At 34.2% G+C, this 70568-nt stretch overlaps 9 protein-coding genes, 1 long non-coding RNA gene and 2 other non-coding genes across 18 annotated transcripts; 5 read left to right on the forward strand and 7 right to left on the reverse strand.

Moving 5' to 3' along the window:
* Nucleotides 1–8773: 8773 nt before the first annotated feature.
* LOC130960435 (serine/threonine-protein kinase-like protein CCR1) lies at nt 8774–11593 on the forward strand. The gene has a single exon (XM_057885831.1). The coding sequence runs from the start codon at nt 8988–8990 to the stop codon at nt 11292–11294; it is 2307 nt and encodes a 768-aa protein (XP_057741814.1). The 5' UTR covers nt 8774–8987; the 3' UTR covers nt 11295–11593.
* A 702-nt stretch (nt 11594–12295) lies between these two features.
* On the reverse strand, nt 12296–14336 carry LOC130960345 (putative serine/threonine-protein kinase). The gene is made up of 5 exons (XM_057885730.1): nt 14103–14336; nt 13865–14001; nt 13319–13773; nt 13083–13230; nt 12296–12929 (listed from the first exon to the last, which is right to left on the reverse strand). The coding sequence occupies exons 1-5, from the start codon at nt 14293–14295 to the stop codon at nt 12573–12575; spliced, it is 1290 nt and encodes a 429-aa protein (XP_057741713.1). The 5' UTR covers nt 14296–14336; the 3' UTR covers nt 12296–12572.
* A 3847-nt stretch (nt 14337–18183) lies between these two features.
* Nucleotides 18184–19079, reverse strand: LOC130957863 (uncharacterized). Its single transcript, XR_009077289.1, has 3 exons — nt 18908–19079; nt 18701–18833; nt 18184–18624 (listed from the first exon to the last, which is right to left on the reverse strand). It is a non-coding gene; the product is annotated as an uncharacterized LOC130957863 (long non-coding RNA).
* Nucleotides 19080–23913: 4834 nt separating this feature from the next.
* Nucleotides 23914–27464, forward strand: LOC130961090 (probable E3 ubiquitin-protein ligase LOG2). The gene is made up of 3 exons (XM_057886763.1): nt 23914–24938; nt 26052–26619; nt 27007–27464. Exons 1-3 carry the CDS (start codon nt 24502–24504, stop codon nt 27127–27129), a joined length of 1128 nt encoding a protein of 375 aa, XP_057742746.1. The 5' UTR covers nt 23914–24501; the 3' UTR covers nt 27130–27464.
* Nucleotides 27465–27680: 216 nt separating this feature from the next.
* On the reverse strand, nt 27681–29226 carry LOC130963657 (uncharacterized). The gene has a single exon (XM_057889760.1). The coding sequence runs from the start codon at nt 29224–29226 to the stop codon at nt 27895–27897; it is 1332 nt and encodes a 443-aa protein (XP_057745743.1). The 3' UTR covers nt 27681–27894.
* Nucleotides 29227–33125: 3899 nt separating this feature from the next.
* LOC130958730 (uncharacterized) lies at nt 33126–35822 on the forward strand. Of its 5 annotated transcripts, none has more exons than XM_057885239.1 (8): nt 33126–33480; nt 33612–34097; nt 34205–34343; nt 34521–34806; nt 34878–34950; nt 35038–35150; nt 35220–35299; nt 35465–35822. In XM_057885239.1, the coding sequence occupies exons 1-8, from the start codon at nt 33418–33420 to the stop codon at nt 35548–35550; spliced, it is 1326 nt and encodes a 441-aa protein (XP_057741222.1). In that variant the 5' UTR covers nt 33126–33417; the 3' UTR covers nt 35551–35822. The 5 variants fall into 5 exon arrangements, with proteins under 5 accessions (XP_057741222.1, XP_057741220.1, XP_057741223.1 ...); XM_057885237.1 differs by having other exon boundaries at nt 33127–33480; nt 35038–35128; XM_057885240.1 differs by having other exon boundaries at nt 33127–33480; nt 34521–34800.
* A 1686-nt stretch (nt 35823–37508) lies between these two features.
* On the reverse strand, nt 37509–37581 carry TRNAA-AGC (transfer RNA alanine (anticodon AGC)). The gene has a single exon. It is a non-coding gene; the product is annotated as a tRNA-Ala (tRNA).
* A 2457-nt stretch (nt 37582–40038) lies between these two features.
* LOC130962243 (zinc finger protein JACKDAW-like) lies at nt 40039–41667 on the reverse strand. The gene has a single exon (XM_057888400.1). The coding sequence runs from the start codon at nt 41604–41606 to the stop codon at nt 40245–40247; it is 1362 nt and encodes a 453-aa protein (XP_057744383.1). The 5' UTR covers nt 41607–41667; the 3' UTR covers nt 40039–40244.
* A 13744-nt stretch (nt 41668–55411) lies between these two features.
* On the forward strand, nt 55412–55485 carry TRNAV-AAC (transfer RNA valine (anticodon AAC)). Its single transcript has one exon. It is a non-coding gene; the product is annotated as a tRNA-Val (tRNA).
* A 4510-nt stretch (nt 55486–59995) lies between these two features.
* Nucleotides 59996–61446, forward strand: LOC130961644 (peroxidase 21). The gene is made up of 3 exons (XM_057887619.1): nt 59996–60118; nt 60300–60803; nt 60868–61446. Exons 1-3 carry the CDS (start codon nt 60043–60045, stop codon nt 61278–61280), a joined length of 993 nt encoding a protein of 330 aa, XP_057743602.1. The 5' UTR covers nt 59996–60042; the 3' UTR covers nt 61281–61446.
* A 2692-nt stretch (nt 61447–64138) lies between these two features.
* Nucleotides 64139–65496, reverse strand: LOC130961792 (uncharacterized). The gene is made up of 3 exons (XM_057887800.1): nt 65249–65496; nt 64992–65129; nt 64139–64557 (listed from the first exon to the last, which is right to left on the reverse strand). The coding sequence occupies exons 1-3, from the start codon at nt 65340–65342 to the stop codon at nt 64553–64555; spliced, it is 237 nt and encodes a 78-aa protein (XP_057743783.1). The 5' UTR covers nt 65343–65496; the 3' UTR covers nt 64139–64552.
* A 1931-nt stretch (nt 65497–67427) lies between these two features.
* LOC130962334 (lipid phosphate phosphatase gamma) lies at nt 67428–69759 on the reverse strand. Of its 3 annotated transcripts, none has more exons than XM_057888553.1 (2): nt 68686–69758; nt 67428–67671 (listed from the first exon to the last, which is right to left on the reverse strand). In XM_057888553.1, the coding sequence occupies exon 1, from the start codon at nt 69389–69391 to the stop codon at nt 68708–68710; it is 684 nt and encodes a 227-aa protein (XP_057744536.1). In that variant the 5' UTR covers nt 69392–69758; the 3' UTR covers nt 67428–67671; nt 68686–68707. The 3 variants fall into 3 exon arrangements, with proteins under 3 accessions (XP_057744536.1, XP_057744535.1, XP_057744537.1); XM_057888552.1 differs by having other exon boundaries at nt 67428–67690; XM_057888554.1 differs by lacking the exon at nt 67428–67671 and adding an exon at nt 67697–68006 and having other exon boundaries at nt 68686–69759.
* Nucleotides 69760–70568: the final 809 nt, after the last annotated feature.

Below are 70568 nucleotides of genomic sequence, written 5' to 3' on the forward strand. Positions count from 1 at the left end.
GGAGAAGGATTTTTAACGAGGCATCATAGTAGAGGCTAAGGGAAAATAGGCTATCAAGACCCTTAGTAGCAAGAAGGTACCTTCCCAATTAATAAAGATCTTTTTCATTTACAATATCTCTTATAATATTTCTCCTTTATTTTTCTAAGTCTTTCTACGAAACGCGCCGACTTAAGCTCGACAAAACGTGAAAATCCCATGAACCGACCTAAGATGGTCGTCAGGATAAAACGACGAGGCACAAGTCGGTGTAAAGAGGTTGTATGAGTTGATCGTAACAAACTCGGGAACAGTCCGACTCGTAAGTCGAGATAAGAACCCGAGTAGACAAACTCGGAAACACTCCGAGTAGATGAAAAACGCATCACAAAAATAACCTAAGTCATAAAAACTCACTAAAGCAAAGTTGAGTATAAAGGATAACAAAAGAGATTGGAAAACCTGGAAAAAGTTTAAAGGCTGCATAAAAGCCCTTGAACGAAAAAGGCTCGAGAAAACAATGCGAGCCAACAAAAAGGTTTTTCCGAAAAGATCAAAAATATCGAAAACAGAAAAGCATGCACGCACAAGGTAACTTAGAACCCTTATCCAAAAAAGGGCATTTATTTTTCTACACCCTTGTTTAAAAAGGGCACTCGCCAGGAATATTTTGTTTACGGCCTTAAAAGGCCAAAAGAAATCGTTCTCATAACCACCAACACAAATAAGTTTAAAAAAGGGGGGACCCACAGGCCGGGCCCTCATATAGCCATAAAAAAAACATATATAAAGTCATCTTTTCAGAGGAGTAGAGGAATCACCACCGCTAGACTCAGGAGGAGCGCCACCAGGACCAGGAAGAGAAGCTGAAGAGGAAGTCGGAGCAACGGTTGAAGAACTCGGAGCATCTTGGGAACGAGGAGGAGACTCAATAATCCTCTGCCCCCGAGTCTTCAGGTCTGACTCAGAAACAACCTCGGGGACAGGAGGATCAACGATGGCACCATCAATGACTACCTTGTCAGGATGTAGAGGAGAAAGATCCAAGTCGAGAGCAATAACTCTGACTTGCTCCAGGAAAATTCTCCAAGACTCCTCGGCCCCATCGGCAATAGAGTCCTCCAACTCGGCATAAGCGTTCCGAGAGTTCATCAAATCCTTCCTCACAGCCACCATATCTCTAAATAAACTTTGGTAACTTTCCTGGGCTGCCTTCCTCAAATTCGCCTCCATAGTACATTGGGCTTGCAGCTGGCTCTCCTTCTCCCGGAGGTTATCTCTCTCCTCCCTCAATTTATCTCTCTCCTCCTTCAACTCCCTCTCATGTTTTTGAAAAACAAGAAGCCTCCCCTCCAACTCGTCAACCTTCGAGGTTGCCCCCAAAGAGCTGAGGGGAGTTTTCTCGAAGATGTTCAAAAGTTTGCCACAAACACCCGCCGCCCTAAAACTCTCCTCGGCCAGAGTGGTGAGGTGGTTCCGAACAGAAACATCATCCATATTTATAAAAGGATAGATGTTCTTTCGGACGAATGCAAGAGCATCCGCCTTGACCCCACCATCCCAAGAAGAGCCAGACTCTGAAGTCTTGCGCTTCTTCTTCTCTGGCTCGGAAAGAAGTTGGGCGGAAGGGAGTGGCCGAGACAAAGTCGAAGAGGAGATTATAATAGGTTGAGAGGGAGTACCCACAGTCTTAGGAGGATGAGGAGGAGGAGGAGGAGAGGTGATTGCCCTGGCACCACCGGACCTAGCCCGGGACTTCGCCTTAGCCTCCTGGACCCTCTGGTAGGACTCCTGAGCATTCTTCTTTGCCATATCTACAAAAGAAACAACTAACAAAAGTTACAAGTCGGTAAAACACAAGTCGGCAGAAACAACTCGGAAATAAGGAATGCATGCACTACCTAGGTGAGATTGAACAAAAGTCGGCGTTCCCTGGAGGATTTTCCTAGTATCCAAGTATGGGGCCCTCCCCCATGCTTCTCGGAAAAACCCCACAATGGCCGCCTCCACCTCGTCTAGATCATCTAGACCATACTTCTCGCAAGGGGAGGCCTCCAGCCAATAAAGGGGGAAGCGAGGGGAAGAGTGCTCATCAAGGAAGAAGGGGTGGTGACCCTCTACGGCTTGAACTTTGAAAAAGTAGTTTTTGAAGTCATGAAAAGATTCGTCAAAAAGGGTGAAAATCCTCCGACCTTGTATGGCTCGGAAGGATACCCACTGCTGTTTGTTGTTTAGCCCACTAAAGGGCTTAGTCATATGAAAAAGAAAGAAGAAAATCCTCAAAGAGGTCGGAAAGTCCAGAGCGTGGCTAATAAACTGATAAATCTTCAAAAAACCCCAAGAATTGGAGTGAAGTTGAGTAGGGGCAACTCTACAGTGGTGCAAAACAGATATCTCGAAATCCGAGAAAGGAAGAAAAACACCTAAGCGGGTGATCATACATTCATACATAAAGAAAAAATGAGGGGCCGCCTCATTAACTCTCCCAAAACAAACCCGGTCTTCCGGACCCGGGATTATCAGTTCATATTTTGGCTCGTCCTCCTCCAAAGTACAGAGCCTGTGATGAGTACGAAGATGAGTGATAAACTCAGCATCGACCAACGGTTCCTCCCCAAGGACCGTAACATCAACCCACTGAGAAAGGACGTCTACAAAAGCCATTTTTTGTTTATAAAAGATGACAGAAACCTACAAAAAGGGAAAAAGAAAAAGAAAATCAATCCCTAAAAGAGAGGGATACGAAGCCAAAATCTACGGACCAACCTATCCACCCACAAAACAAAGCATGCAAACACGAGGCATGACATGAAAGAAACAAAACTAACCTTTATCCGAGAAATGAAGGTTGGAGAGAACAGAAATCTTCGAACACAAGAATACAGCACGAGCAAGGAAAGAAGAAGTTTGAAAGATTGCAGAAACGGAAAAATGAAAAGAGAGGGAAAGTATTTATAAACATGCTAAGGGGCATAATGGTAAAAGCGGAGCAGTCATTAATGAGATTGCACCGTTACCAAAGTCCTCGATGCTTCCCTAACGGACACGACGCTTGAATTGACGTAACTGTCAGAAACAAAGGGTCGCGAAAATCACGTCGGTTTATAAGACCCATGTTCTCTCCGAATAAGTCGGCTACGAACCCGAGTTAAATACTTGAACCCAAACTCTAATGAGACTTTGGGCTCAAGTAGGGGCACTGTTCATACCCTGGCCCAATGATAAAGGCCCGGTCCAAATAAAAGGCCTAATCTGAAGGATTAGAGCCTAGCTAAGTACCGACCTCCACGTAAGAAGTCGGTATCGACCACGACTTGGTCTGAAGAAGTCGGATGTGAGATTAGCTGGCAGATAAACACTCATTCAAATGAGTAACCGCCCCTAAAATCTCTCTAACCGCTTCATAAAGCCATATCTTAACCTCCCCAAGATAATGGGGACGGTTAACACCCTAAAGATACGGCACTACTCCAACGGTGGTTATTGGCTCACCACTATAAATACACTGACACCCCTCAGGTATCTCTAAGCCCAATACTCTCTAGACCTGCTCACACTCTTGCTAACTTAGGCATCGGAGTGTCTTTGCAGGTACCACCCCCCATTCATCCACGCGAACAAGTCGGACGGAGCCTCCCGAGTTGCAGATCCATCCGGAGTCCTCCTCCTTCATACGTTTGGGCCACCCAACGCCATCCATCTATTTAATCTCCGGTTACCCACCGTAACAGTATCATTTCACGAACCTTGACAAAAGCAATTATGGTTTACTTTCGTTTATCCAACTCTGAAAATCATCTCGCTCTCTTGTAATATACTACGGTGAAAAATGTTTTAATGAAAAGTGAAGGTTGTTTTAATAATAGAAAAAAATAAAAAATAAAAAACATCATCAACAAAGCATATTCTTAAAATCTTAGTTACAAATTTTTTAAATCTAATTTAATATAAAAAAATCCATAAAAATGTAGTACAAGGAAAGGAAGACATTATCACATGCAGATCGTAAGTAGCTATACCCAAGGAATTAATTATTAGCTTAATTTGTCACCTTTTGTATATATCACATGCGCACCATAGATCACTTTGTTGTTCCATTTTAGCGCTCAGTCCCTTCTTCGCTTGTTGATCACAAGGAACCATTCATGCTTTAAAATTTGATTACATACATGTATGTGTAATCGCATCCAATATTTGATAAACTTAAAACATTCATATAGGTATGGTCAATATCTTTGATACTAGAAAATATTTGGATTGTTTTTTTTAGCACTGTAGCATTTATTTATATGTTATGTTGTAATAGCCTATGTAGTTAGAAAAAAAATTGACTATTAGATTTTCGAAGACGATGACCTTAGATTAATTAATTTTTGAAAAAAAAATATCAATTAAGCCTTCTAAAATAATAAATGATGGTCATGTATATTCTTCTGTAAATAAACAATGCAAAATAAAATGAAATTGTTCATGTATTTCGTTATTTATACTATCACATGAGTATAAATAAAAACAATATAGTTTTAGACAGTAAAATATTTATTATCTTTTGAGTTTTTATATATATTTTATCAACTACTTTCTATTTATCATAAATTAAGGAAAAGTTTAGGGGACCAGCAGTTTTGTTGAATTTTGGCCAGCATGTAACCAGCAGAGGAAGGTGAGTCATTGGATGAAATCTCACACTAATCTCACACCATCAAATCATCATTGATGGCTAGTTGATGGCTAACAATCACAAAAATTGCTGGCCCTCCTAGCATTGCTCTTCTATTAAAATAAATGAAGTTTTGTTAAAAAAAATTGTTATCTACATGACTATCTTTCATAGATGGATACGTCAAAATAATTAATAATAATAATACATATAATCACCACCGTTAAGTTTAGTTGATGAATTAATAGAAGAATATCATATATCCACAGTTTGTTCTGAAAGACCAGATTAATACTTTTTTTCTTTAAAAATTGAACTAATTAGTACAAAATCAAAATTTTTATGACGTAATTGTTACTTTACTCATTATTATTTGACACATAATCAATGTGCAAAAGTTAGTAACATAGCTCAATTCGTTAGTAGTTTTATTCTATATTATTGTTGATATTTAATCTATCTTTGTTGCCTAATTATGTATGTGCTTGTATATAACCATAACTGGCATCCACATTTGGGTATCCAATGGGAATAATTCTCTTGTCCTCCATTGCTGAATGCTGATGAGACACTATATTTTGCCCTTCACTTCATTGAGACCCTACATGTTCCACATCCACAACAAATATTTTTACACCTTTAATTTGAAGCAAATAGCGGTTCCCTTGCTTGATGAAAGACCAATAGAATAACATGCGAAAAATACCAAGGCTAAGGTAATTAAGTCCATATATATTTAGTTTCATACACCTTAAGAGAAACGACAAGGCATGTGCAACAGTGCAAACAAGACGACGACTCCTTAGACTACCTATCAATTCCATCAATCAACTTAGCAAATTGCAAATATTTATGGGCCCTCCGATCCTTTCTTTTCACCAACTCAACGATAGGTTTATAAGGTGGTGGAACAATAAAATAACCTCTTTTTTCGTGTATATTTATTTGATATTTGTTATTATTATTATAAAACAAAGTGTGATTAATATTCCATTTTATGATATATATATAAAGAAAATCCTAAATAAATAATAAAAAATGTAAAATGAATCAAGAGAACACGAATCATTTTCTGATTGGAGTCAGATTATATCGTATGATATAACATATATATATTGATAAGAGTAGTTAAGGGGTGGCTTATATATTTATGTAGCATGATCTATGTATCATATATATAAATTATATGAAAAATCTATTTGTATACTAAAATTAGTCATCCGTCGCATATTTATATGTATAATACATGTGTTGTTTAACTCATTTTTAATATATATTTTATATTAATAGCTGATTAATATAAATGTAGCAAAGTTGAAATATTATATATATATATATTGATGGGTGACATACACAGAGGTCGGTGGCTTAGTGCATGCATGGTGATTTCATTTTTGTCCATTGGCAATGGCCATTCTCAATGGACAAGCAAATGAAAGAACGAGTGTGAAAATATGTTGGCAAAGAGAATCTGAGACACTCTCTTATAAATTAAGTAAATAAATAACATCCAGGACGATCATGAAGATGAATAGTATATATATATACAGTTGTGAAATAATAATAATAAGGTTACAAGTAGGCAGTAGCTATGTAGATTATTGTTGTTGTTATATGTATGGAGGTGTTGGAGATCTTTATACAATTTTGGAAGGAATTGAAGTTGTTGTATGTTTTATTGGTACATAGAGAAATTAAAAGAGACAAGCATACATAGAGCAGGGGGGGGGGGGGGGGGGGGACCCTTCATATTTGGGTTTGACTAAGATGGAACAATGGAGCATGCATGGTGCATGTATGGTACAATGCACATGCATTCAGGGAACGGTGTCTGTACCCCACACCCACACCCATCGAGGAAGGAACCAACCATCCAACTCTCAATACCATTTTCTTATTTAATTTCTTCTCTCAAATATAAATAGAGAAAAGGCCAGACAGATCTGACTAGGCATCCACGTGATCCAATCAGCTGTTTAGAATTTCTAGGTCATTCCAATCACCCACACACCACACCAATCACAATCAGATCCCTATGCTACGCTCTTGTTAAATTTCTTCTTCTCGATCTACTAATGCAACATACTTAAGCAAACTGTACATATATATATATGATCATGGATTTGGTTTTATATGAGTTTATATATCATCATAATTCTACGTTTCTATTAATTTAACAAAATTAATATATACACAGTTTACTTTATATTTGATAAGGACAAATTGCAAATATTTTATGTAACGCACCGGCCATGTGATGATATTGGATGTACTTTTAGTGGAAATAGTTATAATATTTTGTTTGTTATTGATTGACAAGGTACACAATAATATTTGAGGAGGAAAAATAAATGATAATGCTGTCAAGATCTTCATGGTTAAAATAGTTAGAACGTGTCTTATTTAATATTTATTAATTATTATATTAATTAATAAATATTAAATAAAATAAGTTCTAATTATTTTTTATTAATTTATTTTGGTTATCCAACATTTTTCAAAAATAAATAGCTAGTATGAACCCTCCAAGAATACTGAGATAATAATAATAAAAAAACCTAACTAAGGTGCTGTATTATTTCTCTTGTATGTGTATATGATGTTTCTGAATACACTAATGTGTTCATAGGACAAATAAAGTACCTTCCAAAATCACATAAATAACTGAAGTAAAAGAAGGTGCGAGGATTATGTATATATGTGGTGGCTTTTCATTGCCGAATGGAAGAATGAATGAACCTACACGATGCTCTTCATGTAAACTTTCAATTTCCACGCAGCTCCGAACTTCGAAGGTGAGAAGAGAAGTAAATTAAACAAGAAGCTAGAATCTCCTTTCATTTTTCCTATGCCTTCTTTGTTATAATTATTAATACGTAGCTCCTTTACTACATTAATATCATATGTTATTGGTGTATATAAAAACTTCTTACAGCTGTCAGATGTCGTTGATTTATTTATTTATTGAACATATACAATTCTTGTTATTGTTTAATAGTTTCTGCAAATACTTTATTATTGTTATACCTAATAATTATTAGTCAAACCTAACTCAAATAATATATAGACTAATAGACATAGATGAGTAATTATATTATAACTACAAAGTAAAGTACTATGACTATGAGTACTATAAAACAGTAAAATATATATAATTAAATACAATAATGAATGCAATATCTTAATTCAAGTTGTAATTCCTGATACGTGGTTCATTGCCGAAAGAGAGAAAGGCATTGAAGATTTGAAGTGCACAATGAAGCAAAAAGTGGCACATAATTCACTTACATCAGAAGTCACTAAAGAATCAAAAGATGAAGAAGGTGCAATCCCCTTTTATCCTTTTAAAAAGCTGCAAAGACCCATATACACTTTATAGTCTCTACCAATAATCCCACTTGAATGACATTATAAGTAATTTAATTTATCTCATTACCAACTCTTTTAGTATTATTAATTAGATTAAACTTGGAGATCATGTGAATCTTATATCATATTTAAAAAAAAAAATGAAATACAGAATTGGAAGTTGATGCATGGTGCAGTGGACAGCATAGAGAGGGCAGAGGAGAGGCTACTTTGTTTGCCGTTTACTGGTCAGGAAGGACCCCATCTTCTGCTTGTTGATAAAATCTCTTTTAGATACTTGCCCCACTTTCTACAACCTACCCATTCATTTCCTTTCTTCTTCTTCACAAAACAATATTTTAAGCCTTTCATTCATTATTCAGTATTCACTAAACTTGTGCCATCTACCAACAAGTAAATTTTTCAACTAGCTAGTTAACTGACTCAAGTCATTTGGTTATTGTAATGTTATAAAATATTAGCAATTAGATGGAAAAAAAAAACAGTGGCTAAGCTAAGTGAATGGTAAAAACTGAAATGTTGAGGAACAAAAGATATTGATTTCTTGTGCAGTAAGTTACTTTTTCCTTAATGAGCATCAAATCATGAAGATGGGGAATCATGTTACGTGCATGTACTTTACAATTTTTACTGTTTCGAAAGAGGATCTATGTGCGCTAACAATAATAGTTGGGAGACAGAATCTGAAGCGTGGACAAAAACAGGAACCAAAGCTAATAAGACACAATTATTAGCAAGAAAGGGAAGTTGACAGTAACTAAACCAGTTCGGTACATTCAGCTTGTAACGGTCCATATAGGGACACACTCTCTCTCTCTCTCGCGGTAAAAATAGCAAATTGAAAAAAATAATTAAACTGAAACCCACGTTGCTTCATCTTCATTTGTCACTACCACCATCATCACTTTACAATCAGAGACAGAAGAAACAACACTCTTTTTGTGTTCGTGTCTTCCATGAATCAAACCCCATCTCAACCATGCTCCAAGTTTCAATCTTTCTCCATTTTTTGTTCTTATTCTTCATTTCTGCAACTGCCTTTGGAACCATGGGACCAATCTCTGCATCCTTCGGAAAAGACGAGCTCTTCTGCGCCATCGACGCTAGCGGCAATCAAAACATTCTATGCTTCGGAAACAACGTAACTTCACAAGCTCCATCACAATCCAATTCATCATCATCGTCTTCTTCTTCACTACCTTATTTCACCAGCGTTCCTGCCATGTCAGGGCTTTCCGGGGGCGAAGGTTTTTTCTGCGGCATTTTAGCGAATACCTCACAGGCTTTTTGCTGGGGCGCCGGAAAACCTGCAGGTGATCCCGTTCTGGTGCCGCCAGCGTACCGGAACACCGCGTACTCCCGCATTGCCGCCGGAAAGTCCCACGTCTGCGCCGTCAGAGGATCCTACTTCGCCGATCGAGCTTCCGGCAGCGTGGATTGCTGGGAAGTCGCTCAGACGCGGAACAACACGTTCTACGCCAAGCAGAGCCTTGCGTTCTACGACCAATCCGTTAGCAACCTGGAGCTGAACGACGTGGTTTCCGGCGAGGATTTCGCTTGCGGGAGCGTTAGAGACGGAGGCCTCGTCTGCTGGGGTCCAAATTCGAAGAGTCTCCAAGTTTCCAACGTTTCCGATAGCTTCTCTGTTTTGGCTTCAGGAAGAAACGCGATTTGCGGAGTTTCAAACTCTTCTGGCGAGTTGAAATGCTGGGGCGAGGCGAGTTCATATTGGGATCCTGAATCAGCGGGACGGGTTCAGGTGGTTTCTCTGTCTGCAGGTTCGAAGCATTTCTGTGGGATCAGAAAAGACAGTCATGTTGTGGAGTGTTGGGGTGCCTCAGATTCGTCTGTGGTTCCAAAAGGTTATGGCTTTTTGGCCATTGCTTCTTCGGATTACACAACTTGTGGGATCAGAGAAGATGATCTTTTGCTTGATTGTTGGGTGGTGAACGCATCAAAACCCAATTTTGACTCTCCCTTGGAGCTTTCAAGCCCTGGGCTTTGTCAAAAGGAGTCTTGTGGTGTTGGGGAGTTTGCTTTCAATGTGAGTGTTCTTAATGAGCCTGATTTGAGCAGCTTGTGTGTGAGGCAGGATTTGAGGATATGTTCACCTTGTGGCTCTAATTGCTCTCGGGGTTTGTTCTTGTCTAGTCCTTGTGGTTTGAGCAATGACAGGGTGTGCACTCCTTGTTCTCTTTGCCAGAATAGCTCTTGCTGGGGTGTTTGTGGGATCCACCCAACTTCAGGGTTGCACTTGCACCATTTGCTTCGCTGGCTGCTCATAATTGGATCTTCTGCCTTGGGAGTCCTGCTGATTTTGGTTTGTGGCTTGGTGGCGCGGGGGCGGAGGAGGAAGGGGACAAAGAAGCAATCCAACAAGTCTTGTATGGGGAAGATGGAGCAGGAGGATGATGGCGATTTGAATGGCCTTAACTCGACTCCTTCAATTGCTTCGTGTCCAGGGGTGCCTCAGGTTTTCCGGCTTTCGGAGTTGAAAGATGCTACAAATGGATTCAAAGAGTTCAATGAGCTTGGAAGGGGGAGTTATGGGTTTGTTTACAAGGCTGCTTTGGCAGACGGCAGAGTGGTTGCTGTGAAGAGGGCTAATGCAGCCACAATTATACACACCAACAACCGCGATTTTGAGATGGAGCTTGAAATCTTGTGTAAGATTAGACATTGTAATATCGTTAACCTGGTTGGTTATTGCGCGGAGATGGGGGAAAGGTTGCTTGTTTACGAGTATATGCCTCATGGAACACTTTATGATCATCTCCATGGTGGCCTTTCTCCTCTTAATTGGACCCTCAGGTTGAAGATTGCTATGCAGGCTGCCAAGGGCCTCGAGTACCTTCACAGGGAGCTTTCACCTCCCATCCCCCACAGGGATCTCAACACCTCAAACATTCTCTTGGATTCAGACTGGGGAGCTCGCATTTCGGATTTTGGACTCATCACTTCCACTGACAAGGACCTTCGTGGGGACTTGGAAACTGATGTTTATAATTTTGGGATTGTGTTGCTTGAGATTCTAAGTGGCAGGAAAGCTTGTGACCCAGATTTCAATCCTCCGGACATAGTAGAGTGGGCAGTGCCATTGATCAAACAGGGCAAGGCGGCTGCTATACTCGATCGCTGCACGCCTCTGCCCAGAAACGTTGAGCCTTTGCTTAGGCTTGCCGATATAGCTGAGCTTTCTGTCAGACACAATCCGGCAGACCGTCCATCTCTGCCGGATATAGCATCTTGGTTGGAGCAAATCGTCAAGGACGGATTAATTTTATAGAAAGTAATCAATCTTGCTCTCCATGCTCGTCCTTTTCATTTCAGAAAAAACATTTCTCATATCAATTCTGCAATTGTAAATTAAACTTGCCTTCAGCTTGCTGTAGATTTTGCTTGCCCCTTATTCATTTATCATAATCTTCACAAAGTGAACAACATGGCATTATTGCACCATACCAAATTGTTTTACATGTATATCATGATATGGAAAATTTTCCTGTAATAGGAGCCTAAAGACACTGTCATATATGTATATCAGTGAAACTTTTCCTTTGGTCAGCCTTTTAGTGATTCAATAAATGTGCAATTTTGTTCTATCATGAAAGCATTAGTCTCTGGTTATTTAGCTATTCATATTTAGATATTCTCACTACTCTTATGCTTCTAGCACTACCATTAGTTTTGTTATGTACTTTGTAACAGCGCTGTTAAACTATGATTTTCTTATTCTTGATTTCTAGCTATTGGGCAGAGCATTACCAAAACTTCATTTGTCTTTGTCCACAAATCAAATAAAATGATTTTTTTTAAGAACAACTAAAAAAGAAAAAGATCATCTATCAATAAAAATGTTGAAATTGGAATTAGAAAACAGCCTACTATGAATAGACCCTATTGAGTATTGACCTTGACTAAAATGACTTTGTCATGTGAACAGAAACTTGGTTTAACTTAAACATTGAACACATGCCCAGATTGGTCAGACTTGGCAATTGTATTGTAGTCTCTCAGAAACCAACTGAATAATACCAAACTATGAATATGGAATATTTAATAGTCAAAGCTAATATCCTAACTCAGGTCATGGTCTCATGGATTTCCTATACCAAGTAAAAATCTATCCGTTCTCTATTTAAAAAAAAAAGTTTAATCAAATGCATCGTAGAATTGTGTGATGTGAAAGCCATCCATGTGATCCTACTAATTAGAAAATCATCACACTATACAAAGTTATTTTATTGCAAATTGGAGAGAGGGGGAAAATAAAAAGGCCAGCAAGTCTATGCTCAAACTGCCACATTGTTTTGGTCCACCAATCGGAAGCAATTGAACAAAGAACTTGGAAGAAACCAATGGACTACTTATATTACACGATGAAACCAAAAGACACAAAAGTGTATATTGGAATAGTCTTATTATTTTGGATACAAAGAAAAAGAAAAATTCTCATTTCCTGTAAAACAATCTTACTATACATGACTAAAAAGAGAATGAACACTCGCAGAAAAAAAAAGAAGAACAAAGAAGACTCGATCAAAGAATGTTAGGGGTGACCAAACTAACGACCAACATTCATCATAGTAGTCAAAATGGAGCTTGGACTTGCAGCAAAGGTTGCTCCACTGTAACTTGATGATTCCTTTGATGAGTGCATTGCTCCTTCTTGTTTCTTGATTCTAATGTTCCTAAGATCAGCAACAAAGCCAGGTTTGGAAATGCGAATGTCATTCATGTCAGCATTGTTGTTGGTCAACATCTCCACAACCTCTAACATTATTGGCCTCAGCTTTGCTGTTTCTTGCACGCAAAGCAAACCCACCTTCAAGAATCTAATCACCTCTTCCGCCGAAAAGTTCATATTAAGCATAGGATCCACCATTCTTATTAGGTTGTTCTCTTCATATGCTTTCCATGCCTACAAATTATATACACCTTTTTCACTTTGACCAGCTAGTGAAACAAGTTAATCCCATTTGACATCATATAATATTCTTAAATATTCTCCTAAATTTTAATTATTAAATGATGTAAAATAGAGATATTTTTTTTTTAATTTATCTTTGTATACCTTTTGTACGATGAAACGATCAGTATCTTGATAGGCATCCACAACTGGTAGACCACTAACAATTTGTAAAAGCAAAACTCCAAAACTATAAACATCTGATTTTCTTGTGAATCGTCCAGAACTAGCATATTCTGGTGCAAGATAACCCCTGCATGCATAAGAAGAAAAGGAATGAAGTTAAAAAGATGTTAGATATGAAAAAGTTTTGTTGATGGTTAGTGTTACTAGTGACTTACAATGTCCCTGCTACTTTAGTACTAATATAAGACGTTTCGTCTCTTAAAAGTTTAGCTAAGCCAAAGTCAGAAATCTTAGGCATAAAATTAGTATCAAGGAGTATGTTACTGGCTTTGATGTCTCTATGGACAACGTGAGGCCTAAGGTGTTGATGGAGATAGGTAAGGCCGTGAGCCACACCTTTGGAAACTTCCTTCCTTGCTTCCCACTTGAATCTCATCCTCCCTTCCTCCGAACGCAAACAGGTTTGGTAAAGACTATTGTTGTCCATGTACTCATACACCAAATATCTATGAGCTCCTTCCACGCAACACCCTCTCAGTCTAACAAGATTTTGGTGCCTGATATTTGCAAGGGAAGCCAATTCCGCCACGAATTCACTCTCTCCTCGCATCGATTCCACCTCAATCGAAACTACCTTCACGGCCACCAGACTCCCATCAGCAAGCCTTCCCTTCAAAAGTCAAAAGTCAAAACAACTCTTTGCTTAATTAAAATGTTCTTGTTCATTCAGAGTTATTATTAGTTGAAGAATATAATGTAACCTTGTACACAGTACCAAAGCCTCCTTCTCCAACCTTGTCTGAGGTTTGAAAATTGCGAGTGGCTGTTTTCAGTTGGTTATAAGTGAAGACACGAAAGGCTCCATCATCCTCCTCATCAATAACATCATTCTCACCCTCTGCATGCACTCTCTAGCTACTGTAAGTAACTTGACATATATTAAAGATGATCATAAAAAATATATATATATAAAGTCGCATTATTATGATACATAGATACCGTTGTTGTTGTTTTGTTGATTGGAAGACGCTGAGAAACAAGCAAAAAGAGAAAAAGGGTTCTTCATGTCTGAATGAACTGTTGGGTGTGGAGACGAAGAAGGAATTAAATGGGATGGAAGGATGGTGTTTAAGTGAACGAAGAGACGGCCAAATAAATTAGGCATAAATCCTCTGACACATTCTTCACTCATCCATTTCTTTCTTTATTCATGCAATTGGACACTTGTGACCATTTCCTTTTAATTTGGAAGTTTCTGACGTGTTAAACTAAATATAAAAGGGTGAATACCCATGCCTTCATATTTTTTTTTAAGACTAAGAGCTCTTACAAAAAAATATCCATTTCCATTCTTAAAAAAAATAATTAAAAAACTAATAATTATTCACTAAAAAATAACAAAATTTCTAAAAAAATATTTTTAATTTTAATTAATTTGTAATAAATAAATCAATAATTTAAAATATTATATAAATTTATTTTGTTAATAAAAAAAATTAACAAGAAATTATTTAGTCTCATAAAAATAAAATTTAAGAATTAAAAAAGATATTTTTTATAAAGGATTTTTTCTCAATATAAAAAGATCTAGTAGTAATAGGATTACACAATGTTTTATTTAATTTATATACACACTTATTTTCAAAAAACATTCAACCATCAACATAATTTATTTTTTTTTATTATCACTTTTCACTATTAATCTAAGTTTTTTTTTGTTTTAAAATTCAATAACATACTTTTTAACTCACACTTTTAAAATTAATAATTAATTAATGATAAAATATAATAAATTATATTGGTTCTCTAACAATAATCTTTTCAATTTCTTGCTAAATTTTTTCTATTATATTACACTTTGAGGAACTTCTTTAAAAGTTTAATTCCATCCTAATACATTCTTTCTTTTAATTCTTTTAGCATTAATATATTAAGAGTAAAAAGATAATACTTTGGTCCCTTAATATGTTATATTATAAGATAATGCAAATTTTCTGTTTAAAAATTTATCAAATAATAATTAAAATTAATTTTATGGAAATTTTATATGCAATTGGAGAATTTTAAATACCACAAACTATGAATCAATTTATTTTTAAAACATTCTTTCAAAAGATGGTGGTTAACTGGAGGAGTATTATTGTCGGAAGTGATATTGTAAGAAAAAAAAATAATTACAATATATAGACCTTTTAAAAAAGAAAAAGAATATCGTATAAAAAATAAAATAAGATAATAATAATGTTGATGGTATTAATATTAATAGTGGTAGAAAAAATAATGATAATGATAAAATATGTGTAGATATAACAGTGAAATTTTATTGTTAGTTATTTTGTGAAAGTTTATTAAAATGTGATAGATAAAATATATTATGGAGATTTTTTAAAAGTTCATTTAAAAAACACCCACAAATATATGTAAGTTTTATAGTGTAATCAAATTAAGTTTTTACTGGTGTATTTATGTGAAAATGGTTATTGAAAAATAGTAAATAATTTAATATATTTAAATAAATTGTTATCTAATTAATAATACTTAACTATTAATTTTTATATATATAAAAATAATTGTATATGAGTTTTTATGTATCATTGTATACATATAGAAGTGAACTTTTATTAGATTATATATATATATATATATATATATATATATATATATATATATATATATATATATATATATATATGGTACCTAATCTAATAAATATATTAAAAATATCTTTTTTAAAGATATTTATTTAGCTGTATTTTAAAAACATAATTTATGAAAAAAAAAGAGTTGAAGGGAATAACAATACTTTTAGATAAAGATAATAATTTTATAATATGCTAAAATTAAATTTTACAATTCACCATTCAATAATAAAAAAATTCTTTATATAAAAATAATTATAAAATTTTTATTAGAATATTCACCATATATATTAGTATGAAAATTTGTATACAATTGTATTTATATAAAATTAATAATTAAAAATTATTAAATAATTTGTCTTATTTAACTAAATTAGTATCCAATAATTTTTAATTATTAACAAACTTCACATATGAAATCAAGTGAGTTTTTACTATATACTACAAAAGTTATAAATTTATGTTGACCTTTAAGGATATAGGACATCAATTATCAATTAAAATACTTTTATTTAAAAAAAATAATATTAAAGAGAGAAAAAAATCAAAATTTATTTTATTTAGTATTTATTAATTAATAAATAAGATAAATTTTGATTTTTTTAACTAATTTTTTATGTTATTAAACATTTTCTTTAAAAAAAATAACCAAGACATTAAGCTTCCCTAACTAGAAATAACAAAATGTTGTCTTCTTCATGTGCCTACGCTAAACGCTATATATATTTTTATTTTGGCAATTCATCAAAGCTGGATGTGTATGTCAATCATCAATTATTTAGGTTGTAAAGTCAACGGCCCGGCATCCGTGTCCTCTCTAAATTATCACTAGCAGCCATTAAGCATGATAGACGATTTAATTAGATAAAAATTATTCAGAGTGGTTTAGTGTGAAAGAGTTCATCAGATTCTATATATATATATATATATAAGTTCAAGCTAAGCTGCATTATCGAATAGGTGAATGTACCAATTACGTCCTTTTCCACATGAAGAATGTGCACATTTTTAGGAAGATATTCAACATATTTTTCTTTCAGGCTTAACTACTATTGAATATGTTTTAATCGGCCATTATCCTTAACTGAGTCTATCCGAGGATATCTTAATTTGAGTAAACCCAATTTTTGTCCAATATTCTACAGTCAGATCAACTTGATTTGTTCCTTACATCACAAAAACCTATTAATATTATAAAAAGATATATTAACGTAATAGTAACTATTACATCACCAATAAAATTTAGAGAAAATACCACTCTCCTTCCCTACAAAATGTTAAAATGACATTTCTCTCCCCTCTATTTATAAAATATATATTTTTTTCTCTTATAATTTTTAAAAAATCTCATTTTAATCCATTTTAAATTTTTTTGTGTTAGCTAATGTTAACTTTATTTATTTTTAAGAAAAAATAAATTATTTTTTACAAAAATATTTTTTAGTACAAATTTTATCTTTTTTTATTAAATTTTGCTTAACAAAATACTTTTTAATAAATTTTTTTTATTAATTAAATTATATTTTTATCAAAATATTTTAAAAAAATTATAATTAAATTATTTTTTCTAAGATATCTTTCAATAATTTTTTAATTATTAAATTATAATTTTACCAAAATTTTTGTTAACAAAGATTTTTTATTTAATGTTAAATAATATATATTGATATCGAAAAATTAATAGTAAAATATAAAAGAATTGTTAACAAAAATTTTGGTAAAATTATAATTTAATAATTAAAAAAAATTATTGAAAGATATCTTAGAAAAAAATTTGATAAAAATACAATTTATTCAATAAAAAAATATTTTATTAAAGAGAATTTTAGTAAGTAAAATGTAAAATAAGATTTTTGCTAAAGGATATTTTTATAAAAAATAATTTATTTTTTCTTAAAAAATAGATAAAATTAATATTAATTAACACAAAATTTAATAGGGATTAAAGAAAAAATTTTTTAAAAGTTATAAAGAAGGAGAATATACATTTTATAAATAAAAGAGAGAAAAAATTCATTTTAGTATCTCACACGGGAGAAGAATGATATTTTCTCAAAAATTTATTATTTTTAATTAATATTTGACTAATAAAAATATTTTTGTACTAAATTTTAAATTTTAATAATATAAAAATAAAATATTATTTCAAAGTATTGACTGAGATTAATAAAATATATTAATCCTAACCTTTCTCCTAATGTAAATTATGTTTTATTAAGTATAATCATATTCAGGTTACTTGACTTACTTCTCATTTGCTCAACTATTATTGTACAACCCCCAAACTTTCATTTATGATATTTGATATATGACGTGTGACAAACCTTTGACTTGCATAATACTAACAATAACATACTCTATATATTGCAGCTGTCATTTAAATTAAATGAAAAATGAAAAAATAAAACAGAACAAAACAGACAAATAAATTCATGCTGTGTTGCTTCTAGATAGCAATGGCTATGTAAGGAGCGGAATTAGGTAATAATAATTTTCTAAGTAAAGTCTATGATTAAGCTAATTAGTCAAGGCTGCTGCATGTAGCTAGGATACTAATAAGTACCCAAAATTTCAGATTTTACATAGTAAGATATGATTATTAGAAAGTTTAAATGGAAAGTGCCTCAGTTATCAAACGAGTGCTTCTTGAGTCCCATGAGGCAATCAAACTTTGATGCATAGCATCCTCCATTATCTTCTTCGGCCGCGGATCAATCTGAAGGCATCGAGCCACTCTGGCTGAAAGTGTGGCTCTCCATCGAGGAATTGCTGATACGCTACATGTGGACGATAGGATAGCGCATAATTGCCACAAATGACAGCGGTAATGGATCTACCAACTGTCCTTTGTTGGGCAAACACCCCTGATGGTTCCACACAACCTAATATTAAAAGGTCAATTAATTTTTAAAAAGTTAAAAAAGATAACATATAAAATAAAATAAATAAGCTTCTTACATGATCATCAGTCACCATACGAAATGCATCATGCAGTTTAATGAGCAAGTCTCTCAAAACATGAGAAGCCTCCAGGATGAATATCTTTATAGCATACATGCATAACGGAAGGTAGATGGGAGAAAATAAATGCCTGCAAGAAAATTAGAACTGAGGGAAAATCTTAAGATAGAATAAATTATCGATGTTTGAATAATATTTATATACCTGCAAGAACGTTGGTGGATCCACTACGGTCTCTCTTTATTTTGAGAAGACTCGTGTGCAGGTTAACCCAGGCATAGCCCTTAATATCATCTACATTCTCAACCAATTGTAGGAATTTGGATGAGATTATGTTCGCTGATGCATCTTGCATTATCATAGATCCAATCGCCAACAATCGCTGAAGCAATAAATGTGGGTCATTGTCAACCGGAGCACTTGCAAATTCTGATAGCCGGTTTAGATCAATAACATTTTTTTGTTTAGGGTGATCCGCCAATGGGACACCAACCAACTCTATGCATTGCGCGTCATCGTATAATTTTTTTTTATCCTTAATGAAGACTGGTTTACCACCCGTCAACATAAGGACATCTTCAAGACCAAAAAATAATATATATTTATTAAAGCATTAATCAATGGCATGACTACAATGACTTTAGGATAGTCACCGCTGCTTCACCCGTTGATGCAAATTGGTTTGGTAAAAATATACTTTTTCTCGGTTTCTTAAATTGGGAATAGCAGGAAATTAAAAGAGTAACACTTAAGATTAAACGAGCAATTGATCAAATCCTCTAACCTTAAGACAACATCAAAACAGAAAAATCCCCAATCTTAAACTCACAAGGACACAAATTAGCCCAAGAATCATATATCTCACACAAGTTCAAATTCAATATTCACTTAATCACAGACAACAATCAGCAAAACAAAGTATGAGCCCCAAAATCATCAATCAGCACCTAATTTCACAGCCAGCAACATTTGAATAAATAGATGTTAGGAAGGAAAGTTTGTTAAGATGAATTTTCTGTTTTGATTAGTTACAACAGAGAGCTATTCTCTGGATAGTTTCTTTCATTGTAATTCTTGGGAATTGGGGATATTCCCCTCCCTGATTGTGCAATAATACAATGTTATCTCAGTGATTAAGCTTTATCAGTTTATCAGAGAAAGAAATACACACTTAAGGATAGTGGATCCTCCAGGGAACTTAAGTTAAATCCTAGTGGAATTAGGCTAAAGTGCCCTCACCCTTTGTATTCTGTGTCTATTTCATTGATAGACTTGATTCTTTAGTCTACTCTATCTCTACCTTGACACACTCTTAACATACACAAACCATTTATTTAAGTTCTTCAAACAACCTTAAAAAATCACTGCACAATTGAACCTATATTACACCATACTAAAATTCAAATTAAGTGTTCATTGTACCAAAGAACAAAAGTCTAATAATAGTAATGCATTAATATTAAAAAAACTTACAATTATATTGATTTGGGCCCGGCGCTTGATCTCGTGCTGCCATTTCTTTAGGAAAATGAAAATAACAACATATCAGCCACAAACCAAACACTAATAGCAGACATGCATTTTTGTATTATTCAATAAGAAACAAAAGGGTCACCAAAACACATACCTGCTACACATGCATACCCAACACATCATCACACAATTACATGTATACACAATCAAACTCAAATAATACCTTATTCAAAAAAAAAAAAAATACATAATGACTATTACCTCATCAAAGTTCCATCATCAAAAACAAAATTCCAGCTAGTTTTTCCATCTTCTATGGGGCTAGCTATTTGGATCTAAGAGGCCAAGGTTGGGGCTGATAGTTTTTCCATCTTCTATGGGGCTAGCTATTTTGATCTAAGAGGCCAAGGTTAGGGCTGTTGTTGAAAGATGCAAATGGCATATTCTATTCTGGATTGAACTTTGGTTTGCAAGCTTGAATGTAGGACTGATTGTGTTTGATAAAATGTAGAATCTGTTCTGGACTAGAATCAACAAATGAAGTTGCACACCATAAAAAACCGTTTTAGAATAAAATAATAAATAAATTATAAAGGACCAAAGATGAGGGTACTCCAAAAACTCTTATTAGATGCAACATAGGCAGTGGTTGATTCGATTCAATTGCCTAGGGCTGAGAAAGTGAGAGCTTAAATGTTAAACATAGGCAGTGCAAATTTTAATCAATTCAAAAAAAAAATATTACCGTACTATTTCACAAAATTATAACATTGCAATCAACAAATACAAATACACAATAGCTAATAAAGTATTGGTTTAATAAAATTTAAGGACAAAAGGAATTCAAATACAACAATTAAAGAAGTTTAAAAGTTCAATAGTCAACACAACTGAAAATAAAAAAAAATTTCATTAAAAGATAGCCTAAGTTATACATTCTAATAATAAAGAGAACAATTCATACCATGATACATGTATCCAAATCAATGAATCAACTCAAAGTTTAAAAAGATATAAGTCATGTTAACTACACAACTCAGCAAGAATATTAAGTAAATAAATATTTATCTCTCTATTCTTAAATCTTAGTTGGTACTTTGGCCAACGAAAAAGATACATCTTGAATCATATCAGTTAACCTTCTATGTAACAATAAGAAGAGCAAGACTGCAATTAGATCTATCAATCCAGCAACCATTTAATCAATCCATTGACACATACATACATACATACTTAATCTATCATTTAGAACCATCTGATTAAAATAAATTTTAAGAATATAACACTCAACATGATAAAAAATAAAGACATCTATTCAATTCAGAATTACCTCATCAATAATCAATAATAGCAACAATAAATTTTAAGTAACAAAAAAGCCACGAATTTAAATCAAATGGAAAGCAACAAAAAATGGTGTTGAAAAATCCAAATAAAAGAAGAGGTTCGACAAAATCAGACAGCAAAATAAAATTAAAAGTGAAATATATTTAAGGAAGAAAGAAGAAAAAACCGAAATAGTACTTAACAACAGCAACAATGAATCAACAAAGATACTACAAACAACCAATATAATGACAGAAATTAAATAATTAGACACAAGAATTTTAACGTGTAAAAATCCCTAAAAGAGGGACAAAAAATCCACGGGACCTAGTCCCGTAAAATATTTCGCTATCAAAAAGATGGGTACATAAACAATCTTCCTAGTGATATTAGGACATCTCAACAATCAACAAAATATATCATCAAAATTGATAGAATCAACATAAATTTTTATAAAATGAGTATCTCAAATCAAATAAAAAAAACAATTAATAAATTATATCCTAATATTATCTCTACACTAAGAATAACATACTAAAATTTCATAAAAAAATAAAACAAATTTACCAGTTTAATCAAAACACATTGTAATCAGAGCACATTATAACTGCTATTTTTCCCATTTTTCTCTTCTCCTCTTTGGGGTTGCAAAACCCTCCTCGTTTTGCTTTCTTTCAAAAATTGAAAGAAGCCTCGTGCTTTCTCTCTCTTTCCTCCTCGTGGCTTAAAGCCATTTTCTTTCTTTATTATTATTTTTTTAAAAAAATTGTAGACTCCACTTAATTGAAACCTACCAACACTCCGCAATCTAACAACAATAATAATAAGGGAAAATGACAAATAAATTTTTAACCTTTTAATTTATAAATATTAAAATCTTTAAAAATTTAAAAATATATTTAAGTCATTGAACTTTTTAAAATTTAGACATATAAGTCTCTCATATTTATTTGGGTCTGTCAGACTCAACAAAAAATTAAACATGACTCTTATTGTATTGACATGGTTGATACGAATACACACGTAAAAGAATTTTTAAAATTGGACAAATTTAACTTAAGGATCGATATATTCAGATTTTGAAAAGATCCAAGACTTAAATATATTTTTAAATCTTCAAAGACTTAAATGTTTGCTGACAAAAAAGTCAAGGATTAATTTGTTATTTTTTTTAATAATAAATATTTTGTGGCATTTTTGTGTCGGTATTTTGCCATGCATATAAGTGGATAGTTGGAAAACAGTAGTAGGTCAGTGCAATTTTGGTCATTTAGAAATAATGAGAGTGGAAAAACAAAACCAGCCAACTATGAGCCTATGATAAGAGGAATCTTTATTGGATTAATAATGATATTTAGAAGATTTAAGGCCATATTTTGAGCGAAATCATAGGATTATAGGAACAAGCAATCTTAAAAGAGGAGGATATGTAATGATTTGCTGCTTAACTATTCAACAATTAGCATACTAGCTTGTCTTTATATGTATATTGTAATAGTAGCAGACTAGCAGTAGTGGTGAAATACACGTGTATGGCACCACCCTAAACCCCCACCCACTTATTCTCCCCTTTAGAAACTGCTACAGATCCCTCTATTTGGGGTCATTGCCGAGCCGTTGAAACTGATTTTCATTGTCATAATTGTTTTCTACTTTGTGAATTGTAATCAAGTCGCCAAAGTGTCACATCTTATGCTATAATGAATCACCTTAAAATAAAGGGAGGAACAAAATCAAATAGTTCAATATAATAGGTCAATTGTTAAACTATATATAGTAGCATGCCAAATGTATGTTGCTGCATATTAGTAACAACCTTCAATTCATAATTTACTAAGATTGCGAGCTTATTATGATTTATGAACTTAGCTTGATAAAAAGGAAGCTCAAAATAAGTAAGCAGACAGATTTGTAAACATTACAAGAAGGAAAACACTATAATGGAGTGGGAATACCAGCTAAATTAAGTTATTAGTTGGGGTCAGTCAAGTCAGTTTGAGCTGTATTTTAGCCATTCAAAATAATTATTGCACTGAAAAATTAATAGATAGGAATATGTAAAGAAAGAACAACTCATTTCAAATTGAATAAAAATTTGAAAGTATAATTTTGATAAAAAAAAAAAAAAGTTGGAGATGTTAACTAAAATGATGATCAAATTAAGGCCGCAATTGGAATAGGCTACAGAGGAATGACGTGTAGAAAATGCCAAAATGCACTTGTTGAGGTAAATAATTAACTCTCAAATCTGTATAAAATCTCGAAACCCTCTCAGCCACATCATGCTTAATTATTTATGGTATTAAATAAGAGTATTATATTAGGAAAATTGGAAAATGACAAAAACCAAAGTAGGGGAAAGAAGAAAAAGAGGAAAAGTGGGTCACTTTATTTTTCATCCCATCCATTTGCTCCATCAATGGTGTTTCTCAAGCTGGCTGAGTGGAGCTTTACGCAACCCCAATTACACCCACCACAACGAATCTCTAATTTCTTTCTTTCTTTCTGTTCTTCCATTTCTATGCAAAATACCCACTCACCATCATTTCCCATCCCCTGTTCTTTTCTTTTCCACCTCTCTCTCACAACATCCCTTACATTTTCACATGGATCAACAACACCCTTTCAATTACCACAACTAATTCAATGACCCAATTTCCTTAACCCTTAACCCTCTTGTTCAACCCCCAATTTACTCTTCATTCAGCTCAAAGTTCAGTTTTTTAACTGTACTTAAGAAAAAAAAAAAACAGGGGAAAGGGTTCAAAAAAACAAGCTTTACTCTGTTTTTTTTTTTTGTTCTTTCTCTTAAATTATGTCATATATTTTTTCAGTAACAGCAAACACCCTTTGAAGCTCCACATCAAAATCAAATACCCAATAAGTTTAACCCTCAATTCTTCCAATCCAACCTCATTTTTCTTCCCATTCAGCTCCGAAGTTTCAATTGGTAGCTCTATCAGAAGAAAAACGGGGAAAGGGTTTTTGAGAGTGATCATATGGGTAACATAGGAAGTAGTAGTGCCAGCAACCGCAGAAGACACGGTGGTGGCGGTGGCGGAAGTGGACGGAGGATCCATCCTCCACCTCCTCCTCCGCCGCCGGTGACGCCACAGCCGGAAATCACAGCCAATCGGTTCGTGTACCCTGCTGCTGCGACTCCATATCATAACTATCCCGGTTATTATCCGCCGCCGGTGCCTTTGCCGGCACCCTATGACCACCACCACCGGCCCGCGGCGGTGGAGCCGATGTGGGGGCGGTATCCTCCGCCGGCAGCGCCTATGCCTCCGACGCCGTATGTGGAGCACCAGAAGGCGGTTACTATAAAAAATGATGTGAACATCAAGAAGGAAACTTTGAGGATTGAAGCTGATGAAGAGAACCCTGGGAAGTTCCTTGTTTCATTCACATTTGACGCCACCGTTTCTGGGAGGTATGTTTGTTTTAGGGGAAAAATATAGATGTCAATGGTTGGTATGTAGTCATGTTCTATGAATGGATATTATGGCATTGCTTGATTTTTATGAAGCTTAATTGATTAAGTTGGACAAGGTTTGGTGGTTGTTGTTCGTGGTGATGTTTGTGATATGATATGATGTTTACAATGATCATTGATGTTGTAAGATAGTGCAAGATCATGATTGTTGAGCTTATACTGGATTTTATCAACTCACCTTGCTTGTTAGTGTTAATATGGTAAATGGCTTGAATGGACTAATTTATTTATCTTCAATTGATAGATGTTAATCTTATCAGCTCAACCCTTTTGAATTAGAATGATGGTTAACTTGATTTGCGAATTGTAATGAGAATTGAGAACATCCATTTACCAATGTGGAGTAATGTGGGTTGCTATTGTCGACACAACATTTTGCTCTATCTAAGCTATAACGGTGTGTTGAAACAGCATTCTTCAAATGTAAATATTGATATGATCATATATATGAGTCTGCATCTACACGAATGCGCGATAAGTTGATGATTGTAGACAGCTTAATAGTTTGGTTATAGCTTATTTTTTAATTATATTTTCTAAAACTACTAAAATATTTATGTTGCTACTTGCTAGGGTTCAATATCCTTTGCAATTGGGGAAAAACGTGAGTTGCTGCTAAAGATTGCAAACATGAAGATTATCTTCATTTGATAATCAACATTGCTTATAAATTCTACCCTGTGTGCTCTTACTTTGTTTTCTTTTTTTTTTTGGATATATTTTTTAATCTGGTCCCAGACTAGGCATTAGGCAATATAATAAAGTTTTCATCTGTTTGAGAATTTCCTTTAGGTTTTCAAGAATGCTGTTCTCATCCTATAATTGTTTTTTGCATCCTTCTCAGTTATTCCTGTTCAGTGCTTGACCCTTTCACTTATAATATCAACATTTGTTAAGAATATTTACTGTATATTATGTAATGTGATTGAAAGGTCACTTACCTATGCCTTCAATCATATAACCAACTTCAATCTTTCAAGATTATAGATCTGAATATTTTCTGCTATCGTTATTTATTAGTTTGTGTTTCCTTTTGTCTGTATAAAACAGCATTACTATACTTTTCTTTGCAAAAGAAGGTGAAGGCTGCATCCTTACTCCAATGAAGGAAGATTCTCTTCCACCTGTGACTGTACATTTCCAGCAAGGTCTTGGCCAGAAGTTTAGGCAGCCAGCTGGAACTGGTATTGATTTTTTGCAATTTGAGGAGTCCGAGTTATTGAAAGTGGGAGAGATGGATATCTATCCTCTAGTAGTTAAGGCAGATGCAATGTTGGGCGATCATGACGGATCAAATGAGACTCCAAAGCATGGATCAAATGAAACTCGAAATGAAGGATCTAATGAAACTCCAAATGACGGACCTAATGAAACTCCAGTAACAGGTATTACAAACTCGCAGATAACAAAAGCAGTGTTTGAGAAGGAGAAAGGCGAATTCCAGGTGAAGGTTGTCAAGCAGATCTTGTGGGTGAATGGATTGAGGTATGAGCTGCAGGAGATATATGGCATTGGAAATTCAGTGGAGAGTGAAGTGGATGGAAATGACCCAGGAAAAGAATGTGTTATTTGTCTGTCAGAGCCCAGGGATACGACTGTCCTTCCTTGCCGTCACATGGTATTCACTGTCTCCCCTTTTTGGATTAATTTTTCTCTTGATCATTTCATTACTAGAATGATGCCAGTGGTAGTCATGGATATCATTCCATGAGCATCAAGCTACTATGAAGTGATATATGATGTTGTTGGCAAATTTCATCAACTCTACGTGTATGCTCGGTTTGGGGGAAAACGGGACGCAATTTCCATGGATGAGCTCCATGTGTAAAGTCCTTGATATCATATCATGGGTATCAAGTTACAAAGTGATATATATATTTCATTGATGTTTTGCATACTCATGGAGCTCATCATGAAAATTTCCACCCCTAAGCAAACATACTCTCCCAGAGTTGTTTTGTCTTTCCTCAGTATTTCAACTGTGGTCAATCTTCCCTTGTTGTAGTGCATGTGTAGTGGATGTGCGAAGGTTTTGAGGTTCCAGACAAATAGGTGTCCAATCTGCAGACAGCCAGTTGAGAGGCTTCTGGAGATCAAGGTTGGGGCAGAAGCCGAACCTCAGGAGTGAAGAAGATGAAGAAGACAGTGATAGTTGACTCAAGCTTCCTGTACAGTCCAAACTCCAAATTGTGTTATATATATATACTTGATAGTTTGCCTTACTTTCTGGGTTTTTCCCAATAATCACCCCAAAAAGGGGGTAAAAAAATTCTAAAAAAGGAATCTATTTATGACATATTCTGTGACATGGTCAAGCGGCTGGCATTGCACCTGAGTTTGTAAGCTAATGCCTCCACCATGCTTATTTGATTTTGGCTTCCCTTCTAAAATATAATTGAATGCTTTTCTCATTTCTTTGGATGACATCATTTTGTTATATGTATGTATCTATAATTTCATTTATTTTTTGCTTCTCAGGAGACTAATCCCTTTTCGAATGTAGTTAGCCTTTGTTTCGAATCTAAGTTTTCTCTACTTTTATGACTACATCACATCCTTGTCGGTAAATACTAAATAGCTTCATCATGCTCCATAATGACCACAATATCCAAAGTGGAAGAGTAAAGTAAATAGCGATATTTTATTGTCAAAATTGATTCGTCACAAATTACACAAGTATCATCAATACCTAACATTTATAAGCATTTCAATAGATTAGTAACCTTCATTAATTTGTATCAAAACCCAAGTAAGTTACACAAACCATTTATAAATTAACGTGGATATGCATAAGTCATAACATTAGATAAAGTAGTACACAACAGCAACAACACTAAATAGTTCTTTCTCTAATCAAATAAACCATGAACACAAGAATCTGAAAACTCAATAATTACCGAACATCAACCACCTTGTTAGACCCTTGATGCAACTCATCTGCTTCCCACCATTGATGAACATAGACACCACTATCTCTGAGTCCCTTGTAAATATCCATGCAACCTTTTTCTTCCGTGTTTTCTGAGCAGCTGAGAAACAATTCATTAACAAAGCATATGGCTCTACTTTCAAACATATCCCTTAGAAACTTCATTTCAACATTCCCTGCATTCATCTTCAACACCACAAAATCAGCCTGCTGCACTGTCTCTTTGAACCATGCATGGAAGTCAAACTCTTCACCCTTGGAGGACGAGGACAACCCCGGATGATAAACAAAGGTTATGCCAGGCCTTTTCACATGAGACAACAAGATGGAAGTATTGTAGTGAACAAAGTATACATTGAAATCTCTAAAATCAATGGGGTAAGATGGAAAGAACCAATTAGTAACATTGTTAGGCACCCCACCAACTCCAATGTCAATGTACACCAATCTCTTCCTATTAGACATGTTCACAAACTTAGGCAAGTATGAGATTCTTTTCTCATGCTCTTGAGATGTTTCCTCATCAGCAAGAGGCTCCATGAGCTCTATAAGAGGCTTGGTGGAGTTCAAACTTGGACAGTCTCCTTGAAGGTGGTGATTGAAGACAAATGCAGAAGAGCTTCTTTTCTTGAAAACCACAAGGGTAATGCCGTTGACAAGAGTGACATCCACAACACTTGAAGATCTCAACATGGATGAAACTGAGGAAGAAGGAGCATGATTGGGACGTACAAGCAGTGCGCCAATTCCCCCAGGCTTGAGGACCCGCTCCACCTCAAGCAGCAGCAATGCAGGCACAGAAACCTTGTCCACATCCTTGGTGAAGACGAAGTCAAAGGAAGAGTCCTGATAGTGAAGCTGAGACACGAGTGTGTTGTGCCTTAGGGAGACAGCGGTGACACTAGTGAAGCCAAGTTGTCGCATTGCAGAGACAGCAGGCATTGGTGAGGGTTGTCCAACGCAGAGGGAGGTAGCTTTACGGTTCAAGAAGTGGTTACGCAATAGGTGATTGACAGCAGAGGTAGTGAAGTTGGCATGGTTGATGCAGTTGAAGGAGTCCCAGAAGGAGTTGTAGACCCTGCTCTGGAACAAGTAAGAGCCAGAAGTGTTTTGGTTGAGACACTGAAGGTGTGTTTCAGGAGCGAGTGAGGCTGAGAGGAAGTGGAGAGTAGGAAGGAATCGGAGCAAGGAAAGCAAGGAGATAGCAGAGGCAAGGAAGAGTGCACGGAAGAAGAGTGTCTTGGCTATGGATGCTTTGAAGGAAGAGTGGGAGAAGAAGGCCTTGGAAGAATCCATATGTATGTATAATACTAGCTCAAGCATACAACATGTCTCCTATTTAAGCTTCTTTAACATTATGGCTTTATTCAATAAAAATCCCATCATTATCTTTATCGATTCTTTTGATGCATTTGTAATATAATATGCGACACTTTGGACTCTGCATCTTAGGCATCATGCTTTCAACCAAACCTTAGCTTTATTCTCATGATAATTTAATAAATTCGCTTTAGAATAGCATCATTCACCTCATTACCATAGCGCATAATCATCTCAACTACTTTGATTAAGCATGTTAAAGTAAACTATTTAAACTTATCTTCATCTTCTCAAGGAATTAACATACGTGTATACAAATACCCATTTTTTTATTTTTTGCCATGACTCATGATTGAAGAACTTGGTAGTTGAAACGATTGGACTAATATGGGTTTAATATACTGGGCCTAGTCTGTTAGCCCAAATTATTCTTCTCTTGTTCATCCACTGTTAACCCAGAATATTTTTTGAATATTTTAAAATATGGCCAAAAAAAATCTTTTAAAACATATTATCAATATGTTACCATTTTGTCATTATTGAATTACCGTAGCTCTATTTAGTGTGTCTTCAGTATTAACGTAATACTGTATACATAATCTTACCATATTAAAATGATCACACATTGATAATAACATGTTTTAAAAAAGTAGCATCTTAGTGATAAATTCTAGGAATAGTGATAACTAAATACTTTAGCTTAAAAATGATATATATTTAACTCAGTAGAATATGTTAATTACATGATTAATATAAAATGTTTTTGAGAGCAGTTATATATTTAAGTATTTTTAGCAGTTAAGTTTAATTAAATTGGCTTAAATCCAATAAAAACTCTTTTTTATTATACATAGCTAGTGTGTATACACACGTTTCACTAATCAAATTTCGCTTCAATTTGTGTTTATTTTTCGTGCGCCTCATCATCCTTCTTCTATTGGTGATGTTATTGCTGTATTTTGTTTTTGTTTTTTCTTCTCCTCCTCTTTTTTATGTTATTATAGTAATTTATTCCCTTTTTTGTTTGATATTTTCTTTTATTTTTGTTGGTTTTATTTCTTTCAAGAGAGTAAATTAAGAAGAATTTTGAAAAAATGAAATAAGAAGAAGAAGATGAAAAAAATTAGATGAAAAAGGAGAAGAAAATGAAGCAAAAGATGATGAGGAGGAGGAAGAAGAATTTTGAATTGTGCAAGACAACGAAACCAAATACACCGAAATTACATAATCATTTGCGACATAATTAATTCAGAAATGCACTGAAATGATAGGAGTTTCTGAGTTTATAGGATGCATAATTTTTTGTTCATTTTTTATTATACAATGGTATTGTTATAATAATATTTCGATTTATTTGTTGTCCAAGTGTATTATCGATGAACAATTTGTCCCAAAAATTGGAATGATTTTCAAGACAAATTGATTGGAATGAAACGGAATCTAATGCAACTGACTAAAGTGATAATGAATAATTTTATTCTTTGTTGCTACAAAATTTGGTCAATACTTATCCACAGCATAAAGTGAACCTCAATTAACACACAAATGAACCGAAATTAGTTCAAATTTGAACAAGTAGTCAAAAAGACTCAATCATCAATAAAAACACATCGAATTCATTTTTTGATTCAAATGAACCTCAATTAAACTAAAAAAGGAACCGAAATTACTTAAGGAATAAAAAATTTGGTCAATACTTATCAACAGTATCAAGCGAATCTCAATTAATTTACAAATAAACCAAAATTAGTTCAATTTGAACAAGTAGTCAAAAAGATTTAATCATCAACAAAAACACATCAAATTTATTTTTGGACCCAAATAAATCTTAAATAAACTAAAAAATGAATCAAAATTATTTAATGATGGCACCAGAAAAAATCAGAACTAATAAAAATGTTAGTAAAATATTAGTGTTGTCAGTGATGATGATAACAAAAAAAAAAAAAAGAAGAAGACGACGCAACATTAAGAAAGAAGAAGAAGCGACCGCAAGATGTAGAGCTTTATTCAATATTTTTACATTCTTATCTATTGAAATTAATATAAGAAAAAATAAGCTAGAAGAAGAGAAAAAAAAGAATCTGCGTGTGCAAATTTAAAGAAGAAGATAAAGAAAAAGAAGCGATGATAATAAAATGTAGGCGTATGAATTTAAACTACTTGATTGAATTTAGTTAGATTTATAATTTAAATGTAGAATTTTATTCGATATTTTTACATTTGTATGTATCGAAATTAATATAAAGGAAAATAAGCTAAAAGGATTTCAGTCGGCATGAAGACAAATTCATAATCTCAAACGAGATCAAGTGGCAAGATCAAATGCAAATTGGTTTTTATCATGGGTTATTGTTTTCTGTCCTTTTCTTTTGGTCGGGGGTTAATTGTTTCCTAAGTTGTTAGTACCATCTCGTTGACCCTCCAAAATAGGAACATCTCTGCACAAGATGCATAATCCAATAAGCATAATATAAGCTACCAACGAATCATTGACATTTTGACATACCGAAGCTGTGGCGTATGGAATTATTATTAATTCAACTGAAAATTGTTTGATTACGAAATTAGACATATTATAAATCTCAACAAATATAAATTATTTAAGTATGATATGAGAAGATAATAGCATTGAATTTTAAGAAAAAGGTAAACGTATTTTGATAATATTTTTTAAAATTTTCTCCTCACAAAAGAATTTATTTCCATTCCCTCCTATACACATATGAGATAACGTCCTATCATTTGAATATTTGTCTAGTACCTGGTTCCAGCATATATATCCACGTAAGTATACAATTATATTATAGTTTTATTTGAAATTTAAAGTTTTTCTCTATACAACGTATACAGTATATAATTGTGAAGAGTTTTTTCCTATGTTAGGTTTACTGTAAAGCAAATTGCTAAAACGTTCTTCGGAGGTCAGGTATATACAACTAAGTCAACGTTGATATAACATTTTCTAATGATTAGGGGGCCATGAGTAGAGGCCTAGAGCAATAGGATGATGATGTTTGCACACTAAAATGTTTATATTGTTATGAGTTATGACTATGATTATAATATACACCTTTCTATCTGTTTGGAAGAGAGAGGAAGCTAAGATATAACATAGTTTATGTATGTTTGAAAGGAAATAATAATACTACTAAAATATATAAAAATAATGTGCAAACATGAATATGGATTTAGTGGCATGTTTCATGAAGAAGTTTTGAAAGATCTGAATTTGTGATAACTCATGCCACTCAAATAATAGTCAAAATTAAATGACTATGGTCTTGTAAGTTGTAATTGTGGTTAGTCCACACACACAATTTGCACGAAAATGTCCCCACTTGGATAGATATCACCTAGATCACGTCTTCCACCTAATAGGCTAAAACAAGATTATGACCCTTAAAATTTCACCCCTTAATTAATTTAATTATAAAAATATCGTAATAAAAAATGTTATCTATAATTATCTATGGAGTACAAATTTCGTACCAATGCCTCCCTTTTAAATAACTACATTAGATGTAGATATAGAGATAGAGAGGTTAACACGTCCTTATTGAAAAACAATCAGTCACTAGCAAACAATATATAGGAGGATTAATAGAAAATTGAGATGGAAACAATAATTAGCAAATCACCCTTATTAAATAATCCATTGATCATTCCGAATCATGTTAATTGCTGTGGTGGAAATAATTATTGATAATATATTTTAAAAACCTTGCATTGTGAGGTAGAATACAGTGATACCCGCCGCTAATATACAAATATTTGAAAGTTGACTAAGTATGCGGCAGGTAGTGCATTCTCTTATTCTCTGTTTCTTAATTTAGGTTCCAGGTTCCAACCGAAAACAATAATTAAAAAGAAAAGGTAATACATAAGAGTGATGTTGAAGCCGCTGAATACCATATACCAAGTATATGATATGATATATATTTTAAATTAAGAAGGAAAAAATAATAATATGAAAGATGTGTAGTTGAAGGTCATAGCATCTCCATGGTGCCACTCTTCTCCACGCTTTACTATATCCAGTTTGTGATTCTTCCTTCTATCTCTCATGATCAAAGGAACAAGAAGGTCTTATTGTTATTATTCCCGTCAGGACCATAATAAGCACTAGTTGTATGTGCTGCTTTTGTTGTATTAAATTATTGCATTATGGAGACTGAAGCTCCTGAAGACAGAGAGGATAACAGAGCTGATGACGACACAATCGAAAAGGTACTCCTTCTTGGCTTTCTTATGATTGTTGTTTGATTCATCTGCCATTTCATTGATCATAACCTCCTCCATTTTGGTGAATAAGTCTTACATATTCCTTAGCAAGTTTTTCTTTTGCTTCTACCTTCTAGGGTCCAGAATCATCTGAAATAACTGAGGAACTCTCAAATAGACGACATGGGACTAGGAAAAGCCTCATCTTGGAGATTCCAACAACAAGCACCGTGGATGAAGATTTTGTGAGGATAAACATGCCTCTAACTCCTCCTCCAAGAAAAGTGGCCTTTTCACCATGTCCAAGCCCTGCTTTCTCCAGAGTCAATGAGTCACCAGGCCCTTCAGCATCAAGGAATAGATCAACTATGAAAACTTTATTTCCCAAACTCACTTTAAAAATCAGGAGTACAAGCTCACAGCAGATCGAAAATGCTGCTTTTCTTGCACTGGAAGGTTCACCAAAGGTGGCACCTAAGAAGCCTCTTCTTCCGAGGACATTTTCACTTACAAAGTTGATCACCCCTAGAGGGAAGAACACAGCATCCTTGCCTGTAACACCGATTGCTCACTCTAATCCAGGGTCCACACATGGAGGAAATGCTGCTTATCTAGCTTCAATTGTAACTACCTTTGCAGCTTTTGCAGTAGACTTATGCTACATGTGCTTGCACACTTCTCCACCATTGGATTCTTATCTGATCCTTAGTTCCGTCATTTTATTTTGCAGGATAAAGGGATCCAATTACCAATGCATCGTTCTCGTTCAGTTCCAATACTTAACAAGGCAGGGAGCACAAGTGTAGGTGGAATGTTTCGTATAATTCCAACCACACCAACATCAGCGACATCTCCATCTGGTGATAGTGGTAACATACCAACACTTTCCTCACATGTTTGTATTATAATAAACCCTTTCGAAAATGAAATTCACCTTCTGTACACACTATATACAATCTCTTATTATTCATGACCAAACAATCAGGAACCCTCCATGTTTATTGAATTCTACTAACCAACTTGTTAATGTGAGGGTTCCTATTCAGTTGAGAATGAGGATGGTGGTGAAGATATTCCCGAAGAAGAAGCTGTTTGTAGAATTTGTATGGTTGAATTAGGGGAAGGTGCTGATGATACTCTTAAATTGGAGTGTAGTTGCAAAGGTGAACTTTCACTGGCTCACCAACAATGTGCAGTTAAATGGTTTAGCATTAAAGGAAACAGAACATGTGATGTTTGCAAGCAAGAAGTTAAGAACTTACCTGTGACTCTCTTGCGGCTTCAAACTGCACCTAGAGGGCAGCATGCTGAGATTTCTCAAACAAGGCAAGGGTAAATTATTGCTTTGCTTCTCTTTATTTTTTCCAACATGTGACAACAGAGTTAATGCAAAGAATTTTCAGGGTTTGGCAGGATGCTCCCATTCTTGTAGTTGTCAACATGCTGGCTTACTTTTGTTTTCTTGAGCAGCTTCTTGTGAGTGTAACTTCTAACTATTCTTGGTCTTGGATGATGGTTCCCTATGAGCCACACATGAATCCTAATGTTATTGATTGGTGACAGGTTTCAAGTATGGGCTCTGGTGCTGTTGCCATGTCTCTTCCATTTTCTTGTATACTTGGTCTTCTTGGTAGCATGACATCTACAACAATGGGTAGGGCTTATTGTACCTTTAGGTAACACTTCTTCACCTGAATTCTTGCCTTTGTTACCACTACACTGATTCCTCCAAAATTTGTTGTTAGTGAGGAGAAATCATGTTTGGGTTTATGCAACTGTGCAGTTTGTTCTGGTGGTTGTCAGTGGACACCTTTTCTATTCATTGGTAAGAAATCCATTTTACAAACATGTTTACAGTAAAAGAAATATATAGAGGCATTGTTTTTAAAAAACCAGAAATTGCATGATGCAATCTTCTTCTAATATAAGGTAATTCGATACTTTTGTTTTTTGTTTCCAAGTAATTTGATACATTTATTTGGGATGGCAGGTTCATATGCAAGCTGTTCTAGCTATTTTGCTTGCCACATTTACTGGCTTTGGGGCTGTGATGTTTGTAGCTTCTGTTCTTGCTGAGATATCAAATTGGAGAACAAGTCTTGGTCAGTTGAATCAAGAGGAGGCAGTGGCACCTGATGAATCATCTTCAGCAGGTCATCATCAATCTGAGGCTATGCATGTGAACCAGCTAAATGTGCTCCCACTCGGGTAATTCTCTTGAAGGATGCACCAGCAAGGTGTTTGTGTCTAATGTAGTATATGGAGTACATATTGTATAGAAATTTGAGCACATTATACTTTAGTTGTGTTTGTTTTTGCCATGTTACATGAGAAGTGTTATTTGTACTTACTTTGGATTCATACACTGAATCGATACGTACTTGTCTGTGGAGGCACAACATTTTTCATGGTACGTATAGGAATAGACATGTAATGACATTGGTTTTCAAGAAAGATGCTAATCCTCTAAAGTAAATGTCTCTGAAAGGATGCATAAAACGCTTCTCCTTGAGGCTGGTAGCTAACAAGGTCTCATCCAGATTATGATGTTAATATAAGCTCATCAGTTTCGAGTTCCGATGGAGTTACCTGATGAGTAATATGAATGGGAAGGTTAGTTTGGAGACCTAAGAGAAGCTTTTGTTGCTGTGTGCCACCCTGACCAACGATCTTGTTCATTAGGAATTGAAATTCCCTTTATTTGTCTGAAAAACAACAGAAGATAGAAGACATTTTGCATTGTTTTGGTGGATACAAAAAAGCGCCGTTTGTGTAATGTATAAACTATGAACTGTCTCCTCTGGTAACCTCAAGTTCTCAACTGTCAACTCAATCTCTTCTCTTTCTCCCTAGCTCAGCCACTCACTGCACGCTCACCACTCTCCCGCTGGATTAACTGCCTCTTCCCCGCGCCATGGCTGGCGTAGTCGCGTCTGCCTCCTCTGCAATCTCTGCTTTGCTCCTCTTCGAAGCTCTCTCTCTATCTCTCTCGCCTGCTTGCCGTCACCGTTGGCTCCTATGCCTCGTCCCCACACCGCTTGTCTTACTTCCTCTATGTGTCTTCTTCCTCTGCTAACGATTCCTCCTCGTTCCTCCGTCACTATCTTCTTGCTTCTGCTTCTGCAGTGTGGGTGAGTTCACTGACTTCACTCTTCACTGAGTTGGGTTTTTTTTCAGTTTTTATTCTATAAACTTATTATACCGAGTTTTTTCAATTTTAAATTTTGATGTAATCAGTTATTATTGATTAGAATTAGATAATTGGTTCATTGCTTGCAGCCGCAGTTTCTGTTCATCGTCATGAATCGATGAAATACACGTTCAACTTCGTGTTTCTTTTTTTTTTTTTAATTGACTTAATTTTGATGTGTTTTTAGTTTCAAGATTAACCGCTAAATGCTTATTAGTTATTAATGTTCAGATTCAATCATTCATTTGGAGTGTCAAGACTGAAGATTGAATTCACATTTCTCGTTTTGGCAATGCTTGATTCAGTGTTTCCACGTTGTTTTGAAAGATACATGTACTAGTGCTGCTCTGCAGTGATGCGCTCATTCATCTCTCTCTCTGTCTCTCTCTGTTATTTATGCTATTGATTGTAGTGTGCTTTCTCTAAGTTCAATCTATGTCTCATTGGCTGAATGTGAATTCGAGGAATTAATTTTTACGTGTATATACTATATACACATACGTAACATGTATCTATTAATTTCTCTATAAAATTGTATCATGGGTAGTCCTTACAACAAGTGGATAATTTCACTGGCTAATGAACGCAAGACTCACCCAAGACCGTCAAACATAGGGCTCGTCATAAATGCTTTGTGACTACTCATGTTCATAAGCAAAGCCCAGAAAGAACCTCTGCGAATCTCTGCAATTCCACTTTGCTCCCATCCCATGTCTGCTCTTTCTTCTTCATTTGCCAAATACAGTACAATTACAAACCACCCAAGCTTGATTATACCACCCGTTTGTTTTTGACTCAACATGAACAAGTCGCATCATCAGTATAGAAAAGATGAAAATAAAAATGGAGATGCGGGGTATCGATCCCCGTACCTCTCGCATGCTAAGCGAGCGCTCTACCATCTGAGCTACATCCCCATGACTACTTAATTTATCGAGTTTTCACTTACCATTCTACTATTCAAACTTTATTATTATTATTATTATTACAAAAATAGAAGAGTTTTATTTCTTATTATTTGGTTATGATAATCTAAACAGCAAGTAGTTATGGTGGTCAGTGTCTAGTGTAGATAGACATGCATAACATCAATCAGTAATGATTTACTGGTATTTGCATCGTTTTCGGGACTATTCAATCCAAATTGGAAAGACTCAGACACACACTTTATAGTTACTGTGTATGCAGAGAGCTACAAGCATTAGACGATAGTAACCACGAACTGTCAAAGCAAAGAAGCAGTAGCGTCAAATTCAATCGCTTTGACCACGAATTCAGCTGACCTTGATTTTCAACTAACAAGGTCTAGTGGTAATTATACTAGGAATAATTAAAATATGATTTTCAGTTAGCTTATTATTAGCTACAACTACTACTAGCATGGTGTAGTTGATGACACTTGACAAATCAAAATCAAATTAAAGGAATTACTTTCACTGTTTCAATAGTGTCCTTGGCCTTGCCATCGTTACGAGAGAATCAGGGTGTATGTACCATTTAAAAGCCAGTCTGGCACCTACATTGTAGATTCTCCCAAGCTAGTAACTTAAAAAGTACATACTCTGCTGTGTCTTTCTTCACTTCCTATCTACCACAAATAATGCTTAATTGAAATGCATAATAATAAGTGATCTGCTAGTTATAATTTAGTCTAATTATGTCTATAAATCGAAATTTAAACACAATAATAAATATGATTTATCTTCAATTAAAGAAAATTTTGTTGATAAATACTTCAACTTCTATAAAAAAAAAGTAACATTTTATAAATATCAAATTCTGTAAAAGATACACTACTTATTCTAAATAATATCATATTCATCTTCTCCTCTTACTAATTTGAGGGTTAGAGTACTTTTACAAGTGTTTTCGCCAACTTTCTCCATCTCAAGCGAAAACAAGCTCAATTCCTGAATAAGACAAGTTATACTTCAAATCCGAATTACCACACAGAAATAATAAGTATACATTCACTAAGTTTCTAAATATTAATATTTATCAACTTTTATAATATATATATATATATATATATATATATATATATATATATATATATATATATATATTCCAATACTATTTTAAGAATAATTAATGGATGAAAAAAAAAAAGAAAAAAATAATACTTTTTACAATACCCTTAACCTGCTGCTTGTGAAATAGGACAAATGTGATCTATATACTAAAGTACTTTACTCGGGGAATATCTAAAAAATTTGTATATCTATAATTTGTCGTATGGTGGAATAATTTTTCATCTACCAGAATTGGTGATGAAAAGACCACATCACCTGAAAACACCACTGAATTATTAACAGAAAAGTTGGCAAGACATATCCAAAGGAATCAGATTGTGATAAGGTTTCAACCAGCTACGTACTGTAATAATATACTATTTCTTTTCTTCTTTCTTCCGATTAACCCCGCCATGCCAGTAGAAAAGGATTTGAATTTTGACGGTCAACACGAGAAAAGTATGTAGTACGTAACGGATTTTTTATTTTAATATGGAAGAGTGGAGAGAGTTTTACGTTAATGTTGTAAAAAATAGAGTTTTACAGTGTTATGGGGGCGCTGCTCTGTGTAAGCACAATACGCAGAACACGTATTGTACTGACAATACGCAGATTGTGTATTTACAATACGCAGACTGTGTATTGTAATTTAATATTAAAATAATACAATACGCAGTCTGCGTATTGTAATTTAATATTAAAATAATACAATACGCAATCTGTGTATTGTCTTTATAAATTAAAAAAACATTAATCTGACAATTCGCACTCTGCGAATTCTATAGCCCCCATAATTTTGTAAAACACCATAATTTCCAATATTAAAGGATTACACTCATTTTTATCCAATATCCAAAAAAATTAACCGTACGTAACATGTGTTTTTGGCGTTTCACATAAAAATTAACTAGAAATAGAATAATATACTATCTCAATGTGCTTATAAAATCAATTTCTTTTCATTTAAAAAAAATATTGTTTCCCTCCACTACTTCTCCCAACAAGTTTAGACAGAAGATAAAACAAGAATTTGGAAAAATAAAAAATAAAAAGCATATGCATGATTTGAGGGGTGTTCCCTATTCCCTTTAATTTAGTCATCTCGTTAGAGAGACATGCATATAGTAGTGGTCCCTATTCCCTACTCCCTACTACAATTAATAGGTTACACTGTGAGGAGTCTATATTTGGTCTTCTCTTCCTACCCATCATTATATTATGCTTCATGAACCTCAGCTAGCTCAATTTCTAAATAATTCTACTCTAAAAGGAAGATATGTAAGTTATCATGGCTTTGCTATTTGAACATTAACAGAATATAGACATGAGAGTGGAATAATATATATAAATAAACTAGTAGAGAAAATGTTACAAAGCTCGTAAGTCCTATTTGGTGACCATTTTAAAATAAAGATATAGAACTGTAGGTCTAAAACTTTGTATCTTACTTATATTCACCTTACTCTTATGTCCACATATTCTACACATGTTGAAGATCAGAAGAAACATTTCTAACCATGATATAACATGAAATTGATGATAGTTGCCGCAAAATAAAAAACAATTCACTAATTGGTAGTGAATTGGGTGAGCCCCATGGAAGAAGCAAACTTTGCAAGCTCTTGTGGTAGGAACTGATGAAGGCCAGCGGGTCCTTCACCAGCACCGCTGACCCCGAGAAAATCTCTCGTCAAGTTATGTTCCATCGACGCTGAGTTTGAACCGGCATGATGAGGGAGCTTCAAGTTCCCCGCAGGATCCGTGGTACTATTTTGAGCTGCAGTTTGCATAACTAGGTGATCATAAGTGTTGGAAGAATGCGTGAATGAGCTGAAGCTACTAGTTGAAGCAAAATCCCCAGCATGAGCATTATGGTTTGAATTATTAGATGATGAGGAGGTCATTACCCCAAAAGTAGCACTGAAAATGGAAGGAGTGGTGGTTGATCTTGTGGAACCCATCTGAGCTGCTTTCTGAAGAAGTGCGGTTGCTGACATGGGAGATAATTGGTTGTTATTGTTATCGGTGGTGGTGCTTTGACCGTCAGAAGTATAAATAGAAGCCAAGTTATCTGATGATGATGAAGGTCCTATTTCTGGTCTTTTTCCAATAGCAGGTAGTGAGGAGGAAGAGAGTGAAAGGTGGTTTGCACTATGACTATTGTGGGTGAAGTTATTCATTTGCACAATGTCAGGTAAAGCGAAGGAAGAAGACGCATTGTGATGATAGAGTCCGACAAGATTACTATTATTATCATGAGAGGAAGTGGCGTGTTGTTGATGATGGTTGAGCCATAGGGATAAGTTAGGGGAGTGATTGAAATGAAGAGGAGGTGGTTGTTGGGTGTGGAAATTGAGATTTGTAGTGGAGGGGGGAAGGAGAAGGGAGGAGGTCTCGAGAGCCAAAGCATCGCAGAAAGCTCTGTGGGTGATGAAGCTATCCTTCCTGGAGAAGAGGGTGCCGCAATCACATTTGTACTCGCGAGTGCCGCAGGTCTTGCTGTGAGCCTTCCAATCGGATTGGACGGCGTACTTCTTGGAGCACTTGTGGCACTTCCACTTCTTCTCGCCGTGCTTCCTGCTGAAGTGCTTCTTGATGCCGGTGAGGTCACCCAGGGCCCTGGAGGCGTCGTGGTGGACGCAGCTCTTCTCCGGGCAGATGTACACCTTCTTCCTCACGGGCTCCTTGTTGGATCTCTGCCTCAGCTTCCATGGCAGGTTGTGTCCCCTCCTGTGCAGCTGAAGGTTCTGGTCCCTCTGGAACCCTTTGTTGCATATCTCGCATATGAACCTGTTTGTGGCCATTAGCGTCTTGGGCGACAGCGCTATTACCTCCGCTTCCGGGTCTGGTGTTCCTGGATGGTTTCTCTTTTTCTTCTGGATTACTCCTCCTTCTTCACTCCCTTTATTATTAGGGTTAGGGTTCATCATTTCAGCTTCAGGGATGGGAACCTAATAAGTGAACACAGATATATGTATATATATTACTCACTGCCTCTTTCTCGATTTTAATTTTGGATGCTTCTCTCTTTCTCATCACTGCTATATATCCTCAAAGACGCTGACACCCATATATCTTCCTGGCCCACCCCTGTACTCGCAATTCATACTTTCTCATGTATGTCTATGTCTATGTGTATATAAATAATTAAGGTGTCAAACAACAAACAAGGCACATAATAAGAAATGAAATCGAGTATAAAACTAGCTATAGTATGGTATTTCACACACACACACACACAATTAATGTGAAATAGTAATGTGTCTTTGTGTTTGAGACTTGAGAGGGGCTGCCTTTTCGCCTACTAAACAATAATGAATAATAATATTTGAATATGTTGGGGAATTGTTGTATACTCTATATATGTCAATTGCTTGCTTATTATAATATTAATAAAAGGCTTTTAAAGTACTAAACCTTTTCTTAAAGGATGAATATCTCGAGAGGTGAATCATAGTAGTAGACTAGCTGGTAGATGTGTGTTTGACTCCTTGTGTTGTGTATGTAGGAAATCAAGGTTCAAAATATTGTTGCGTGCCTCTTCGCAAGAAAAAAGTCTCTTGCCTTTTATTTCACACTTTATCAGCTCTGCCCTCTGGAATCATTAAGCCATAATTACGGCGACCAACACTACCTTTCTTATTGTCATGCTAGCTTAGAGATTAGATTAAATCAGTCAACAGAGAAAGAGAGAGGCACCCTCAGATGACGATCCAGGGTCAGAGATATATCAGATTTTCAATGCAACGTTATTTCTCTCGTCTTTCTAACGGAAATTTTTTCTTGTATATATAGGGTCCTTCTTTAATCATTTCTGTATCTGTAAAATTAAATATAAAAATCTTATTTTATTTGGATTTTGAGATTAAATCTACTCAGATTTTTTATGTTATAATTGTACGTGTTATCCATTTCAAATATTAAGGTATGCCTAGGCCATATCTCTATTTGTGTTGTATGATAATGTAGCAAATAGGAAGGTTTGTAACATAATGTATGTATATATATATGTGTATTTGAAAACCTTTTTCGTAGGTGTATAGTATTAGTGAAATAATTGATGTTTATTTGTAGATATAATATAATAATGAGGGTGTGTAGGAGGGTTCTCGTTTTCCAAAGCAAGTAAGGTGATAGGACCGTCCGTGATACCCCTGTCAGTGTGTGTGTGTGAGAGAGAGTAGGGGACCCCACAAAAATATTAGTGTGGGGACACCTTTCATCAGCCACCGTCCAATGAACTGCTAATGCTATACCCATCCATGTTCTACCTACACTCTCATAAGTCTAATGCTAACACCACTCAAATTAAGAACTAATATGTATGTATATCTTCACATTTTCATTTAAATTAAAGTCAACAAGTCTATTATAAAAAAAATTAAAAATATTGAAAAATGAAAAAAATAATGTAATCATTTTATGACAAGTCATATATATGTTGAAAAGTCTTTTTTTTTTTTTTTAACTTGTAGTATAGTACAGTTAGTTTGCTAGCATCTTCAGGTACAGAAGGGAAGTGCAAGTGCAGCTAACGAAAGAGAAAGAGAATCTAAGGTTATAAATATAAAAGAAGTATATGTCATTAAGAAGACAGGTATAACAAGTAAAGAAGTAGCTATCCCTCCACATAGAACGTAACAAGACACTAATTTGTTGATATGTAGGTAGATGTACACGCATACAATTTACGTTAGGTTTGCAAGGAAACGTGCATGTCTGAGAATATATATGATGGTATGTATTGAATGATATATTGTTTGGTCATGACGATGAAGACGTTACTTATTAGCTTCCATAAAGCCTAAGCTTGCTGGTGGGATGCCCCTCCTACTTTGTAGCACAGCACTGTCTTAACTCTGCTACTTGTGATGATTGTGATATATGTATGCACATAATTTATTACCCCTTTTTTTTTTAATTTTAGTATCAATCCATCATTTTAATTTGCTTGTGAATAATAATAAAAAGGTGGATATTATCAAAAATTTTATAATTATTTTTATGTGAAGATGTTTTTTTTATCATTAGATAATAAATTATAGGATTTAATTTTAATATATGTTATAAAGATATTTTTTTTTTTAAATGTAACTAAATAAACAAAGCATGTTTTTAATGTAAAGATTTTCATAAGAAAATAGTTTTAACATTTTCTAATAAGAATAATGTATAAATTATTGTAAAAAGGAATATTTCCAACTAACCACTTACTTAAGGATAGATCTGATCTGAGGATTGCTTGAGTGACGAAGACATTTTACCTCACATACACAGTATAGCAGTGTCCACTCCCTTCCATTATTGATGATGAGATATATAACTACATGACGATATCATCACCAATCCAAGACCAATATATAATAATTTATCCATTTAGTTATTGTTTCTTTTAATTTGTTGGGCTCGCTAGCTAGAATTATTAATTGATCCAATCCAGCTTCAACTATACTATATATATCTACTTTAATTATAGTTTATACCAAATAATAATTATTATGCATTAAAATTCTCTGGGTAATGGAATCATTTTGTAGTGGAAATCTATAGATCATGGCATTGTCTATTTTAGTTCTCTGCCCAGTTCAGTCACGTGACTAAGGTTTACATATATAGCTTTGATATTTTTTGTATATTCCGATTCCTCGGCATAACTTTTTCGGTGTCTATCACCAACAACCCTATATATACTGCACTGCCTGCGTGTCTCATGTATGTGTGATCGAAATTTGGCATCATCACAACAACATTGACCTTTTTCATTCCCATCTCAACTAAGCCTATTTCCATTTCCATTAGGGTCAATAATTAATATGAGTGAGGATTGATACATATACTATATATTCCATAGGCGGCACCATTGTATCTCAAAGGACCTTAAATTTTCTCATTCATCTCCAATCGGATCCTTCTTATTCCACTTGGTCCATATGCACAATTAACATAGATTATGACTTTATTTACCGTCCTAACAAGCATAAGCCTAATATTTTTAAATAACCAACTAACACAAGGACCATTCTATGTTGTTCATACCCCTTTTTGAAGAATAATTCACATTCATATAAACATGAAGAAGAATATTTATGTTATCTATATATAGCTCATCAGCTAGTTTTTTGAGACCATATATATGATATCTACATACGTAATTAGTCTGGCCCCATTTAATCTAATCAATGGTTTAGAAAGAGATACAGCTAGCTAGCACTGCCACTGTACATATATATATATACATGTTCACACATTTGATGAAGCTGTCAATTATGATATGATTGTTGTTCTTACCAAACTTTTATCGTGCTATACAAAATATATTTAAAGCTATGGTCCATGGACTAGTAGCTCGCTCTATATATACTCAATTTACTCAGTTTGTTATCAGTAGAAAAAGACTTTGACAAGTGCAATTTTAACTCAATCACAAATTGGTAAAAAATTTTCAAAGTAATTAAGATTGCATCATCAACTGTTGGGACCTTGACAAGCTACTGGAATTGGCTAGGAACATATTTTAGGCGTGAAAGCTAACAATCAAATTAAACCAAATAAGTAGTGAATAATTCAGTTAGATCGATATAGAATATAATTAATTGGTCAACCAAGGTTAGCTTATTCTAGATAATAAAGTATATATATTCTATAAATTTAAACGGGGAATGCTAGGGGCAAAAAATTTGCAAGTGTCCTTTAAGTTGTTATTGAAACTGGAGTATTGTATTATTTATTAATTTGATGGAATAATATATATTAAACCACTTAAATTTTGAAACTAAAATTAATATATACATAGAGTATGATTAGATGATAAACCACTACAGCAGGTGTGTGGGACCAAGCTATTTGACAATAATCAGGAACTGCATGAGTAGGGCCCGGGGGAGTTACATCTTATACATTGCAAGATTATTGATTATTGGAACAATAGGGATATATATAATAATTAAATTTATAATAATTGGAGGAGAACACAATGTGTTATGTTATAAAAGTATGAGACAACTCAACTGCTTTTGGCTTGATGCATCTGGATTGTAGAGCCTCCCATTCCAATCGATCTATATCATGTGTGTTATTTCCACATCCTCATTATTTTGGTATCCAATGATCATTCTTCATCAGCTCACTACTCATCATCAGTAGACATACATTCAAAACTCCATGCATTTTCTAATTAAAATATGTCTTTGGGAGTAGGCACAGCACAGTTAAACAATAATAATGTTACGCTAATTTAAAATAATAAACATGCATGTAACGACAAAAGAGTATAATGATTTTTTTAATAATGGATTACTGTTTTCACAAACCAATTAGAAGAAATTGTAATTGAATTTGATGTTAAAGTAGTTTAAGTCCAACGAGAAACGGACACACCTTATTGCATCCATCCATGCCATGGATTCTGTTGGTTTATGGTATAAACAGAAATATTTAGGACAGAGATATAAGAAAAATACGTAGGTGAAAGGAATGAGAATCACATATTTTTACTTTACTGAAGCAGTACATTTATAGGATTTTAATCCATGACACTACCACATTACCACTAAATTAGGAAGTGGGATGAACAGAAACTGCCACATACCCACTAGATAAGGAAGTGGAATAACAAAAACTACTTTTCTCCTAAAGTGCAGGAACCACTAATTGACTAAAACAACAAACTGAAATAATAATAAAAAAACTTAATGCAGTCCAAAAGCAAATAATTAACACTCCTCCTTGCTTTAGGATCTGCAAACTCAAATTTTCTGCCTCAATAGCTCAAACTTGCTTACAGGAAGTGGCTTTGTAAACAAATCTGCCAATTGATCTTCTGACCTGCAATAAACCAAAGTTATTTCTCCATTTTGCTGCATCTCTCTTAAGAAGTAGAGCTTGATGTTAAAATGTTTAGTCTTGCCATGACACACTGGATCCTTTGAAATCGCAATTGCTGCCTGGTTGTCGATAAACACTTCTGTCTTGTGATTCTGTTGGAGATGTAAATCACATAAGATCTTTTTCAGCCACAAAACTTGATTTACAGCTGCTGTTGCTGCTATGAATTCAGATTCTGCAGTGGATTGTGCTACTGTCTCCTGCTTCTTTGTGCACCATGAAAAAACTCCTGAGCCTAAACTGAAACAATATCCGGAAGTGCTCTTCATGTCATCAATGGATCCAGCCCAGTCACTATCAGAGAATTCACACAACTTGAAATTTTGACAGCTCTCAAACTTCACACCATAATCAACAGTACCTTTAATATATCTCAATACCCTTCTTGCTGCCTTTAAATGCATTTCACTAGCACAATGCATAAATCGAGAGAGAAGACTTACAGCAAACAAAATGTCCGGCCTTGTTGCAGTGAGATACATTAAACATCCAATCAAGCTCCTGTAATAGCCTTCATCAACTTTATCAGCACCATCTTCTTTGCTCAACTTCTCCTTTTGGTTCATTGGTGTGCTAACCGCTTTGCACTCCTCCATCTGGAATTTTTTTAAGATTTCCTTAGCATATTTTTTTTGACATATGAACACATCATCCTCATTTTGTTTGATCTCAATTCCAAGAAAATAAGACATAAGACCAAGATCAGTCATTTCAAAAACTTGCATCATTTCTTGCTTGAATTCTTCAACCAAACTTGTATCATCTCCAGTTACTAAAAGATCATCAACATAGAGGGAAACTATGAGAAAAATTTTTCCCTTATGTTTTACATAAAGAGTGACCTCAGACAAGCTTTTTACAAAGCCTATGCTCAATAGGTGTTCATTTATCCTACTGTACCAAGCTCTTGGTGCTTGTTTTAATCCATAAAGGGCTTTTTTTAGTAGATAGACTTTATCTTCTTCTCCATGCATAACAAATCCCTCTGGCTACTCCACATATATCTCTTCTTGTAAAACTCCATTTAAAAAAGCTGATTTGACATCTAAATGGAATACTTTCCAGCCTTGTTGAGCAGCAACTGCTAACACCAATCTAATTGTATCTAATCTGGACACTGGTGCAAACGTGTCAGAATAATCAACACCAAAAATTTGTGCATACCCTTTTACTACAAGTCTGGCCTTGTATTTATTGATAGAGCAATCCGCATTAAGCTTTGTTCTGAACACCCATTTAACTCCAATAACTTTTCTGTCTTGAGGCTTGTCAACCTTTTCCCATGTGTTATTTTTTTGAATCATTGAAATCTCATCCTCCATTGCCTTTTTCCATTTTGGATCCTTGAGTGCTTCTTCACAGCAACTAGGTTCGCATACTGCTACATTGCATCTTTGATAAATGTCTGACAGCAGTCTTGTGCCTCTGATGGGATGATTATCTTCTAATTCATTTTGACACAACTCTGTTGTTTGGTTTCCGCCATAATCATCTTCAATATTGTTACAAGGTCCAATTGTTTTTCGTGGGTTCTTCCAATCCCATTGTTGATCTTCATTGAAATGCACATCCCTAGACACAGTCAACTTTTCAGATTGAGGATGATACACTTTGTAGGCTTTTGAAACAGAACTATAACCCACAAAAATACCCGGAATTGCTTTCTTGTCAAGCTTGTCGCGCTTAACCTGTGGAACATGTGCAAAACAAACACAACCAAACACTTTAAGAAAGGTTAGTGAAGGCTTATATCCATACCAAGCCTCAAAAGGAGTTTTGTCTTTCAAAGCCTTGGATGGAAGTCGATTTTGAAGAAAAACGGCTGTGTTGGCCGCTTCAGCCCAAAATTCTTTAGGCAATTCCTTCTCATGCAGCATGCATCTGGCCATCTCCATTACTGATCTATTTCTCCTTTCACTAACTCCATTTTGCTCTGGAGTGTATGGGGTTGTGAGTTGATGTACAATACCAGCTTCTTCACAAAATTGATCAAATTGTGTTGAGGTGTACTCCTTCCCATTATCTGATCTTAGAAATTGTATCTTGCACCCACTTTGAGTTTCCACCATATTCTTGAACTTTACAAAGACTCCAGCCACTTCATGCTTGAATTTCAAGAAAAAAATCCAGCACATTCTTGTAAAATCATCTATGAAAAGAATAAAGTATAGACTACCTTGTAACGATGGAGTTCTTTGAGGTCCTGCCACATCAGTGTGGATGAGTTGCAGCTTTTGAGAGGCTCTCCAAACTATTTTGGGAAATGACACTCTGTTTTATTTACCAAATTGACAGGCATTACAATTTGGCAAATGATCAGAGAGTATTGGTAGACCTTCAATCATATCTTTCCTCTTCATGTTCAGCATCCTTTGAATATGACAGTGACCAAGTCGCTTATGCCAGAGTTCAGTGGGACTGACTTGGGTGATGTAAGCTGTCTGCTCCTCCACAATTGGATCAAATGAGAAGCTTTTTCCTCTCATTTTAACCCTTAAAATCTCCCGACCGGTAGTGTCAAAGATAAGACAATGTAGATTTTCGAAAAAAACTTTAAATCCCTTTTCTAACAATTGACCCACACTAAGCAGATTTTGGTCAATGTCAGGCACATACAGAACATCTGAAATGGTTTTCATACCTGAGCTAGTGGAAATTACAATTGTTCCTTTTCCTTTTGCAGAAATATAGTCACCATTCCCAATTCTGACTTTTGAGAATTTAGCAGGCTTCAAATCCTTGAAAAGAGTTTTATCATATGTCATGTGATTTGTACAACCACTATCAATCAGCCAGCATTCAGAACTACTCCTTGCTGAGAGGCATGTTGCCACAAAGATTTGATCTTCTTCATTTTGCTCTACAACATTGGCATTAGCTTCATGTTGTTGAGATTTGCCTTTGCAAATTACAGCTTCATGTCCAAGCTGATTGCACTTGTTGCACTTTGCGTCTGGTCTTCTCCAACATCTGAAGGGTGGGTGACCCATTTTGCCACAATGCTCACAAGGTGGGTAATTTTTCTTTTTACCTTTGTCTTTGCTTTGGCTGCTTTGACTACTTCCAACTTCATGATGCTTGGCTGGTAAAGCACCTTCAACCACGTGATCTTGTCTCATAAGCCTTCGCTGCTCTTGGGCCTGCAAGGCATGTAACACTCCTGCTAAGGTGATTTTGGACAGATCCTTCGTATTCTCCAAAGTGGTTATTGATGCTTCATATCTCTCTGGCACTGTAACTAGAATTTTTTCCACAATTCTAGAATCAGTGAATTCAGTGCCGAGTAATCTAACTTTGTTTGCAATAGAAAGCAACCTGTCAGAGTATTCTTTGATTGTCTCAGAATCTTTCATTCTCTGCATCTCGAATTCCCTCATCAAGTTGAGCACTTGCATGCCTCGAATCCTCTCATCCCCTGCGTATTCTTCCTTTAAATAGTCCCAAATTGCTTTTGGTGTTTTGAGAGTCATGATTCTGGTGAAGATTATTGATGAAACACCAGTAAAGAGACATGATCTTGCCTTTGCCTTCCTTGTTTTTTTCTCCTTGTGCAATTTTATTTGAGCCATGGTAGGATTGTTTGGCAGCGGAGGAATTTCGATCGTAATCCTCTTCCACGGCTTCCCAAAGGTCCAATGCCTCCAAATAAGACTCCATTTTAACTGCCCAAAGGTCATAGTTTTCTCCATCAAAGGTGGGCGGAGCAATTTGTGAGAGACTTGCTTCACCTTCCATTTTCACAGGCCCCGTAAGAAGAATGCTGTGATACCAGTATGTTGGTTTATGGTATAAATAAAAATATTTAGGACAGAGATATAAGAAAAATACGTAGGTGAAAGAAATGGGAATCACACATTTTTACTTTACTGAAGCAGTACATTTATAGGATTTTAATCCATGACACTACCACATCACCACTAAACTAGGAAGTGGGATGAACAGAAACTGCCACATACCCACTAGATAAGGAAGTGGAATAACAAAAACTACTTTTCTCCTAAAGTGCAGGAATCACTAATTGACTAAAACAACAAACTGAAATAATAATAAAAAAACTTAATGCAGTCCAAAAGCAAATAATTAACAGATTTCCCGTCGTCCCCGCAAGCCTATTGAGATCGAATTAAGTGCCATGCATTATTTTTATTAATTTCCTTCAATTTAAGCTTAATTAGTCTTGCCTTGCAAATTTTAATTTAATTATTGACATCTGTACATAGCTCTGCTGGATTATCACTTCCAAAAATACTACAACGTTTCCATTATCGCAATACGCGTTTTTAGTGCTTTAATTTGAAAGACCCTATGGTCTATGGATTGTGTTTTGGCCAAAATATTTGCTGATTATGTGGTAGAATACTACATGAATATAATTAAGAGGGAAAGCATTCTTAATATATCTATTCCTCAGCATGTGTATGCCTCCATTATTAGATTATTATAGCTAGCATATCTCAAAGACTATTACTCAAATTTTGTGTGTATATATTTATGATGTATGCAGTGTAGCACAAAATGCGGAACCATGGTAATGGAGTTAGTAACAGTCCAAGAAAATCAAATCTTACTATCTGTATATTATTCAAATAAGAGAAAGTCTACGGTCATCATTTTTATTGAAATTTGGCTCGCACTTAATCATCAAAAGTAAATTGAATAATTTTACACCATTAAAAATGTTGATGATGACTAATTGATGGCTATACATCACAAATTCTGTTGGTCCCTAACATTTTTCATTATTATTATTTTTATTATTAATTATAAAGCTTCATGATTCAGGTCCAAATTTCTAGGGGGGCGAAACTGGGTAAATCTCCAAAGTCCAAACAAACACAAATACATGATCTCGTGCATTCTGAAATTTGTGAGTTTAATTATTAGACATTTATTCCAGAACCAAACATATATAGAAACACTACTGTATTATGCAGAATCTTCAGAAACCGACCCCATCCCCATTGATTTACTGTCCTCACACGGTCACACATGTTCCCTTTGCAAATATATATATATATTATCAGAAACCTCTACGAATCTTGAGAGAGAGATATTAATAAACGAATTTATTGTTTCATTTGATGCAGTATAGCTTTCCGTTGAATCAATTTCGTTTCCCATATATATATGTAGAGCTCTATGTTCATATATAAAATTGTGATCAAATAATTACATTTGAGTTAGATCATACTATGCATATTGTAAAGAAGAAATAATAGGCTTAGTTTAATTATAGGATGGAATAAACAAATACGTGTAGACAAATTTGATGATTGGATGGGGCGAATTTGATAAGAAGATTGTGCTGCTTGGATGTCTAAATTGATAAAGATATATCAGCAAGAACAGAAGAACAAACTAAAAGGAGTTTGTACCTGCTACTGTATGTAGTCTCCCTCACCCAAAAATAAAAATATAAAAATGAAAAACCACACATACATTCCTCAATCCTCAGTTTGCGTTGTGTCATGGACCCACAGCCACTGGGCACTCCTAATTTGTCTCATTATTGTGTGTTAGTTATTGCTTTATTTTTTATTTTTTAAAATTAGGAGTGAAATTCAAATTTAAAATCTCTAAATGAAGAAGTAAAATTATGTCATTTAAATTATAATTTAATATACACATCTTTTCTGTTTTTTATTATTATTATTATTATTTTTTTACCTATGGCAAGTCACTTGAACAAAAGAAGGATATGATAATATATATTCATGTCGGTGAAAATTCAGGTGAAGTCGACTTCATGTGAAGTTGATATCTGAAAATTGTTAGATGAAAATTTAGTCAAATCAGTCAAATCATCTAACGACTCTCAAGTATTAATTTCACGTAAAGTCAACTGTACTTGAATTTCCACCGTTCATGCCACATCCACAGCCACGTGCGTATAGTTTCATTTGATGCTTTTAGCATCTAGATCTCCTTTTAGATCAGCAATCATTTTTCTATTATGCGAAACCGATTATATTGATGATGAGTATATAACATATAATAGCCTATAGTAGCCTTTAATTAAAAACAATTTAATTAATATATAAGTAATACTACATCAATTCATTCATATAAAAACTAGCTAGAAATTAAAACTAATAAGAATCAAATATTTGACTCCAACTATACAGTAATTATATCAACAACGCGCAATTATTAAGCACATTTAAACGAACGTGTACTTATTGGCTTGGTCCATATACACGCACATGAAAGGACTTCATTTCAATATTCCAAGTCATTCAATAATGGTATGCTTCTACACAACAACAAACAGGTATAATTGTGTGATATAATCAAGTAGCTTAGGCATTTGGTGCTCATACATATACATATAGATAGTAATAAGTATTACTAAGCTAGTACTATTTTAAAACCTGGCCTATAGCGAGCATTCATTATTATTAAAAAATATCCATTCATCGTATATATATACCAGAGATAAATTTTGTGTCTCGTCTCAAATAATTAATTTAAGAGTCTCGTTAGAAAGACAATGAGCTATTTATTTGGTTCAATATGTATTAATAATGTAAATTAAATATCATTATCTATCTCTAATTTTTAGTTGCCTTTTGTAATATCTACCCCAAATTTATTCTAAATTCTTTCACATTAACCCTTTATCACCCACCATTACCTACCCTCCAAAAAATCCCATTGTTTGTTCCGTAGAAAATCCCCTTTCTCCGCCGTCCCGCTGTGTGCGCAGCAATCTGCATTCTACCGCTCTATTTCTGCGTGACGTGTAGCTTCCGTTCCTGCCGACCAGAGCTGTCGCGCTCCGCCTCCTCGCGCCAACGCCCTCGCCGGAAGAACCTCCATCACTCCTCACGTGGCCGAACATCCGTGACCTGCAACTGTCAGCGTCGCCGACGTGAGTTGCAGCCCCGAACCCCGCGCTCGCATCATCCCAACGCTGCTGTCTGGGTCTTGTTAAATTACTCGAAGAATAAACATCCATGAAAACTGAGAAAGTGAACATCCAAAATCATACAAAAACGAACATCCAATGTGAATGTGTATAAATCATAACCAGCAATCATCGTCTACAACTAAGCACCCAAGAATAACCATCCAAGTTCACAGAGAAAGTGAACATCCGGCGACAGGAAGAATGCACAAACCGGCTGCAATGGAGGCGCTGGACGTCCAGGTTGCTGCGGTACTACGAGGTCGATTCACACAATATGCGCGTCCTCCCTACGTACGGTGGCCTGTGCGGACGACGGTGCTAGTCGGAAGAGTGTCGGCACGATGTCCGACGGCGACTGGTAACCATGACGGCACTGTACCGACTTTTGCTTTACGGAGAGAATGAGAGAAGAGTTTACACCATATCAAGAGAGAGAAATAATCCTAATTTGATTCTGACGGAAATTTTGATTTGATTTAAATTTTAAATGAAAACTACTCAAAATTAATTAATTACCATAACTACTCAAAATTAATTACTTGCCATAACTAACGGGAATCATAATTTAATTCAAATTTTAAATTAGAAACTACTCAAAATTAATTAATTGTCTCTAATTTAATTCTAATTTCAATCTTACCTCATTGTACACATTGTATAAAACATATATTGGCTCCTCATATTTTTTCTTAATTTAAAGAAATTAAAGGCCGCATTTGAATTGAATTGAATGTTCTTTTAATTCCCATTAAACAATAACACATAGATACACACACGAAAAACTATAACAACAGTTTGCAGAGTCTTTTTCTTCTTTTTCCCATAAATTCAAGATCTCATTCTATGACACTTGACTTTATAGATATGAACATTAATAAAAAGATATGTAAGACTGTGAGAGGAGGTGGGGCTAGCTTCAAATTTTCAATTGATGCATGGATTGATGGTTTCACTCATTGAAAAATTGAAATATAGAGAGAGGCATGTGTAGTTGTAACGCACAGTAGATATCAAAGCAGCTGTCCCATGCAACGAGGGGGATAAAGAAAATTGATTATGAGTTTGATTAATTCCAAGAAGAAGAAACCAAATAACAGAATCAAGTTGGTCTTATTATGTCTCGTTGGATTGCATCTATGCATGTTCCCTTTTCGTGGATTTTTGTGCAAGAGGACCATGGTATTGGTATCACATCATACCAATAATACTACCAAATACAAGCATCTCTAAACATTCTTCCCCTATGCCCATCTTTTAAGAAGGTGACAAGCAAGCAATAACTAGAACAAACAAAGTATATGACATTGAAAGGATATATTTCCATTCATTTCAAACTTTTATAGTGATTTATATATTAATGTTGCGTAATGTCTAGCTAGGCCGACTACATATATATGAACAGATCAGAAGAGAGTAGTGCATTGTATTTGTGAGTCTGTGGATCGATTAATTGCCCCTGCTAGCCAAGTTCATAATATTGATGAGAATCATGCATGTATGTTAGCAAAAGCCTATACAACAACTTTGATCATCAGTTAACACCTTAGACAATAAATAACACAGTAGCAGTTTAGATGAGCATACACGTATGTAAATGAGTAAATGTTTATAAATAATTTGCACATGTATAATTCTGCTCTAGAGTGAATTGAACATCATTATTATTTGGACAATATTCATAAACAAATTAAACTCACCATCGTTTGGACTTGGGCTATAATCACTCTTGCATTTGTTTTTTTATTCCTAGATTATTGCACGGATGACACTATTAACAAATTGGAAAAAGAAAATTGGTACCTAATTGGACCCATTCTTATTGCCACTATTTGAATATTCCATATCATTTTTTAATTATGCAAGAGATCATGACCCAAAAAAAGAAGGAACAAACAGAACTTTACAAGACTTAGAAAGAAATACCTGGCCACTTTAATACCTGGTGTCGTGGTGTAGTTGGTTATCACGTCAGTCTAACACACTGAAGGTCTCCGGTTCGAGTCCGGGCGACGCCAATTCGTTTTGAATTTATGTGCATCTTTGTGTTTTAATAAATCAAATTCAGTATATATATATATATATATATATATATATATATATGCAACTATTCTACTATTAGTTTGCACAAAATATTTTTCACTCTTATATTTGTTTCTACTTCTATTTCTTCTCATATCCTTAAAAAAAAATTACTGCTATTTTGTTCTAATTCAACATACATGACCAAAATAATGATACATGAAAAGCAAGCACTAATGACAACATGCTACGATCCATTAGGAAATCCAAATGTGACAGTCAAGGATCAAGGATTAATTCAATTTCGTAAAGCAATTCCATATTTGGTTAACAACATACTCAATTTAATTGAGTAATGTTCTTTTGAAAGGCTATCATGGATGAGTCCGTGACAATCTTATTACTTAATTAAGATGCATCGAATTATATATTGAATCATTAGTTGAGACTTTGACGTATGTATATGTTTTAGAACTTGGATAAATTTGATGGTTGTTAAGATTCGAGGCCGTGACGCTTTAACAAATTAAATCTTAAATTGTATTATGACGTGAAGAAGAGAGCTAAAGCTCGTCATTATTGCGGTATCAATTATTTTCAAACATTTAATAAGCAACATAGCACTTTCTTTCTTTTTCAAGTTTTTCGGGCAAACAAACACCTAGAGTAACTTTTTGAAAAGTTTCTAGCACCATAAGATAATGCCAACTTCAAGATTATCACTAACTATTTTTTTGGGTCTTAAAAATGAAAGATGGTCTCACATTGGCCACAAACTCTGCACAGATGTGTAATTGCTCCCTGATCTTCCTCTTATTATCTAGATTATTAACCACAACCTTATGCTTCTTGCGGTTGGTATCGTACCTGGTAAGTGTAGTTTATGTGGAGTATAGTTAGCACCACTAATATAATAATAATAATAATAATAATAATAATAATAATAATAATAATAATAATAATAATAATAAATTTAGATTAATCTAATGGTTAATTCATTAGTTGAGTTAAGTAAGTAATGTTAACAATTCAAATCTTTTCTATTGCATACAACCATCTATTAATCAACAGCAAATTTATAAATAAAATTCAAATAAAAAATAGATTAATTTTTAACTTGTTAGATTAAGAGATACCATAAATAATAATAACAAGGAATGACAACATGCAATGGTTGTCCAATTTGAGAGGTTAGAGTAGTTTCCTAACGTCTTGACTCTTTTAGTTTATTGGTGAATTATTCTGTATATTTATTATTTATATGTGTTGTTTGTTTCATATATTTTTAATATAAAATTTATATTTTAATATGTATTTCATTCGTTGGTTATATATTATATATTCTCCCCTCCCAACATACGTATAAGTATTATTCCAAAGATAATTTATGTACATATAAAAAAATTAACCTAGTTTGACATCTATTTATGATAAAATTATTGAAAAGTTTATAAATATAAGATATCTCTCACCTCAATTTTAATACGATATATTTCAGATGTTTATTTTTATTCTTTATAATAAATACTATTTTAATATTAGTATTTTTTAATAATAATTCTCCAAAAACTCAAGAATATTATTTGGTGTAAGAATAATATTTTTCATATATATCAAAGAAGTGATTACCTTAGATTGTTTGGTGAAGGTCTACTTAATAGAATGCCTTTTTAAATTATTCTTATAGTTTAAGATTTAACAAATTTTGAAAAATAAAATTAATAGAGCTAAATCAATATACTTAATTAAATTTGAGATTTATATGCTTATAAGTTTAGATAAACGTACATCTCTGTCTATTCTAACTAAGAATAAGAAAGCTTACTTATTTAAAAGAAAACAAATAATTTAATTATTCTTTATGTTATTCAAAGAATAATAATAATTTTTATTGAGGAAGAAAAAATATATTAAAATGTATTTCAATTATGATGAATAATTTCCGAATCATCTCAAATTCAATAATTTCGAATACAAGCTAACCTGTACTTTATTTTAGCATTATCCCCTCAATAACGTACTACTATATTTAAATATGAACTACTATACAAGGCATTTATATTTACGCACGCATATTTTTTTTTATATTGTTACTACAAGTTCTTTTTTTTTTTTTCATTGTAATTTTTTTTTCTTTCTTTTCCTCCTTTTCCTTTATCATCAGTTATCTCGTTGTTAAAAATAATAAATAATTCAAATTCAGATTGTGAATTGAACCATAATGAAATTGATTATTATTTTAAATCCAATCAATTAGTTGAGGTGTGGTTCGATTCTAGTTAATTTTTTTGTTAGTAGTTTATAATTTTGTAGGTAAATAATGTTTCATTGTTGATAATTTGAATTGAATGTAATGTAAAAGTTCTACATTAAAGAAAATATTTTTCTGTATTTGCAGCAAATTTGGGTGCAACACGAAGATATTTGGGTGTAACACGAAGATATTTGAGTGTATTATTTAAGATTTTTCGGTGTATGTGTGCTGATAAGTTTTGCATATTTCAAAACTCTTCCTCTTCCTCCTCCTCATTTTCTGATGTTTCTTCTTCTTTTTTTCATCATCATCACCATCTTCTTCTTCTTTTCTTATTCATCTTTTCCTTTTTATTTTATACCTTCTCAAGTTTCTTCTTATTTTACTCTTTTAACAAAAATAAAAACAAAAAAAATTAAATAAAGAAGAAAAAGAATCACATAATGCTGCAAAATTACTTGAAAGATGATGAACTTGGATTCATTCAACTAAAAGAAAGAAAAAAATATAGAAAAAAAAGAAGAAAAAAATACAGCATTATTAGAGGAACACATTTTTCTGTATTTGCAACAAATCTGGGTGTAACACGAAGATATTCGAGTGTATTGTTTAAGAATTTTTGGTGTATGTATGTTGATAAATTTTGCATAATTCAAAACTCTTCATCTTCCTCATCCTCATGTTTTGCTGTTTCTTCTTCTTTTTTTCTTTTTATTTTATCTTCTCAAGTTTCTTTTTGTTTTAATCTTTTAACAAAAATAAAAATAAAAAAAGTCAAACAAAGAAGAAGAAAAAACTCATAATGCTGCAAAATTACTTGGAAGAAGATGAACTTACATTATTCAATCTAAAAGAAAGAAAGAAATAAGAAAAAAAAAAGAAGAAGAAAAATGCAGCATTAGAAGAAATTTTTTTTTGTATTTTGCAACAAATTTGGGTGTAACACGAAGATATTCGAGTCTATTGTTTAAAAATTTTTAGTGTATGTGTGTTGATAAGTTTTGCATAAGAGGAGGGAAAAAAATACAATAACAACAATAGTAATAAAAAAAATGATAAAAATAAAATACGCAAAGAAAAAGGAAGAGAAACACAAAATATAAAAAAGTAGAACATAATTTCATGCCTATGTTATGTAAATAATGATTTGTATGATTTGTATGTCAAAAAATTTGTATATATAACAATACCTATAAATTTGGATAAATCGAACTGTCTATTCTAACTAAGAATAAGAAAGCATACTTATTTAAAAGAAAACAAATAATTTAATTATTCTTTAAGTTATTCAAAGAATAAAAACCATTTTTATTGAGGAAGAAAACATATATTAAAATGTATTTCAATTATGATGATTAATTTCCAAATAATCTCAAATTCAATAATTTCGAATACAAGCTAACCTGTATTTATTTTTTTTTAAGCATTATTCCCTCAATAAAGTACTACTATATTTAAATATGAATTATTATATTTGAAATTTTAAAAAAGTGTGGCATTTAAATTAGAGAAAATCTAAAAAATTAATATTTTTATTAAAATTTGGTGAATACTTAATTAATTAACAAAAAAAATGAATAATTTAATATTGTTAAATATAATCTTATATTATTAAAAATATTAATTAATAATAATTAATTAATAATTATAAATTACAAAATTTGCTGGTATGTAGTATTTCAAAGCTTTGCCAACTAATTGATGTCATCGTTGAACAAAATTAATTAGTTGGCATTTATCTATTTTATATTTACATACATGTATGTGTGTGTATGTGTTGGCAGGTATTATATGATGATGGCCGTTAGGAGTGGAAATGGGTCTACTCGAATCAAATTTTAATTTTAATATTGTAAATATGTGAGAGCTAAGTATGCATGTTATAATTAATTTATTATTACAAAATAGTCGTTATTAAAAGTTACGGTTATTATAGTTAATTATAAATTAATTTGCACGACATGCATGTATGCTACATCCGATACATATAATAATGTACAAATTAAATCCTGTAAATGTATATATAAATATAACAAGCATTATTAAGCAGGTGTGGCGTGTGAGCGGGCCAGAAGGCGTGGCCCGAAAGGTCAAAGAAAGTTGCGTAGTGGCAGCATGCAGGCTTCACTTCCACTTCTTCCTCATAAATTACTAAATCCTTAATTATTCATGAAGCGTAAAAAGTATAGTACACTGCTCATCCTCTTCTATATATAAAGTATAAACCCTTGAGACCTCTTCCCATAATAAACACATTGCATCAGCTCATCATCCTTAGCTTACAAAGATACACATATATATGGCGACCACCACATGCAAACCCACTTCTTATATATGTTTCCTCCTTCTATTGCTTCTCTTGCACTTTAATTTGGGTATAGTTCATTATGTAGTTAATTATTTTATTTGTTTCGTTGATGAATTCTATGTATATTAACGATTAAATTTTAATAGTATAAAAATAAAATATTAATTAATATGATAAAAAGTGTTAAGAGAAGATATTGTATGTAACTAGTTGTTGCATGGATGAATAATATATATATATATACGCAGGGAAAAGCCAACTTGAGGTGAATTATTATTCGAGTAGGTGCCCAAGAGCGGAAGACATAATAAAGGAACAAGTGACGGAGCTATATAAGAAGCACGGCAACACGGCGGTTTCATGGCTGAGAAATCTGTTCCACGATTGCATGGTGAAGTCATGTGATGCGTCGTTACTGTTAGAGACGGTGGAGGAGGTGGTGTCGGAGCAGGCGTCGTCGAGAAGCTTTGGGATGAGGAACTTCAAGTACGTGAAGAGCATAAAAGACGCGGTGGAGAAAGAATGCCCCATGACTGTTTCATGCGCTGACATCATTGCCCTTTCCGCCAGAGACGGCATCGTGCTGCTGGGAGGCCCAAGAATTGAAATGAAGACCGGCAGAAGGGACAGCCAACAGAGCTACGCCACGGAGGTGGAATCCTCCATTCCCAACCACAATGATTCCATGTCTTTAGTGCTCTCTCGTTTTCAACAAATTGGCGTTGACCTTGAAGCCACAGTCGCCCTCTTAGGTATATTTTATCCTTATCCTATATATATGGAACCATGCCTAACAATAATTAAATGATTCAACAGGAGCGCACTCAGTGGGAAGAGTACACTGCACCAATATAGTGCAGAGGCTATACCCTCAAGTGGACGAAACATTGGAGCCAGAACACGCACAGTACCTGAAACGTCGATGCCCAGATCCCAATCCAAACCCAAAGGATGTGCAATACTCCAGGAACGACCTCGTAACTCCTATGATAGTGGACAACAACTATTACAAAAACATCCTTAAACACAAGGGCCTCCTCACAGTTGACGAGGAACTTGCTACTGATCCCAGAACTTCCCCTTACGTCAAAAAGATGGCCGATGACAACGATTATTTCAACCAACAGTTCTCAAGGGCTATTCTCTTGCTCTCACAAAATAATCCTCTCACTGGAGATCAAGGTGAAATCAGGAAGGATTGTCGCTACATCAACCGCAATGCCACCTAATTCACCTTACCTACATATTTCCTCCATGTCAATAAATAAATCATCACCAAATATTTTCTAAATCTCTTTAATTTCCTTATAAGTATTTCTTAGATCCATGTGTTCCGCAAGCTTAAATCAAAGTGTAATCATTCACCCTTCAAGGAACGTTATTAAAAAGGTTTCTACCCAATGTTGTCTAACTTGCTCAGCTCATCGTTTTTTTTTTCTTTGGACATTAACATGGTGTCCTTTAACGAATTAAATGTCAAAATCATCGATATGTTTTTTAGTCCATTTAGATTTTGTTGGGTCATAAATCAAAAGGAGGCATTAGCAAGGCTAGCAAATACAATTTGACAGTCCAAAAGCCCCAAATAGAAAGTCATATACATTTGGGCCTTCCCTATTAAACCTCGTTCACGTCATATTTGAACCTAGCCCCATGACCAAAAAAAAAAAAGAACCTAGCCCTAAGAAAGGTCAAAGTTCTGTTGAAAATGTTGGGTTTACAACCAAAAACTGTTGTTGGGTTTCACAAATGAATTTGCGAATAACTTCACTTGAATAAAAATACCAAAAAATAACCAAGTTGGATTAGTCTAGTGGTTAGTTCACAAGTCCGCTTAAGCAAGTGTCGGGGGTTTGAATCTCGCCTTGTGCATGCAGCTACCCATTGGCCAGTAACAAATCCTTAAATGGAGCTCAGTACCATGACAGATTAGTCCTTGACCTGCTGAGTTGAGGAATACCGTGAGAAAGCAAAAAAAAAAAAATATACCAAAAAATAAACTTTACTGGAATAAACTCCAAAGTCATGACACAAACAAAAAGAAAAAAGAATAAGCTCCAAACTCCAAAGTTTATAGTAATTGCTAGTACAATTTTTTTTTCTTTTTTTCTTTTTTTTTTATGAAATAGAGAAGATAAATCTGTGATTACTATTTTATTTTAGCATTTTAATACTCGTTAGTTATTATAATAGGCAGTTATTTATCATAAATTGCATAATTTTAAAAAACACAAATATTTAAAAAATAATGAAAATATATTTAAATCAATCTAAAATTATTTTATTTTGTATTCATTAAGTTTTGATGAAATAAATGCAGAATATGGTCAAAAAAATAAATACCTAATATTAGATGTTTTTGATATTGTTCAGATAAATTTGTAATAGGTTATGGGGTCATTGCAAAGGACACTGAAACGTGGCTTTCAACTTCTCTTTTCATCTTGAAGCTGTGAAAAGAAGAAGCAAAAAAATTTTTTTTTTTGGTTTGAATTCAACAAAAATATTAGAGATTATAAATGGTATAAATGGAACATGATAAAATTTTTTAAAAAATTAAGAATATTCTTGAACTTAAATTTTGTCTAAAATTAAAGTATGATGCAAATGGTTCTTATTAAATTAAAAAATTCATAAAACTATTTAATAAGTTGTCCAATTTATATAATTAAAATTCTAATAGAAGATTACAACTTGATAAAATAAATGTAAAAAAAGACATCAGTACATACAACTTATATATATATGATAATTTATAATGTGTAATTTATACACAACTTGATCAGCTTATAAACTAAACACTCCTTTACAAAATACTATATGAGCACCGTAAAATTTGATGGTGGGGCTGGTTGTAAGACATGCTTAAAATGATCACCGTAAAATTTGATTTAGGGATGACTAGTTTCCAACTGGATTTGCCCGGTTACCTTCAGGAAACACACCATCAAGTGCAAAGATTTAGCAGCATGCTTTCGTTTTGAAGCTTATTTAGTAACTATTTACAGTCCTACTTCAACTTGATACTTTTGATTAGTTAAGCAACCATTCTTACACTTTTTTCTTACTTACTATTTACTATTTACTTTTTTCTAATAACTTAATAACACCTAAACAAACTCTTATAATAAGCTATAACTAAACCATTAATATTGCCAATTCTTAATAGTTGAAATAGAAACATGGGATGTTGTCCAACCTCCAGTTCCACCTTTATATTGCTTGGTTGTGGAGTACCTACCACCTTGGACCAAATGGAAGATGGTGTGTTTTGTTTTGGTTCACAAGTGTGTCCTCTTCTGCATTTGGATGTCTTGTGCTTTTGGTTGGACAATGCTTTGACTGATTTTTGTATTGTCTCCCCATTTTAGTTGTATTTACTCAAATCTTAATTTAAAGAAACATTATTACACTAATAATAATTAGATGATGATGGTGATAAGCCTTAAGTGGTTATCCAATGACATCAAGACATGCACTTGTTGGTTGTATGTTCCTTTCATTGACGAATTTCACCAATCCTATACCCTTATATATCCATGTGTTTGCCATCAATTATTCGTCATAGGGAAACTTTAAATTATTATTTAGGTCCCCCATTAAATAGCCACGTCTCGTTTTTATAATTGGCATACTTCAATTAACAATTAGTACGACTCTTGTTATTGGAAATTAAACTAGTTAAGTTCTAAAGTACTTTTTAAAATTAGGCGCTTGCATTTTAAAAAGTTTTTGAAATCTTAATTGTATCATAAATATCTTTGATATTAAAAAATTATATCATGTTAATTTTTAATTTTTTTTCTATCAAATTATTCCTTACGGTGTAAATAATCTGACATATTCCTTTTACATTAAACTAAATGAATAATTTTGACGATAAATACTTGATAAAACGGCAGCATTACGTTTATATACAAAGCACAACTCCTTTATATTGTATTGTTTGTAGAATATATAAGAATTAATTAGTATGCAAAGTGTATGTTTGGCTAAGGTTAAAAGCTGCTTATTAGCAATCTCGTAGACAATCTAAGAAAACAGAGTCAACTTTAGTCAAACAATTAATAATTAATTAATTATCAAATAAGCAACCGCAAAGCTAGATCTCTTCAAAACGAACATAAAAGTAGCATATATTTATGCCATATCTGTTGAAAGTTACAAGTATATTAGACTCCAAAAATAATGCCACAAATTGTTTCCGTCCATTTTAGGTGATCCACACAAATCTGATACACACTGATTTTTTCTGCCATCAATTATATGAGCAAATCAAATCAAGATACAATATTTGGAATAATTAATATTATTTATACATCAAAAGTAAATATTATGAAAAATAGAGACACAAAGTATTTAATAATAATTATAGGAGGAAAATTGCTCAAATCTCTCTTTACCATCTTCACTTTTGATTTATAAATAATATTCACTTAGGCCCAGCGTAGTAGTGTAGCGAAAACACTTCTATATCATGATAGCACCAAGCTAAGCTTTTTCAACCTACAGAGTAGAGAGGACTAGTTAGGAGTATGCACTATTGGAGCGATTATTGCTAGAAAAAAAAGTACCCAAAACAATCATTAGTTATTTTCCAAGCGGCACTGATGGAGGCTTAGGTTGGATCGGATAAAATCCTATAACAGCAGCTTGTATATATAGTTCCCCTATATAATGGATCTATGCTGGTCATAATAAAAGTAGATTGTTCTCATCTTCAATAATGACATTTTATGTTATTTATGGGGTATATATCACCGAAATTCACCTTTATTTTACATAGATACTTCTGACTTAATTAAAAAATAGCACATCGCCTGTATGTGTATTATCTATATCCACACAGAGGGTTTAATTATGTGATGAAATGAAATTGTAGCAGACCATGATGATCAATACCATAAAGGAAGATATGATTTAAAATGAAAGAAACTTGCCTTTTTTCTGAGTGTGAATAATAAGTGAAGTTTTAGGATGGCGAGGGAAGCGATGAGGAGGAGGAACAGATGAGTGAGTCTCGGGACCTCTATAATCTATCTCGTATACCTCTGATGATTCTTTCTTGTTTTCCACTACTGCAACAAACAAGCAATAATTGTTAATTAATCAGGCGCCTAAGACTTGTTTATTGTGTATGGTGCATAAATAATAATTAAGAAACTGTGGTTGTAAAGAATTAAAGTTGCAAACGTACCCGTTGATGATGAAAAACGAGGGAGGGGAGCAAGGATGAGAGAGAGAAAGAAGCAGGTGGTGAAGACACACCTAAGGCCAACCATATACGCCATGGTATTAAGTTAGATGATGAATGAAGAATGATAGGCTAAGCCTTATATCATTTATTTATAAATAAGGAGGAACCATGCCTTATTAGATGCTGTGGGGACTATGTGGGTTCATTCATCAACCGAACCACCGCCAAGCCTCACCCAAGTTTTGCTTTAGTATCTTTCATAAATATTTTTATTTAAGGCATTAGTATAATTTTCTTTTCTTATTATATTAAAGATAAAAAATATTACTTTAAATGTTAAAAATTTAAAAATATACAAGAAAAAATAATGCATATACCAGTATATCTTTATGCTTCATTATATATAGTAAGTTGTGTACACTTGTCATTTAATTTGGGATTTTATAGGTTGACCAATTCTCCTTACATATTATATATATGTTCAAGATTGCAGCAGGCATGAGGCATGTGAGTGAGAAATTTGATTATGGTATAATTTTAAGAAAAGGCGTGAATAATAATAATAATAATAATGCATGCGTGTGTTAGGCGACACTAATTTGATAGGAAAGTAAGTAAATAAAATGGGGGTTCGAGCCTAGCTGGAATTGAAGAATGAATGAACAGCTAATATGTGGCTGGAGCCTGGATGTGTGGGGTACAAATACATACTATCTCCAATCCACTAGCATGGAACGAGAAGCAAATGTTAAGACCAGAAAGCATGCATTATTTGCCACGTCACTCTCCATCATCGCTAGCTGACTCTTCCACTTCTTTCACCTAATTGACCTTCCCCTGCTTCGGCCAGGACTAGAAATGTGTTCTCATCATCACTCTTTGGTGCTTTGTAATTGTGGAGAAAGTGCAAAGAGGAGATTTGTTATCTTATGTCATATCCCTTTCCATCTACTTTTGTGGATGGGAGAACTAAAATCTCTGATTTGAAGATTTCTTTCTTTTGATATAAATGTATTTGGAGTTTGTGCCTGCTCGATGAGGACATGCTTGGGGTAAGCAACAAAATTACATGCACATATTAGCTTGTTCCAAAATCTCACTCATAATTAAGTACATGTGCAGCAGCATCCTCACACAGGGAGATTGGCAATTACAAATTACAATGAAAGATGCTCGAGTGTGACACAACTCATCTGCGCTGATACAAGAGCAAGCTAGCTAGCTAGTCACCAACACAATAATCTCTTCGTTATAATTTCCTTTCTTGAATTTAATTTAAATTCACTACCGTCCTGTTGATTTTACTTTCCTTTCATTTTGTTTTCATGTAGGCCTTCATTTTATTGTTGTGCATGCATGGAGCAAAAGAAGCTCATGCTTGCGTGCGTGCAGTGGTTCGAAACTGCTGATGATTTTTTGCAGTATTTCAAAAACCTCTGGGACTTGTCATGGGTAGAAAGATCAAAATCATGATGAATACTCACAAATTAAATCTGCTTGGCCATTCCCCTGGTAGGAGCTTTCACAAATCCATTTTCTGAATAGATTTCTCACAGAAAGATTTAGTTTAATGAGGGTAAAATTAAGGAAGACCTGTTTTCGTTACTTTGTCACTTTTTGGCTTTTTGCATGATATTTCCTCATCCAAAGCAACAACAAAATATATGTATATGGCCATTAAGTGGAGTAAAAGATAGAATGCAATAATGCGTGATCCAAAGGCAAAAGGCAACAGGTTTCAGTGATAGTATCCCATATCCTAGCCTACCCTACCCTTGCTCAAAGGTTCCTATTAATTAATACCACTTTCTTCCAACCCTATCTTTATCATATTTCCAATAAGTTGGCAAATTCTTAGAGCATATCTAGTTTCGTGTGACATGAACCTGTAAGTTGGCTGATCCCATAACATCTTATATATGATCTTTTACTGCAATAATTCATCCAGATTAGGTTTCAAATTCGATGCAACTGATACAAAGTCAACTGAATTTCATTTGGAGAACACGATTTATGCAACTGAAAAGTGAAAACACAGTACAGGGCTACAGGCAATCCCAACGATACATTTTAACACAAGATAACCTATTCGTATGTGAAACTTGTAATGGTTCTTCTTTAAAGTAACCTTTTAATAAGATAAAAAATTTACGCCAATAACATTTTATTTGATAATACATACTAAACAACACGGGTATCTATTCTAGGGAAAGTTTTATTTATATGATCAATGCATGTTCGTTTAAACATCAAAAGAAAACAAGATCAAATTCTCCCTCGGAGTTTCTATGTATAGAATATGACAAGTATCTATTGTTACATCATCTCTATTTCTCTATTTGCTCTCTTCATAGTTGGCTGCTAAAGTGACATGCACCAATAAATGATGATTGCGTGCTATAAATACTTGAGGAAACAATTCTCTGCAAGACAAATTTATGCCTGTAAAAGTTAAGAGTAAGGATAGCTGCTAAAATCCATACAAGAAGAATATTGAATTAAAATATAAAATATGTAATGACAAGATTCATGCTTGTACAAAGTAAAGTTGGAGAGTTACAAGGAAAGGTCCTGAGTCACAATTTAGATGCAAGGCAATCAATCATTGGCAAAGAGAGAAACTAAGCCTGATTTTCAAAACACATTTCCGATCTTGCTTCTTTCAGCAATCAAGGAACACTCCCAAAACACTTTACTACAGCCTGATTCTATAAATCACCAGTGTCTGATCAGAAGGAGGGCTTCCATCTTAGAATAGCTAGGTCCAACATTAGCAAGAAGGAACAGACAGATGAATTATCAAAAATTAGGATAGCTTGCCAAGATTCACCATAGGGAGTTCCTATCCCTTTCCATGAAATTTAACAATTAATCACATCCTTCATAAGAATGCCATAAGGCCAATCACAAGTATTTGCAGCAATGATTCAAAACATAAATAGACCATGAGTTTCATATCACAAGGATCATTTTGACAACATGAATGCGTTGAATTTACTGAATTTACAGATCAAGCTAGCTAGACCTATAATATCCAATTGTAAGTTATTGCAACGCCCCCAAACACCACATCATCATTTGATCCAATGCGGGCATCAGAACTACAAGGAAAATACGAGTTTTTGAACCCACTTATACAATCAAATACAAGACTTGTCAGTCCTCAATCATTTTCGTCCCCAACTCTAAACGAAACAAGTAAGGCATGCACCTATGAACAACATGAAGACCTTCCCTAAACAGCATATCAGTGCATAAACAGAACAAGCACCCATGATTTGGTAAGCATGTTTAATCCTAGTTTGTCAAACATGATTTAATTATTTAATCACTTATTCAATTGTATGGAATTGTTATTGTAAGTTGTAAACCGTTGTGGTCATTGCAAACATGTTGAAATAGGTTTCAAAATGGAAGGAGCAATTTGGTTGGCATACCTGAGGTGAATGTAAAGGAAAATCAGCGAGACTTGTGGTCAGAATTTGTGATCCTGGCTCTCTCAGCTCTGCAAGTATCGTACTCAAACTTCAAGACATTCCTAATATGACTGGTGTCCTTGAGATAGAAGTTCCTTCCAAAGGAGCTCTCTTCAATGAGGGGAAAATAAGGACTCAAGAGATTGGTGACAATCCAGAACCAGGCGGCACCGAGAAAGACACCGAGGGCGGTGCCAGCAAAGGTCTGGGCGAGGGTGTGGTAGCCCAAATAGACACGGGAGCAGATGGTGAGGAGAGCGAGGCCCCAGGTGAGGGAATGGACGAAGAGGTTGGAAGAGCGATCCCAGAAGGCCAAGCCCCTGGAGGACAAGAGGGTGAGGTAGGTGGCGAAGAAGAACATGTACTGGCAGTGGGAGGAGGGCCAGCCGTGGGAGTCGCAGACCTCGAGGAGGTGACAGGTGTCGGGGCGTGATTGCTGGACGGAGGTCTTGATGAACTCGTTGACGACCTGGGAGATGATGAGGCCCAGGGCGAAGGTGAGGCCGTGGATCTCTCGGCGGAAGAGGAAGTGGGAGAGGAATCCGGCGAGCGAGATGAAGACTGGGACGAGGGAGACCCATGCGAGGAAGTGGCCCAGCGGGTCCCCTCTCTGGTATCGCACGTGCGTGAGGGTAATGGCCTTCAAGGGCGCGGCGGCGTTTGTCATGATTGATGGTGGCGGAGCGGAGGAGACGAGTCGAGTGTTATTAATTAGATGGCATCAGCCACTCTCTAGCTTACGCGTGTGCTCTCAGGAACGAAATAGCCCTACTTTACTTTGACCCCCGCTCCCAACAAGTTACGTATATGTGTCATCTCCCACGCACCACAACTAGTCAGGATGAAAGAAAACAATCTGGAGCAACCCAACCGCGCTTGGGATCTAATTCTAAAACATTACCCCAAACCAATTCAATTCAATTTAATACTACTCAGCTGGATTCGGCCTTTGCTGCTTTCCACTTTAGACCAACTACTCTGCCCTTACAATCTCATCATTATCCAGCGGTGTACATGGCCGAGTGAAGCTGGTTTTTCTAGATTCTAATTCGACCTTAAATAATAATTAGGTTTATTTTTTTAAGATTTTTATCTAATTCTATATCCTATAAAATTATACTATGTTTGAGTTATACTAAAATCAAATTTAAATAGGTAAAATATGAGTCTTGATAATGCACTTATTTATATATAAAAAACATATTTATTATCGATAAGTTGATATTTATATTTGAATTTAAAATTTATGTCAAAAAATTATGATACATTTATTAATAACAACAACAATCGTCTTATCCTATTATGTGGGATCAGATACATTAATCAAACAACGTTATTAAACTCTATCATGTGTCATGTCTACGAAGAGATCGTTTATATATAGATCTCGTTTGACTACTTCATCAATGGTATTCCTTTGCCTTTTACTTCTTATCCATCTTCCATCTTATCCACCTTTCTGATTGGATACTTTGTTGGACTTCTTCTCACATGTCCAAACCACTTGAGACGTGATTCTACAATTTTTTTTTTACAATAGGTGCTACTCCAAATCTCTCTCTCTCTCTCTCTCTCTCTCTCTCTCTCTATTCGTTCCTTATTCTATCCAATCGCATATGACCACTCATCCGTCTCAACATCTTCATCTCTGCTACACTTAACTTATGTTTGTGCTCTCCTTTAACCGCTCAACACTCTGTACCTAAAGCATAACCAGTCTGATTTGATAAAATTTATCTTTAAGTTTTAAAAATACTTTTTTGTCACATATAAAACCAGAGATACTCTACCATTTTGACCAACATGCTTGAATCATATGATTTGTATCATATTCAATCTCTCCA

This window comes from Arachis stenosperma, chromosome 2 (assembly GCF_014773155.1).
Source record: "Arachis stenosperma cultivar V10309 chromosome 2, arast.V10309.gnm1.PFL2, whole genome shotgun sequence".
NCBI lineage: Eukaryota > Viridiplantae > Streptophyta > Magnoliopsida > Fabales > Fabaceae > Arachis > Arachis stenosperma.

Excerpts from the sequence above, each read along its gene's own strand:
- LOC130960435 (XM_057885831.1), top strand. The coding sequence starts at position 8,988 with ATGCTCCAAGTTTCAATCTTTCTCCATTTTTTGTTCTTATTCTTCATT.
- LOC130960345 (XM_057885730.1), bottom strand. The coding sequence starts at position 14,295 with ATGAGTGAAGAATGTGTCAGAGGATTTATGCCTAATTTATTTGGCCGT. Across the intron at positions 13,774-13,864 it reads GCTTTGGTACTGTGTACAAG|GGAAGGCTTGCTGATGGGAG; the intron begins GTTACATTATAT and ends TGACTTTTGAAG. Across the intron at positions 13,231-13,318 it reads ACTAAAGTAGCAGGGACATT|GGGTTATCTTGCACCAGAAT; the intron begins GTAAGTCACTAG and ends TTATGCATGCAG.
- LOC130961090 (XM_057886763.1), top strand. The coding sequence starts at position 24,502 with ATGGGTAACATAGGAAGTAGTAGTGCCAGCAACCGCAGAAGACACGGT. Across the intron at positions 24,939-26,051 it reads GACGCCACCGTTTCTGGGAG|CATTACTATACTTTTCTTTG; the intron begins GTATGTTTGTTT and ends TGTATAAAACAG. Across the intron at positions 26,620-27,006 it reads TCCTTCCTTGCCGTCACATG|TGCATGTGTAGTGGATGTGC; the intron begins GTATTCACTGTC and ends CCCTTGTTGTAG.
- LOC130963657 (XM_057889760.1), bottom strand. The coding sequence starts at position 29,226 with ATGGATTCTTCCAAGGCCTTCTTCTCCCACTCTTCCTTCAAAGCATCC.
- LOC130958730 (XM_057885237.1), top strand. The coding sequence starts at position 33,418 with ATGGAGACTGAAGCTCCTGAAGACAGAGAGGATAACAGAGCTGATGAC. Across the intron at positions 33,481-33,611 it reads ATGACGACACAATCGAAAAG|GGTCCAGAATCATCTGAAAT; the intron begins GTACTCCTTCTT and ends TCTACCTTCTAG. Across the intron at positions 35,300-35,464 it reads GACACCTTTTCTATTCATTG|GTTCATATGCAAGCTGTTCT; the intron begins GTAAGAAATCCA and ends TTGGGATGGCAG.
- LOC130962243 (XM_057888400.1), bottom strand. The coding sequence starts at position 41,606 with ATGATGAACCCTAACCCTAATAATAAAGGGAGTGAAGAAGGAGGAGTA.
- LOC130961644 (XM_057887619.1), top strand. The coding sequence starts at position 60,043 with ATGGCGACCACCACATGCAAACCCACTTCTTATATATGTTTCCTCCTT. Across the intron at positions 60,119-60,299 it reads TCTCTTGCACTTTAATTTGG|GGAAAAGCCAACTTGAGGTG; the intron begins GTATAGTTCATT and ends ATATATACGCAG. Across the intron at positions 60,804-60,867 it reads AGCCACAGTCGCCCTCTTAG|GAGCGCACTCAGTGGGAAGA; the intron begins GTATATTTTATC and ends ATGATTCAACAG.
- LOC130961792 (XM_057887800.1), bottom strand. The coding sequence starts at position 65,342 with ATGGCGTATATGGTTGGCCTTAGGTGTGTCTTCACCACCTGCTTCTTT. Across the intron at positions 65,130-65,248 it reads TCGTTTTTCATCATCAACGG|TAGTGGAAAACAAGAAAGAA; the intron begins GTACGTTTGCAA and ends TGTTTGTTGCAG.
- LOC130962334 (XM_057888553.1), bottom strand. The coding sequence starts at position 69,391 with ATGACAAACGCCGCCGCGCCCTTGAAGGCCATTACCCTCACGCACGTG.